We start from the raw sequence: 51,046 nt of genomic DNA, 5'->3' as shown, positions 1-51,046 counted from the left end.
TTCTGGCAGTTGTTGCTCATGTTTGCGATCATATTTTAAAAAATCAGTATGTCGTTAATTATTTCGAGAAAGTTGGACGCCAAGAAGCCAAGTGCAAGTACTGCGAATCTGTTTTGAGTTGCAAGTCTGTGGTGCTTAGGGATCTGTGCATGAACAGTGAGTGTCCAATATGAGTGAGTTGACTCACTTACTAAAAAAGAACAAGTGAACACGTTCGCCAAAATGAGCAATGTTTTACCCAACACTAGTACAAACCGCACCTTGGCATCCTTTGAGGACAATATACTATGATGCAGGCGTCCCATTTTCTGAACTGTTTTGTCTGTTGGCCATACCCTATTTTCAACAGCAATTTCCCAGCGCGGAAATTTTATAAATATCCTTGTAGGGTATTTATGCAGGAGATTGATGAAATTTGTGGCATCCAGGCTCCAATGAATGCAGTGAACGATATAATGCATTTTGTTGTATATTTAGCACTAATGCTGAAATAGTCTCCACATTTTAAAGTTCTCATCGAAATTTTGCAGTTTATGGTCTTGCTTACCGAGAATATGTATCGGGATCGAGATATACATATAAGATTAAAATTTAATGAATAGGTCATTACGAGAAAAAGTCATTATTACTTTAAGTTTATAGCAGCTTGCAAAAAATTTTAATAATATTTAAAGGAAATAGGGTATAACAATTCCCATACTCCATAAATATTGTCGATATGTAGTTACCGGGTAGTTACCATGTAAAACTCTGTTAACTGGGAGTTTCGCGGCTCGGACGTAGTACTTTTTTTTTTAAAAACATCAAATTTAGTGCGAATTAAGCCAGTAAATAGTCTTAAACTCCGTTCTTAAACTCAAAATCAGTGCAAGTTTGTTGGACTTTGCAGTTTAAGTTTTAATTGCCTGTACGATAAAGGTTCTTCTGACATCATATTTGGTGTTGGTGTTGTGTTTAGCCTACAGAGATATAAATATCTAAATACAGTGAGAGAGAGAAAAAGAGTTGGTTTTTGCTGTTTGCTCAACATTCTGCTTAAAAATCATTAGAAACAAAAATATTCAGTGTGTGTGTGTATAATGTACATTCTTATGTATATACATATATATATACTTATTGTTTTGATGTTGTATTTAAGGGAGAATGAGAGTGTCGAGAGAGGAGAGCACACGTGGAAAGGTTGCCAGACTGGAAAGGGTCGTAAGTGTGGTTTACACGTCGCCTGTTCTTGTTATGCAAACATACAAGTATGATGTGATATATTTTACCCCTTTTGTGACCATCACATAAATGGCTGAAAACCGTAGTATAGCCTATAACAATAACCATCGAAAAAAGATGGGGCTCACTTTATAGTCCAGAAAATGTAATGTCCCTCGTTTTGTGATAACATAACAGCGGAATGTTAACATTTTTCGAAACGGTTTCTTTATTTCGCTCCTCAATCGGTAGCAACAATGCATAATGCACAATGTTGACCATTCTTAAACTATGTACATTAGTTACTATACTTAAATCGGCTTATGGTGATTGGAACTGCACTCCTAATCATTGAAAAGGTGAGCCCCTCGGGAAATGTACGCGAGAGTCATATACAGGGAACTAGAGCAGATTCAGAATGTTGTTCGGCAAAAATTGGTTTTGGATAGTAAACCATTCAGGCTGAGCCATTTTAATAGCTGAAAGCTGGAGACATTCGGTATTATAATTGGCATTGGTAAGATGCTTTTAATATATACGCCACATATAATATAACCTTATAAACTTTTTTTCATGTGGTTGGGTACCCTGTTCCACAGGTTCAAATATATCGCACCTGAACGGAACCGGTTTTTGGTAACTGAAGCGGTTTTGAAACGGAAACGACGTGATTTTAGTTTTCCGGACAATAAAATCGTCAAAACGATTACGGTTTTGACCAATGAAAATCGTCAAAAATGTTCGTCGAAACGATATCTTCTGGGCTCGATTATTATCGAAAACAATCAAAGCAATCGCGCGTGGTAGAAAAACAGTGCCAGTCAAGTAGAAAATTTATTCATAACTCGTATAAAATTATGTGGGCATGGCTAAATGTGCTATATTAGCTGAGAATATTCCACGGAAGATCAAAAACGAGGAATATGTAAAATAGAATTTTAATTCGTCAGTATATTTACGGTTATTTGAAAATGAGACGGCATATTTTGGTATATTGCTGAGGGTCGTCACACTGTTTTTCATGTTTGTTTTGCTGTTGGATAGTTGTGTTGGTTAAATGGTTAAATGCTCTGAAATGCACGCCATGCTGTGTTAATAATTGATAATCTCGTGGTATGCAGTCAAAAAAAAAAAAAACAAAATAAAAATCCAATCCGTTCGGCCCGAAAGTTGTCCAGATCGTGAAACATAGAGAGGGTGGGGAGGGATACGACGAGTATGTGTATAAAAATGCGCCAAACCCAGAGTTGGCCATTAAATGCCAAAGTGTAGAAACTCAAGTGCAACAAAAATGTGCTGTGAGAAAGTATAAAATTATATATTAAATCGAAGATATCGAATCGACTACTGCGCTGATAATACGATCCATTTAAAAAGTCGAAAACTCCAGGCAGTTTCCCCACGCAAACAGTGACGTAATTTTTGTATTTATTCTAAAACCAAATTCTGCGAAAAGTGAAGTGAACCACAACAAAAAACAACAATAACAGAATAAAGTAACACGAGCGTGCTTGTTATTGTTGCAATTGTCCTTTTAATTTGAGTTTTGCATGCAACAGTGCGCGTGTTACACACATACATAGCCACCATACACACACACACCGAAACAAACGCGTGAGAAAAAATATTGGAAAAGAAGGGGGAAGTATAACAGAGACAAAAATCGCACTGCCTCTCTTTGCAAACGCAAAAGCAAAACAAATACAATAACAATTAGGTAATGTTTTTTTGCATTTTTTTGTGAGCGGTGGGAGGAGGAGAGCTAACGTTCACACCCTCTCACTCATTCTCTCGTTGTCTCTTTCTATTGTATTCGTTTGCCTTTTGTTTTTGAAACATTACATTGTACAGTGGGCGATAATGCGTTACAAAGTGAAGTGTCGTGGTAAAACAAAAAACAAACTTAATAGAAACTAATAATTAAATACAAAGAAAAACACAATAAAATATTTAAATATTTAAAAAATCAAATAGCCAAAAAGGTGTGACCAAAATTCTTGCTACTAGTTCCACTGTGCCGTTAGCGGTGGAAATTTTTGAGCGGAAAATTTTTAGTTTGTTTGTTTTCTGTAAGTTGACTCTTCTCTGATTATGCCCAAGCGTTTGACGATGTCGAGCAAAATAATGTCGCGTTGACTCGAAACCGAATCGTGCGTAGAATAAAGAATTGTGTGTTTATTTTGTATTCATTTTGCAGTGTGTTTCAAATAAGCCTTCAGATTGATTAAAAACTCCCGAAAATGTAAAAACAAAACGTCACATAGAAGAAGCGCGCGCACACACACACACCCACGACGCCCCACACGGAGGACACTAAAGGTGGTGGTGCCACACACACACTGTACATAAACAAAGTGATTTTAGATGATAGATATCGGAAAAACTACAGTTCGAGCCATCAGTAGAGCAATCAACAACCATTCGATAAAAACAGCAACTACTAGCTAGCGGTGGCAACAAAACGATTAGCAACAATGCTGCACAACACACTCAAGATAATGCAGAGCCAACAACAACAACAGCAACAACAACACCAACAGCAACAGCTACAACAACAACGGGCCATGAAACGGAGCCAACAATTTCAACGCACTTTGCGACAACAGCAGCCGCCACAAATGTGGCGGCCCGTGTAACGGAAACAGTGACAGTAGCAGCAGAGGCAGTTTCTTCGCCGCCCCCCGCCGCAACAGCAGCATCGCCAGAAGCAGCAGCCGAGGGCCAAGCACTGACAGCTCCACCATCGACATCGTTGTTGCTGCTGTCACCTGTGGCCGAGAGAACCGAATTAGCTGAAACAGCTGATGTGTCTAGTGCTGCAAGTGCAGCTGCAGCTGCGGCTGCGACTGCTCAGCAGCAGCCATTGTCATCGGTGGCGCGGACCGGGCCCGCAGTCGATGTACAGATGCGTACGCACCAAAGACAAAAAATAAAGAGCTACCACGATGCAAAGCAGACAGCGGTATGGCGCACCGATTCACTGGTCTCCAATCCCAGCTCGACGATGTGCCCGGACTCCTCCCTGACACCCGCCGCGGCAGGGGTGGTGGTTGGGGCTGCCCATGAGAGGTGTTGTCCTGTCCACTGCGCCAAGTATATTGCAGCGGAAATCGTCGGACAGCTCGTTGCTGGTTGCCATACCCCGTCGTGTCTCATTTCCGGACAACGCGTTGGTCACTGGCTATCTGGAACCGGCCAATCCATGGAAACAAGGTGAGTGAAAAGTACTATAATATAGGATAATGTAAGACAATCGGTAAATGTGTGAAGGAGGAGCTCTCACAGTTTCCGCTTATTTAAAACTCTTTTAAATATCAGATAGCTCTGCCCATTTCCTGTTCACCATTAGATTTCCTACTTCTATATGATATGCAATTTGTCATTCTAAAATCGAGTCGCGGATCCCGGGATCTTATCGCTGCTAACATATAACGATCGATCGTACAAACACGGAAGCCAAAACCGAGACACTTTGTTAACACTTCTCATTTATTACACACTTCCTGTGCTTTAATTCAATTAAAGCGATTCATTTGATTGCAAATTGAAATGCAATGCAAGACGAAGAGATCCGAGATACAGATCCGACAGCCAATTGAGATACAATCAAGGGCAGCAGCAGCAGCAAGAAAAGACAGATTTTATTTCGAGGGATCGGAGAGATGGTATGGATGGTAGGGGGCAACTGTGGGTGGGTCGTGGGTGGTGGCTGCCAAGTCGATGAAGTGCGCAAAATATTTATTTGCTTTTGAGTGAGCTGTGAATGGCTATGGCTATGCGGATGGTGGATGGGGATGGTTATGGCGCTGCAGTCGATAAATACATACATACGTGCACATCTACATACGAGTTTTTACCGGTGTAGACGCCACAACAAACTGTTGCTATGCACAAAGCGCCATTCGTTGTTTGTTCTTACCCATTCAGGAAGAGAAAAACACAATCATACACGTGTATGGGACATGCAAAGAACTGACAGTGATTCCTTCCTGAAAACCTCATTCTTCGGTGCGCTTTAAAAGGCAGAGAGGCCTGTCTCAGATACCCTTGGGAAGAGAGTGTGGATCATACAGATCATCTTTTTCTGGATCCATTCCGATAAGCTCTTTGAAAGCACCTTTATGTACCCTACGAAACCATGTTATGTGTGTAGTATTGTAGTTATTGCTTTTCAGTTTCCTTGATTTTGTTATTTGTTATTTTCACGTCAGTGATAACGAATGAAATCGCTGATAAGATTACGGTTCAGATCGTATTTGCTTTTATTGCTTTTGTTTTGCGTTCATTTCCAGTCGTACTGTGCATTTGCTTTTGCGCACTCTTCACATTCTTATTCTTGTTGTATTTGTATTTGTATTTGTGTTTGTATTTGTAGCCGGCATTGCTTTTGCGCTCTGCTTTGACTTTGCCATTGCCTTGGACTACGGCGATGGCAATCGTAGGCTCGCTTTGTGCTCGTCTTTCGGTTGTTATAGTACCCTCGTTACTCGTAGACTTTAGGGGTATACAGTGTTTCTGTAGAGGTTGTGCAACTGGAAGAAAGAAGCGATCATTCCTGTGAAACATACATACATCTAGGCGAGTTTAGGAAGTAGATTATCTCTCAATCTAACTAAATCATTTCGATAAGAATGGATAATAACTAGAGATCTACTCACCGATCATATAAAGATTTAAATACTAGAATAAAAATAATATATTCGAGTTTTGATTGAAGAAAAAGCATCTGTTGAGTTCGATTTAGATCCGCATATCAGAGTAGAGGGTATCTCTTAGTCCGAATATCGCGAAATATCTTGCTTCTGCCTGTTTTTTTGCCTTCTCCATGTTTACCTGTGTGTGTGGACACACAAGCAAACCTGTGTATGTAAATTATACGCATATATTTATATTTGCTTGTACAACTGTTTGTTTATTTCGATTCTTTTCTTGCCTTTGTTTTTATGTCTTTGTGCCTGTGTTGTGCCTTTTTGTTGTATTTGTTTTTGCCTTTGGTTTGCTCTTACACTGTCAATTCGTTTGTGTGCCCCACTACGAGCCCCACTTCGCGTATGTGATGTCATCGTTTGTCGTTCAAACAAAAGCACAATAGTCCCCCTCCCACCCGTCCCCGAGGAGAAGACATCATTATGACAGACAGAAACGAATGAAAGAAAGAAAGAAAGCAAATAACTATAAATTTACATTTGTACAAATACACTAAATTCCGTGCATTTCTGTAGTTTGCCGAAGGAACTTGAGTTATACATATACATACGTATGTATGTACATATGTATGTGTGTATGTATGTATATGTGGGACCAATCGATATACCTTTCTAGTTTCTGCGCTTGGGATAGGGTTTTTGTGGGTGAAAACTAACCTAAGTTTTATTTTATATATGTACATATGTACATACATATACGAGTATACCCCGCGTATTCTTCGAATACCTCGTATTTAAAAACACTCTTACATAAAAGTTAATAATTATAGGAACACTTGCAGTGCAAAAATGTCACGAGCTCGATTAATGCTTGCTCGTTTCCGATGTAATTAATTTATGCAATTCCAAATCCAAATCCAAAAGCAAAAACAAAGCCCAGCAAAGCGAAGAAAGGGAAATAGAGCCAGATCCGACAGAACATACTTACGGATACAGAACAGAACAGAACAGAACGTGGGTATTATATATTGTATGATTGTGTATGAGTAAGCTTTTATTTTTTTTGCAATTAAAGCAAATGATTGCATTTCGAGTTGAAATGTCAGTCGCCCCTCAAAATGTGTTTAATTACGATTCTTGAGTGCGTGAGTTCTCTGGCTTGAGGTGCGACCGAATTTATTTATTAACTTGTCTGGCTCTAGACCTAGGACACTTATCTTGGCCGGTAATACCCTTCCTCTCGATGTGGCTACAAAATTGGGCTTTGATAATGACAAACGAGCGTCGGTCATGGCGTCAGCCAATTTGTCAATTCAAGTCAACAGCAGCAGCAGCAGCGGCAGCGGCAGCGGCGGGGTTTGATATCACTAATGAGATAAGGGAAACGATACGCGATCCGTGTTCGAAAAACAGGTTGGAAAGCCAGAGAGGAACAACGTTAAGTGAATACCCTGCCCTCAAACTAAAGATTTTGGGGAAAACTCTGTGGAACCAGAGAGTATAATATATACAGAATCAAGGCTTGTTTTCGCATGGTGTACTTAAGGCATATTTCTGTCTTTAATTTTCCTTAATACGGGCTTCTTGAGACGATCTAACTAGCTCTTGTGCATTATAATGGATTTTTATTAACCATTTTTTATAATCTATACATAACCTCCTACCCTTCGTTTCAAACCCTTGAATGATGATTCTTAGTCATGATTCTAGACCCCATTTAAATAGATTTCAATCAGTCTAGCATCATTCGGGTGTGCGTGCACTTTTCCATTTTTGTTTGCTAAACAAATAAACACCTTAGTGGCAGTTTTTTTTTTGTGGTCGATTGTCTTTGGCGTTCCTCTCTCTGGTTGTGGGGGATCATTTGGGAGTTTTATACTCGAGATGCCATTCCAAAATCAACAAAAAAAAAAAAACACTCGTACAGGCGGCAAGAACAAGTTTCCGACATTGTAAATGTTTAGCAGTAAATTAACAGCAATTTAATTGAACAATTTTGCTGCTTCTTGTTGGTGTTTGTTTTTTGCCCACCTTTGCTTTTTCTCGTACATTTGACTTTTGCTTTGACTTTGCGTGAGAGACGACGACGTCAGCAAAGAGCCAGAGAAAAGGCACAGAAATCAATAGAATAATAAAAAATTGAAAAGGCATTTAATAGACGTAAACGCAGACGCAGGACAGAGGCACGCGATTCAAAAATGTCTACAGAGAATGACTTATAAGTACCCATTGCGAATGACGTGGATTCGCTGTAGTACAAATTTATCAGAAGCGAAAGAATACACCTACATGACTCCTAAATGTGCCTGAAAGTACTACCATCCGATTATTATCATTATCCGACGGCAATTCTTCATTTTTCTAATGCCCAGACGGTAAACAGGGAAGCAGTGGAATAGTCAAGGCGATGACAAATAAATTAAATTTAGGAATATTTTTGCATAAAATTCTCAGGTGGGGATTGTGTGGCTTGTTTTTGTTTATATTTTGTGTCATTGCCCAAACGAAATCATTAAAAATAGATCGCAAACAGAAATTTTTAATAATAAATAAGTGCCTGTTTGCATAGCATTTTGGGTACATTACAAAACTGGTCGTGGAACCGAACCCAAGCCACATTTCCAAACAAGAAAGAACCACCAAGAGGCAGGTGAAAAAACAAAAAGAAATTATAGATTCCCCTCAGTTATACGACGAGAGTAAACAATTTTTACAAACTCTTTTAAATCGTGTTTGAATATCATTAAAAGATCATTTATTTAGGATATTATATTCTTTCCTTCCTTCTTGATCGAAAATTGTACAAGAATTAAATTCTCCAATTTCCATATTATATTTCCCCTTTATCACCTATGTATTTATCCTCAATCCTATAAGAAATATACCAATTGTAGTCTTACGATAAGTCTGTCTATAGAAAGTTCTTTGTATGTCCCTTATTTACACCTATGTATGTATGTTTATTCGGATCGCTATTAAAGTCTTTCGATAGGGGAGAACAGTTCTCAATTCTCAGAATTAGACATAAAGATACAGCCTTGCAATAGGCAGATATTTTGATCAATGAAATTGAATAAGAGCACTGATTAGAAGGCTGATTATAGCTGATATATACACTGTGATCTTTTCCATTATCCATGCTAGGCAGTCGGATGTAGTTTATTTTTTCATTAAAAGTTGTTTATTTTCCATAGTTGCGCCGCTAATCTTGCCATGGTTTTGCCTTACTCTTCCGATAAATGCCATATAATAATAAATAGTTTAATAAATTGAAATTATTTATAATTATTGCTGAAGGAAAAGAACAAAAAGCAATGCAAAAGAAAATGTCACTTGGTCGTCACATTGTCTGCCCCGATTCGTGTCGGTGTGTCTGTGTGATTCTTCATAAATCTCTGAATATTCGGAAATATTCTACTCAACGCTAATGAATCACTTAACAGATGTTCAATCCCAAGGCACCATTGGCGGATGGGGATGGGAGGAATGGCTGTGTGAGCAGCGGAGCTATTATATAGATGAAATAGATTCGAAAAACACTTTTGAGCGCTTGCCAAGAAAACGAAAAGAAAATCTTTTTTGCATTTTGCCATCACAAAGAGATTTCTTGACAAAATTTCCCGTTCTACGAGTACTCGTTGTATGTGTTGGCAGCATCAAACTTTGTGGCACATCTAAAACGAATCGTTTAATTGCCTCTAACACCGATGTGACTAGATAATGCAATGATAGATTAATTTGTTTACGTTTTTCGAATTCGAACGAATTCGAAGTCCGTGTCCGTGCCAGTGTCCGTGCCAGTGTCCGTGTGTGTATAATTATTTATAAAAAAGTGCACTTGGCATTTGGCACACATCTTTCTTTTTGGGGGGGAGGGGGTTTGCCATGCTCGTGTTCTTTGAGATTCTTATTGGGATATTCAAGATCAGTTTCGCGCTATCTGAGATTTTCTGCTATCATTTTTGTACCGCCGGTATAAAATATCAGATCATATCAAATATCAGCAGAGGGAATGTTTTAAGCTCTTCCCTTTATAGACTCTAGTCGTAAGATCTGTTAATTGATAGGTAACTCAATAAATGTCTCGGGTATCCCTATTGCCCAACTTTTATAATGATCTGTAAATAATTACATTCAGAATGTAGGAAAATCAATCGTTTTCCCCTTGAAAGACTTCCCAAAAAAGTCTCATCGTTGGGTTCTCATCAAACTTGAACCTCTCCAAATTGTAGTTTCTGTATTCTATATTTAGTTTCCCCCAAATGATAGACAGACAAACAGACCCCCACCCCGCAAGAAGTGTCCAACGCGAATGAGTTGCAAATTACAAGTTCACGATTTCATGTCATCCAATCCCCCCACAGTCCCTGCCCCAGTCTCAGTTCCAGTCAAAGGCAACAAAATCGTTTGGAAATTGCCGCCGCAATTTCATTTAATTTTATTTTTTTGTGTGGACAATTTGTCTATGTCGTCCGTCGCTATATGTTTGATGCCCGACGGCGGCAATTGTTGATGACGACTATGGCTCATAGTGGGAGAGGAGGCGGAGGAGTGCCTGGGAGGTGCCATGGAATCAAACACACTCGCACGCGCCATAAGTTCTAGTTATTTGTCATATTTGACCATACGAGTATAATATATCTTTGTAGGCACATACTCGTATGTTCCACTCTGAGATGGCGACACTTGATTGGGCGGAACGTAAGAATCGGAAGAGTTGTCGACGTCTACGAGTTTATTGACTCAACAACAGTTTTATAAACTGTGGCATTCCAATCGATACAGATATCATCTTTCCAATTTTTATAGCTCTTTGATGTACGTAATCATCAGAGGGAGACAACTTTTTGATCAATTACGGTCTGCTTTTCGGTTTTTTCCCTTACGAATACTGTAGATCTGACAGATTCAAAAACGAACGTCTTATTTCACAAAACTATTAGCAGGACATTCGCATTCGATGATCTTTCTGGTATGTCATCGCTCGTTGAACCAATGTCGTCATGCACACGACATGTATTTTGATTTGGCATTCGCGGGGATACTCTTTTCCATTCTTCGCTTATGCGTCGAAGCAATGGGGGCAGTCTTTCGACTCGCTCGTCGCGAATGCTTTCTGATCGAAAATTTAACCAAAATTTTGCCCGATTTTGGACCCTAAAATTTCAATAACTTTTTGAAACATGAACTTTCCATGTCCCCCCTTAAAATGAAAATCATCGATTCTACAAGTAATTCATCTTTCAGTTATCTTGATCTTAGATTTCTACAAAAATCCATTGCATTTTTGCAGCCTGCCTAGTGAGGAGCATTACCGAGATCGTGGATCAGTACGACCAGTCGTGTCGAAAGCATCGCACAGAGCCGCTAAAGAGCATCTTGAATCACCTGAATGGGCTGGATCTGACGCTGCAGGCGCGGCAGCCGCTGCTCTCCCTCAAAGGCAATCAACTGACGGCCAACGATTGCGAGGCCCTCGAGGAGATATTCAAAAGGGTAGGAAAAGCTTATAGATTTTGTTTCATTCGAATGAGATGCATTCTTCGATTCCCAGATACAATACAAAACCATCGATCTGTCGGAATGCGCGCTGGACGAGAGCTGCTTGAGCCCTCTCTTCCAGATGATCGAGTACTATGAGGCGGCCATCGAGCTGGATATATCGTACAACAAGGAGACGATGACGAAGCGCTGCTGGGAGCTGTGCGCCTACATGGTGGAGCGCAGCCAAGAGCTGCAGCTGCTCAATGCCGAGAGCAATCAGATCACCCGACTGGGAGCCGAAAGCCTGGGCCGCGCCTTGCAATCCTCTAATCTACACACGCTCAAGTTGGAGCACTGCGGCCTGAGGGGACCGCCACTCACCGAACTCTGTAAGCAAATGCCGAACGAATCGAAGTATTGTTTTGTCTACTATTTATGGATTTTTACAGGCCATGGGCTTCATAAGAACAAGATGCTCAAGGAGCTGTGGATGGGCTACAACGATCTGGAGTGTACGGACGCTAAGCACATAGCCGATATGCTGCGGTACAACCACAGTCTGGAGCTAATCGACATAAGCAACAACAACATTCGGGACGAGGGCTGCATGTATCTGTTGCAAGATCTGATCCTTCAATCAACAGAACTGGAACGTCGACTGGGCGCCCTGAAGCGTGCGCGAGCCATAGAGGTGGATGATTCCATGGAGACGGACTACAGTCCATCATCAGTGTCCCAATCAGAGACGAACTTTAGTTTTTGTGAAGACCGTGTGAAAGATGTCGTCGACAAGACCAATGACGGGGAGTCGACTGCCGCTGGCGAGCCATCGACAGCTGTGGAGCAGCCACCAGCATCCGCGAGCAACAGCGAGGCAGCTGTGGCGATCCTGGTAGAGGTGGAGAACGATAACGAGGACGACAACACCGAGGATGATACTGTGCGCACTGTGAAGAACTGCAATGGCAGTAGCGGCGGCGGCCAGTCAATGCTGGACAAGCTGCTCTCAATGAATAGCGACAGCAGCAGCAGCATGGAGGAACCGCCATCCACGGACACACTGGCTGCCTGTTGCTCCGAAGACATAAGCGAGATCAGCAATGAGATATTTGATGCAAGCGGGAAGCAACAGCAACAGAAGCCACAGTCAGAAGAAGCAAAAGCAAAAGAAATTACTGAAGGAGCGAGAGAAGAAAGCTCGACAGATGTGGAAGCCACATCGATGGCTTCTGCAGCCGAGGACAGCACGGAGGAGAAACAACAACAGCAGCAACAGCAGCAAAGTTCCCAAAATGAACGCAACTTATGTGGTAACTATATAAGCATCCACTTCAATGAATATATTTCTTATAAAGGGTTTTTATTTTCATTGCCAGATATTACTCCCTCAACAGAGGCTAAAACCGTTGAACCGAAACCCAATGAATCCTGTGTACAGAACAACAACAGCATCAACAACAACAACAACAACACTACCCAAGCAGCAGTTGCAGCAGCAGCATCAACAGTAGCGCCAGAAAATGATAAAGTTACTGGGGTCAGTCTCAGTCACAGTCACAGTCCAAGCGCAAGCTCCTCGCCGCCAGCAGGCATCTATGAAGTAACCGCCGAGGAGAGCGATTGCTGCATCAATGGCGGCGGCAATGGAGTGGCAATGGTGGGCGGATCGCGACCGCTCGATGTAAATAAAAACACCAAGAGCGCAGGCGACGACTTTGAGGACACGCACAGCATGGACTCGGCGTTTGAGAGTGCATCCGAAGGTGATATTAGTCGCCATCTGCCCGACGAGTTTAGCCGTTTGTCCGTGTCGCTGGAGAGCACGCGACTGGATGACATGGCCAAGGAGATGGGTGGCATTGAGACGGCCACCATTGCCACAGAGTCTACAGAGTGTCTGCTGGTGGCAGAGGAGGCGGCGGCGCCTGTGGCGGCTGCGGTCACCCCCACGCCGCTCCCCAATGATTCATTCCAGCAGCCGAAGGTGACCATTGCCGAGGAGTGCCGTCCAAGCACATACTCCTATACCGGTCCCAGTCCCACGCCAACGCCGCCACCGCCCTCCACATCGCCAGGCGGGGCAAGCATCGGAATGCGACGCACCGAGTCGAGTTGTGCGTACCTCAATCAGTCCACGCGCAATTGGTCGCACAGCGCGGAGAGTCTGTGCAGCGATATATCGTTGGATGGCAACAACAGCAACAACAGCACCAACAGCACCAGCAACGATCCCGATTTTGCGGATAAGCTCACGAAGAACGACACGCTTTCCAGGCGGCAGCTGGCGGAAGCGGCCAACCTCGAGGCAGCCAATCGGGCGCCCAGCGGCCTGAAGGCCCTCACCATGTGGAATAATAACCTCACCAAGGAATGCGCCGCCAGTGTGGCCGAGCTGCTGGAGAAGACCATTTCGCTGGAGCTGCTCAACATTGGAAAGAACTGCCTGTCCAATGATTTTGTGAGCACCATCAAGGAGAGCCTCACCAAGAACACTACCCTCACGACGCTGGGGCTACAGAGTGCCCATCTAAGTGCCAAGGGTATCGAGACACTGGCCTCCATTCTCAGCTTCGGGGGCAACAGCAAGCTCCAGCGCATCGACATACGTGACAATAAACTAGAGGTCGAAAGTCTGAACATAATCGCCGAGGTGCTCAAGTCCAACAAGACCCTCACCCAGATCGACATCAATGATGAGCCCAAGCGTCTGACGGTAGGTTCTTCAATCGGTTGACTGTTGCACCAAAGATAATCCCTTCCTCATTTTGCCAAAGAAATCCTCATGTATTCTCACTGCTCAGCTCATCCGAAATTAAAATAGAAGTTGAGTTTTGTTACTTGTTGCGATGGTTCAGTCTCTCATGTTGTAAAGCAAATTTCAAGGCGTTTCTATAGAGATTTAATATAGGATTAAATCTTGTAACAATAATTTACTTTGGTGTGTTTTCAATGTTTTAGGCTTAAAAATTCTACTCTAAATGTTCGAATCCATGTCCAAGACTTCGTTTAATGTTTAAAATAGAGTTTATTATAGAGTTTGTAGATATTGCACATATGTATCTCGTTATATTTTCGTGTTTAAATTTGCTTTACAAATGTTTTGTGACATTGTTCTATAGACTTTATTCGCTGCATCCTAGCAATGATACACAGTGTGCATTTGCAAGGATATTTAAAGTTTCGACTAACCAAAACTCTAGCGTTTTCTTACATGTTTTTTTTTTTGTCTTTGGTTTTGTTTTGTTTTGGATGGTTGATCATTTGATTTGGAATTTTAATTGAATCGTTTTCATTTGTGGACACCGTGTCGTGTCGTTGTCTCCCTCTCATCATCTCTCTGTTAAAGTTGCCCATAGTGCCGATAGTAAATGTTATACCGCCATCGCCATTGCCCCAGGAGTTCGTAAGTAGAATCTCAGATCAATAAATGCTCCTTCTATTGCTGCTGCTGCTGCTGCTCCTCCTCTCCTCTCTGCCACTCTTAAAAGCTTGGCTTGTGCAACAAAAGTTTTAACAATTTTGCTATTAACAAAGCCACACAATCGCACATATTCGCTGCCTGGTTCCGACTCCTCTTTCAGAACTAAAACCACCAGCTAAAACGTGTACCACTAGTTTAAGGAATTTTAATTTTTAATGAAGGATCGATCCCTCACTGATTAGATTTGTTATCTCTTTTTGCAGATTGGCAGCGATGCCCATTTGGACTACACGCGAGTACTGGATACAGTGCGGTCCATGTGCTTCAGGAATGAGAAGATGCAAGCCCAGGAGCTGACGGAGAAGGCGGCGATTGTGGGCGGCGCCGGCATCAACAGCAATAGCAGCAGCAGCAGTGGCTTCAACAGCGGCTATCGGTGTCGCGGCGGTTACTACTTGGGCTCACGGAAGATCTCACTTACCTGCCAGAGCAGGCCATTTGTGGACGCCAACACAGGCACTGTGACGTCCTTGGCAGCAACCGTCGCCATGCCCACATCGGCCGCCGCCCTACTGGAGGTGAAGCGGAAGACGGGCACGCGTCTCCGTTCGCCGGGTCCCAGTCCGCCCACGATCTCGCCGTCATCCTCGCCGAATCGCAGCCGCTTTCATGTGTCCCGTGTGGCGGAGGTCAGCAGCGGCAGCATCAGCAGTCCGCTGATCTCGCCGCTCGCCCAGAGGCCCCTGCAGCATCCACCCACGCCGCGCTCGGCAAGCAGCTGCATGTCCATACCCACCATCGGCGGCTGTTCGCCCAGCGGCAGCCAAAGCAGCCTAAATGCGGTGGGTGTGGGCACCCTGCCCACGTCGAGCTCGCTGCCGGCCATGGCCTCGGTTACGTCCTCGACCCAGACCATAAAGCGGCTGTCGGTTTCGCCTCGGTCCCGCTTCCATGTGTCGCGCATCTACGAGGATCCCCAGGTTCCAATGGCCAATCGTCAGCTGCCACCCATCACGCCGCACACGCCACCCATTGATCTGCCGCCCACACCGATGTTGAAGTCGTCCCGGAAGGCGGTGCAGCTGTCGGAGGCGGTCGAGGCAGCGGCTGCTGCTGCTGCCACTGCCACAAGCGGCAGTGTAGTGATCATCAGCAATGTAGTGATTGTGGAGCCAACCATAGACGAACCAGACGAGAGCGACGCACAGCGAAACAGTACAAATGCCGACGAGGCTGCGGGACAGAAACTCTCTCCGCATTTCTCCCACAACTCCCCCATTTCATCCAATTCATGCTCAACATCGCCCGGTAGCAGTGGCAGCAGCATTAGCAGTGGCAGCACCAGCAGCAGCAGCAGCACCAACGCTTGTGCCGGCAGCAGCAGCAGTAGCACCTCCACCGACATTACAGACTCTATTAGCTCGGGCCCCCCATCAGGATGCTCTGAACCAGTGCCCAGGCTCTGTCCGTTGGCCGTTTTTGGAGACAATGATATAACCCTTACCAAGGAGTCGGCTGCTGTGGTGGCACTCTCGGCCGCTGTGCCAGCGCCAGTGCCAGAGGCAGATCCAGAGACAGTAGAAACAGAACCAGAACCAGAGCCAGCGCCGGTAAGCAGTCCACAGCCGACGGCACGTTCCCGCAAGACCTCGTGGATAGCCAATCCGTCGGCGGTGGACAAGCTGCTCACTCTGTTCAATCCGGGGACGATATTCCAGCGCAGTTCCTCGCCAGAGCAGAAGGCCAGTCAGCAGCAGGTTTCAGGGGCCAACACCGCCACAAACAACGCACAGAGTTAGTCATCCCAGTCGATTATATTCAAATCCGGAAGGATTAAAACAGTTTATCCATGGTTTTAATTTATTTTATTCATTTCTATTGACAGCAGCAGACGATGGTAATGCCACAACACAAACATCCATTCTGTCGGTCACGCGAAAAACTTCGCCCTCCTCCTGGACCTCTCTGACCGGCGGCAGCCACTGCGCCACCTCAAACTCTAACTCTAACTCAAACTCCAATTTGGACAGCGTTTCCGGCACAGGCAGTTCTTCATTCCTGGACACGGCCTCGCGTCAGTTGCGTGACTTTAGCAAGCAGGTCTTTCGACAGAACATCTCGTTCAACAACAGCGGCGATGGGGCAGCCAGCTCGGGGCCAGCAGGCGTCCAGTTGGATGGGAACGGGGCAACGGGTACGATTACTACTACCTCGTCGTCGAGCAGCACAGAGTCGGCCTCGCCGCCGGAATGCAATGCGGCTCATATGCCGCCTAGCCTGAAACGGCAGCTGAAGGAGAACATCTCCCCAGAGCACACCATCAACGAGGAGACGCTGCACACGCTGCAAAAGCTGTCGCGAGTGGAAGATGTGGCGACCCTCAAAGCGGAGGCGGCCGCAGAGTTGGGCGACATTGAGATAGTGATGTACAGCGAGGTTGTCCATTGCCTACCTGAGGAGCAGACGCAAAAGCAGAAGTCGGAGCCGGAGTAGGAGGCCTCGAGCATAGTCTTGGAGGAAACGCACAGCACTGAGTAGGATGATGATCGGCTACTTACAAACAAACATAGAACCTAAGCAAATTTATCGTGTGCAATTGACAATGTTGAGCGGCAGAGAAATGGAAAGGAAAGGAAAACCGACTAAAGAACCACCCACCCAGCATTCCCATGGCGCTCCTTTGAACCGAAACCACCCCACCCGCCTTGAAAAATGATGATGACGATGATGAAAGAATGTGGAGGGGCCTCTCTTCGAGACCCTCCTGTAACTAAAATAACTATTAACAGAAAGAGAATCAGAAACAACAAATATGAAGAAGTACACAAGTTAGTGGTAACTTTTGTTTTATTTTTGGTTAAATTCGTTTTAAGTTAAAAAAAATACTTATCGACCAGAAAACAAATTACACACAAAAGAGAGAAAATATAAATATATTTTAATTATGAAACTATGAAAACTATATATGATATATGGCATATTAAATGCAAAAACTAAAATGGATAAACTTCTATGAATGTATAAAAACTAAAGAAAACAAAAAGAAAACCTGTACACACACATAAACCATCCCCAAGAAAAGAAAATAACTAAATGTAAACCATCCATTGGCCCACAGTGTCGCCGAGTGTCGATTGCTGGATATTGAAAAGTTGCATAGATCTTATCTAGGAAAAACCATGTGAAACTTAATTGAAAAAAACTTGTACTTACCCATCATCCAAAAACCCACATTGTTATACACATTACTTAAGTTAATTTTAACAGGAACGAAACGGAACTTAATTAGGGAAACCCTCCCACCATATATGGAATGAAGGTTGGGTGAGCCTGCCCAAGTATTATGAATTGGAATAACTTTCAAAGAACACTTAAATTAGGTACTTAATCAACATAATTAAACGGAAGAAACCACACCCAAATCCTGTAGGCAATCTTAAGTTCAATGACATTGTGCAATTAATCGTACATTCTTATACACAAAAACACACACATACAAAACGGAAATGGAAGCGCACGCGAAAACTAAACAAAACAAACGATACGATACGAAACAAAACAAAACAAAACAAGCACCCAAAATAAATCCAATTGATCTCATTATGTGATATTTGTCGTAGTGCCCAAAGCGTTCACTGTAGTACGTGTATCTTACATATAACCAAAACATACGAGTTAAGTACATGGTGTACGGAAACGGAAACACTTTTGCTTTAAGTAAGCTTACTCAAACAAACCCAATACCCCAGCTAAGACCCAGCATCTCTGAAACATATACCCTGAACAGCAGAAACACTATTTGAGGAATGCAACTTTTCAGCAATGCCAGCACTCGATGAGGCGACACAAACCCAAACCCGAACCCAAACCCTATTTTGACCCACACCACATATAATATTTATATAGAAATGTAAACATATTTCGATTCAACGCCCAGATCTTGTAAATACCGTGTGTGTGTACTCGTGTACTCTCTCTATTATAGAATGTGGCAGGAGAAAGCCTCTAGACGGGGAGCTACACCCAAAACCTTGAGTTCATTTTAAATATTTTTTGTTTCCTTTTAATTTTTTTTTGCTCTTTGTTAATGATTTTTGTTTTTGTTTACCGATCATATTATTGTTTAAAACTATAAATGTAACTATATTATATAGATGTATATGTATGTATATCTCTATACATTAAGTAGGCAAAAGCGAGCAAGTTTTTATTCAAATACTATTTTCCAAAATGCACCAATCGAAACATTTTCTTCTCCTTACTTAAACATTTGATCATTGTATCGTACTTAATTTACAAAAGAAAACAACGGAAAACCAATGAAAAGAAAAGATGGAACGATTTTTGGTGCTTTCAGGCCTTATTGCTAGACAGGAAACCCCTCCTAAATTCGGCAATCGAAACTTAAACTCATTTAAATGTTTGATTGATCAACACTTTCGGTACTTTGAACAGTGAATTCATATTCTGTACCTATGATTTTTTGTTGCATTGGCAAATTAAACGTATTTTCATAATCTAAGTTTATAAATTAGTAAAGAAAAAAAAACAGACCTACTAAACCGAAAAATTTACTGAATAAACTTTTGAAAGTTGTAATGAAAATATAAAATATTTTTTGTAAGGATTATCTATCTTCTGGCGGACTATCTCTGGAAAACACTACTTCTACTTATTCACTGCTCTTCCGAAAACTATATGAAAACGTTATGACATCTGTTGATATGAGCCCAAGACCAAGGGATATGTTATGCACATACATATGTTGCACAGATGACAGGTGGAAGGAGGCACCAGTGGGTGGGTGTGTGTGTGGCAAGGAAGCGTACAAATTTCATTCATGAATGTGTCGCGCTGTAAATGCGCTGTTGGTGTGGGTGGCTGCTGCCACAGTGGGGGTGGCTTCTTAACAGAGCTCTGTTTGTGGCAAGTCCTTCGCTGTTGGGCCCCGCACACGCACACAGAAGTCAGGCTGGGGGCGTGAGGCCGAGCTTCATTCTGTGGCAGATGGAATATCTGCGTTCAGTTCCACTTCGAGTGTCGTTCGGTGCGGATCGCAGTCGCAAATATTCTCTCTCGTTGGGACATTGAGTGAAGGGGAAAGTGAAACGATGGCAACTGTGGCTACTAATGCGGATGCGGATGCAGCTGCTGCTGCTGCTACTCCTGGGGCACTGGAGTCCACCGTCAATCCCAAGTGTGCCAATGTGAACAACAATAATAGTGCCCGCTCCAGCCGGGTGGGCAGTGCTTCTGGGGCAGACCAGGACACGGATACGGATGCGGCATTACTGGTGGACCAGCGCTTTGGCTGGTGCAGCTTTCAACCGCAGTGGCTGCAACGTTTCTGCACCGCCAAGTGGGCGCTCTTCTGGCTCTGCTGGGGCGGTGCGTTGCAAGGTGAGTCGGCCACTGGATCCAGACCAGTCCAGAGAATCCAGAGAATCGTTTCTTGTGGGGGCTCGCCACTTAATTCGTTTAAATGGCTCGTCTCGCGCGAATTTTCGACCCACGCAGTATTTTATTTATTCAGTTTTTGTGGAACGCAGTGAAGGTTACACTTGAAGCATCCAAAAAAATTAACCACCAACCGGATTAAGATATATGTATTTGTATGCTTTGGAAATTTAAATTTTAATGAAATAATATTTATAGGATATACCCCATTCTGAGTTAATTCCTATGCCCCCTTAAATACTCGTACATTGTAGCCAGCGAGCATATTTCTTTGGATTATTACACAAATAAAGAAAACTTTCCTGGAAAGAGCTGGGCAAACTTTGAACCAGGAGTCTGTACGCCTGGCCCTGTACTCCGAAAGACAATGCCATGCACATCCGCATCGCTTCATTAGCATCCTGAGCAAATCCTGAGACCCGGCCCAAGTCTGTGTGCAACAGATAAGAGTGTTCGCTTCGCCCAAAAGGGTTTGAGGTTGGAGCTGTTGCTGGAGCTGGAGCTGGAGATGGGGCCAGAAGCAGGTTGAAGTTGCAATGAATAGACGCAAATTAAAAATTAATATCAGCCTGGAGCAGTCGAGGGAGTTGGCTTTTCTAGCCCGAGGATGCATTAACCTCAAAAAATCCACTCACTTTGAATAGTTTGAAAGGCCCGGTGAAGTGTAAATGGTTCTCCACAAGGAACCAAGGTGTCGGAGTGGGATGGTATCTCTTGACGTTGTCATAGGCATTATTGGTGGGATGGGGCATGGGCGTGAGTCCAGTGATGCTGCTGGGGGGAAGCGGCATAAATCAAAACAATGTTAATCGCTGTTTACCCAACCCAACCCATAGCCCATCCTCCTCCACTGAACGGAGACCGTGGTGTCCATGGCTACGGGTAGCTTTAGCTTCGAGTTCGGGTTCCACTCCTTACGGGTTCACGCGGTTAATTAAAATTCGCCAATTTCCCCGAAACTGTCGACACGTTTATGCCTGTTTCGAGGGATTAGGCTATGTTCCAGGGATTAGATGAGATGAAATTTGCAAAAGTGCATTCGCTGGATGGAGGCCAGTTTGGCAATTTTTGGATGCTTGCCAAAAGGACACTCGGAGATGAGCGCGTGAGCGGGAGCTAAAATTATTTCGTATGCTCAATATATGCACATACATATGTAAGTTAACGTACCCAATTCCATTGAGCTCTTATACGAGTTGTAAACAATCTTTGGTTTTCCAAAACGAAAACAATTTCAATCTTGGGCCTCCGCCTAATTGATTTCTAAGATGTACAATCTCAAGCGCCCCCGCCGCAATCCCATTCTTTGACACTCGCCTAAATGGAAAACCAATGTTTGCCCACACCCGGCTTCTCATAAACAATCTCACTCCCGGCTTTCTGCAGATCCTGCACTTTAGGCCTTTTACAGTTCTCTCTTTGGATGACGAAATCTAATACTCGGGATGGCGAAATCAATTGAAATGTTTATAGAAAAACGATTCCCGAAAGGGATCAACGATGCAAAGATCAGAAAGTTCAAATCAGTCTTGATCCAGCAGCGACACCGCAAAGTCTAGCTAAATATTAAGATCGCGCAATCCCTTGGCCCGGAATTCCTTTGTGACCCTCTACTTAAATCTATATCAGTGAAGTTCGAAGTAAAATAAAAACTTTTTAAAAACACAATCCGCTACCGCAGTTGTTTAATTGGCGCCCAACGTGGGGCGACGTTGTCTAAAAAGCACCGAATGATAAAAGTGTTGCGTCGTGCCGAAACCCGAAGGACAATTAATTAATGGAATAAATCCTTCAAAATTAAAAACGCGGAGTGACTGTGTGATATAGATAAAAAAAAGTGAGATAAAAAGGAAACAAACCGGAGCTTAGGGTGTGCAAAAACAAATACAAATACAAATACAAATACAAATACAAATACAAATACAAATACAACGCAAAATACAAATAAAACAAAAAGCTAATCAAGGCAATTCGTAAATACAAAAAAAACCAAAGAAACCCAAAGTTTTTAAAAAAACAAAACCAACAAAACCGACAAAACCAAAATACAAAGAAAGTGAAACGATCAGCGAAGCCAAAGAAGGAAGACCCCCAGAAGACCCAGCTGAGCAAAGAAATTTAAGAAGGAAGACCCGTTCGAAGATCTGCCAAACTAAGAAGGACGACCCCTACCGGATATTTCGTGAGCAAGAGTTGTATTAATAAATATATAAGTTCAATTAGGATATATAAGATTATAAAAACTAACATATAAGAAAAATTAAAAGTGGATCAGCTAACTTTAGATTTTGAAAAACTAAAAATGATTAACTCTCAAGCAAGGACCGATCTCACAGCAGATCTGGTCAAACAATTGATAGCACTTCAAATTTCACAAGTACAAGAGCAAATTGTAAATTTAAAACAACAAATAGAAACTAAATCCGATCAGGTATCGGATTATCAGGCAGAAACAATAGACGAGACAATAAGAGACGACACCACATTGAAGGTAATAGAATCCCTACCAATTTTTAATGGTGGATTAAACCAATATGTAGGATGGAGGGAAGCTGCAGAAACTGCAGTGAAGTTATATAAGAAAGGAAGTAAGCAATATTATATTGCATTAACAATTTTGAGAAACAAAATAACAGGACCAGCACATGACGCACTGACCAACCACGGGACAGTTCTAAATTTTGATGCCATACTTTCACGGCTTGACTTTGTTTACAGTGACAAGAGACCTATTTACATAATAGAACAGGAATTAAGCGTTCTCCGACAAGGGAACCTTTCAATTATAGATTTCTATAACGAGGTTAACAAGAAAATGACCTTGTTAATAAATAAGACAATAATGACTCACGGAAAGGACAGTGAGATCACCAAGGAATCAAATAAAAAAATTAGAGACAATGCCTTACGCATTTTTGTCACTGGCCTAAACGGCGGCATTGCTGAAATCCTATTTTCATTGAATCCCCCAGATTTACCGAATGCCTTAGCAAAGGTACAGGAATTGCAATCTAATAACATTCGGGCCCAATTTGCCTACCAATTCAGCGGTCCCAGAAATTCAGGGAATAATAATTTTAATACCTTAAGATTCAACCAACGACAACCTAGGACTAACAGTTCACCATTCGACCAAAAAAGGGATTTGCAGAGGAATAACATGTCTTGGGGACAACCCTATTTCTTGGGTAATAGACAACAAAATCAGGCCCCAGAACCAATGGAGGTAGACGAATCTATACAAATCCGGAACCGACAGAACAGCAATCAATTCAGGGGAAATAATAACAATAGAAATTATCGGGAGAATACTAACGGTTATTTTAGGAGAAATAATAACAATTATAGCCAAGCCCAGCATTTTAGGGCAAACGTAGTCCCGAATAATCAGTCTAACGACAATCCAGCGCAGAAACGAAAACTAAACGAAATGTCGGAACAACCGGCTAATAAAGCAATGAGGATAAATAACATTGAGGAGGATCATTTTTTAGATCAGCCCCCGAAGTAGGTCTGCCCTACCTAAAAAGAGTAGACAAAAAAATAAACAGAGAATTAAAAGTTTTGATAGATACGGGAGCAACTTCCTGTTATATAAAAAAAGGAATTTACGACAATAAAAATGAATTACCAATCTATAAGAAAGTTGCTACAGTGAATGGGTTTTCAATAATTAAATATTTCCATAATATAACAATTTTCAACACAAAGCAAGTGTTTTATGAAATAGATGGAATGGAGGCAGATTTACTAATAGGATTTAACCTATTAAAGAAAATCGGAGCGGTTATTGATACAGGAAAGGGGACTTTAAGTTATAAAGACAATGAGGAGAAACTAATATATGACGAGGTCCTTTCTTTAAACAAATTAACCTTTATAGAAGGAAAAACCATCCTTCCGTTGAAGGAATATATAATAAAAAAATATTTTGAAGAAGAAAAAGAAATGAAAAGCGATTCAGTAAAGGTAGAAGGAAGTTTATATAGCTTGGGATCAAAAAATCCTGAGCACGCCGACGAAGAATTATCCGTCAATAGTTTGGGATTCAAATATCCTGAGCCCGCCGTCGTTGAATTATCCGACATCCAAAGTTTTAATAGTTTGGGATTAAAATATCCTGAGCACGCCGTCGTTGAATTATCCGACACTAAAAGTTCGAATAGTTTGGGATTAAAGAATCCTGAACACGCCGTCGTTGAATTATCCGACAATAAACAATTTAAAAGTTTGGGATGCAAAAATCCTGAACGCGCCGTCGTAGAAATATCCGACATTCAAAATTATGCAAATTCTGAATTGAAAAAAATGAAATTGTATAACACAATAACCTACAAAGAGGACAATTTAGAAAATCTCAGAGAGAAAATGGTATCTATCATCGAAGAAGACCATGCCAATATAAATTTACAGTTACCGTTCAGAACGGATATAAAAGGAGAGATTAACACTGAACACGATAGACCGGTATATGGCAAGCAGTATCCATACGCTTATTCGGTTAACGATTTCGTTAATAACGAAATAAGTAAAATGTTAGATGAAGGTATAATCAGACCTAGTAAAAGCCCATATAATTCACCGGTAATAGTAGTACCAAAGAAGGGAGTAAATGAGGACGGAACTCCTAAGCATAGATTAGTAATAGACTTTAAGAAACTTAATGAAAACACTATACCGGATAGATACCCTATGCAAGATCCTTCAGTAATCCTTGCCAATTTAGGTAAAGCGAAATATTTCTCGGCCATTGACTTAGAGTCAGGTTTCTATCAGATTTTAATGAGGGAATCAGATATTGAAAAAACATCTTTTTCCATAAATAACGGCAAATATGAATTTCTAAGAATGCCTATGGGATTGACGAACGCTCCCAGAATTTTCCAAAGGGCAATGGACGATATACTTAGAGAACAAGTTGGGAAAACTTGTCACGTTTATATGGACGATATAATAATATTTTCAAAAACTATAGAACAACATTATAAAGATCTAATTCATATAATTCAGATATTGCAAAACGCTAACATGAAAATTTCACTTGAAAAGTCTAAATTCTTTCAATTGGAAACCAAATTTCTGGGATACATTGTTTCCCAAAATATCATTAAAACAGATCCAGACAAAATCTCCACAATACAAAACTATCCAATTCCTAAAAATATCAGAGAGCTACGTAGCTTCTTAGGACTAACAGGGTATTACAGAAAATTTGTCCGAAATTATGCCACAATTGCCAAACCTTTAACAAAATATCTGAGCGGAGTAAATGGGAAAGTTTCACGAAGGGCATCCAAGAAAGCATTAATACAGCTGGATGAACCAGCAATTGGAGCATTTAATAATTTAAAGGACAGTTTAATAGCACATATTGAATTAGTACAACCAGATTACAATAAAAAATTCACATTAACCACAGATGCATCGGACATAGCAATAGGTGCAGTTTTGTCGCAAGATGGGAATCCCATAACATTTATTTCTAAAACTTTAAGTAAAACCGAGCAATTATATGCTACTAATAAAAAAGAATTATTAGCTATTGTATGGGCATTAAAAAATTTGCGAAATTATTTATACGGAGTGAGTGGAATTGAAATACATACAGATCACCAACCTTTGTCCTTTGCAATGTCGCAAAAAAATCCAAATGTTGAAATGAAACGTTGGTATTACTTCATAGAAAGTTTCACACCAAAAATCATTTATAAGCCAGGCTCAACTAACGTAGTAGCGGACGCGTTATCTCGGATTAAAATAAATCATATGACAGATAGTGATGTCGACCAGACAGAATCAGAATCAGACATAAATACTCAGCATTCAGCAGAGAGTAGTTTCGAAAACGTCATTCAAGAGACTAGCAAGCCTCTAAACCAATTTAAACAGCAGCTACTATTAGCGCAAGGGAGATTCACAGTTCATGAGTTAGTAAGAGTTTATGAAAATACCCGACATATTATTGAATTTGATACGGTTGACAATCTGCTAATCATTTTAAAAGAATTTATTCAGCCTCACTTAACCACAGGAATACACTGCACTTTAGAAGATTTATACCTTATCCAAAATAAGCTAAAGGAAAACTTCATAAATAAATTTCTCTTCACAAGAAAGTTCCTCCAAGATGTAGTAAATTCAGAAGATAAAGCTATAATTATAAAAGAAACACATTGCAGAGCCCATAGAGGACTAGACGAAAATTACAAACAAATAACTAAGCTGTATTATTGGCCAAACCTGCACAAAAAATTAAAAGAATATATAAAAAATTGTGAGATCTGTAACAAAAACAAATATCGGAGACACCCTGTAAAAATTCCAATTGGGGAAGCTCCCATTCCAGCAAAAGAAGGAGATCAATTACACTTAGACATATACTATGCCCAAAACCTAACATTCATAACTTGTATAGATTCTTATTCCAAATACTTGGTGGTCAAGGAAATTCAAAGTAAATTAAACATTGAAAATAAGGTAATGGAAATTTTACAACACTTTCCGTTAGCAACATCATTAATGACTGACAACGAACCAAGCTTTACTTCAGCACAATTTAGATCATTCATACAAAGAAGTAACTTAACTATTTATTATGCTGATCCCAGACACAGCACCTCAAATGGTCAGGTAGAAAGGGTACATTCCACACTAACAGAAATAGCGCGGTGCATCAAGGATGAACTAAATCTAACAGATTATTCAGAAATAATAATAAGGGCGGCACTGAAATATAACCTGACGATACATTCAACGACCAATCAAATGCCATATGACATATTGTATAACAAAATAGAACACAAACATAATCCAATATTACTTAAGGAAGCTCAGACCAAAATGCTTAAGATACATAACAAAGATAGAAGAGAAAAAGATTATAAAATAGGAGAAGTAGTCTATGAAAAGAAATTCGGGGAAAGAAATAAACTTCAATCCCGATACAAAAAGCAGGTAGTTAAGGAAAATCGACCGAATAAAATTATAATCAACAATAGAAACAGAATTATACATAAAGATAACATCAAATATTAAATATTTTTTCCAGAAAATGTATGCGAATATACTAATACTGACTTTTGTTATATTGACGACTGCGGAAGTAATTGACTATACGCATAGTGACTATCTATTGCTCAAAGACGACAGAGACGTTTACACTTATGAAACATACGCTGAACTTTTCCATATTACTAATTTGAGTTTTTATAGAGAGATAATTGATAAAGAATCCAAATATGTCAACAAATCAATTAATTCAGACGATGAGTGGGAAATATCAATGGACTTAAGTCTATTAAAATTAATGATTTCAGAATTAGTTCCAAAACGGAAAGAAAGGGGAATAAATGAATTAGGTACCATTTGGAAATGGATAGCAGGCAGCCCTGATCATGACGACTTTTTGAAAATACAAAATAAAGTAAATGAATTAACTGAAAATAATAATAAACAATTTGTAATAAATTCCAAATTTTTCAAAGAAATTGAATTGCTATCAAATTCATTAAAGAATGTCATCTTCAATGAAGAAACGATACTGAGAAAGCATCGTTTAAAATTAATAACTTTTGACCTACTAAATTTAGTTGATACCATAACCCTCTTAAAAGTAAACATTTTCAATACAAAAATTTTAAATAAAAACGAAATAGAGGACATTTATAAGCATGAAAAACATAATGTTGAACTGTCTGATCTGTTGGACATTGCAACGGTTAAAATAATTCGAAATGCAGATTTAATAATCATTTACATAAAATATCCTCAAATTAAAGATATTTGCAAGTTTTACCATGCAAGAGCCATCTCACAAAATGATGGAATGTTAGTTATAAGTGAAAAAGTTTGTGAATGTAAGGAGAAATACTATTTAATGAATAATTTTAAAAGTGAAACTTTTAACAATTACGCACAAATAAATTTAAAGAGTACCTGTTTCACCAATTTACTTAATGGCTTTAAAGCCAACTGCACTAAAAAAAGGGAAAAAAAACAAAGAAATAGACATCATTCAGGATGGTGCCATATTAGTTTCAGGCAAAAATATCGTAGACAATACTACTTTGTTAGGATCGTATCTCCTTATATTCAACAACACAATTGTAATAAATAATATAAGCCACATAAATGATAAGGGTAAAATTCTAAAATATATATCGCATCATAGATATAGCGATTTTGAATTAGTTGATTATATACAATCAAATGATAAGCAATTTTCTTTTGATAATGTTAATATTTTAAATCCCCTTATAACATTAGGTAATACGGCCTTACCATTAACAACATTATTTTTAATCATTTTGATATTGTTAATGTTATTTTACTTCTGCTATAAATTAACCAAATTTGTACTTATTAAATCAATAAGAATACCGTCAGAAGAAATAGTGGAAAGCAACATTCAAATACTGTCAGAAGAAATTAGAGCTCTATCAGAACTTCAAAATGTATCGGGACGAAACATTTAAGAATGGGGGGAGTTAACGTACCCAATTCCATTGAGCTCTTATACGAGTTGTAAACAATCTTTGGTTTTCCAAAACGAAAACAATTTCAATCTTGGGCCTCCGCCTAATTGATTTCTAAGATGTACAATCTCAAGCGCCCCCGCCGCAATCCCATTCTTTGACACTCGCCTAAATGGAAAACCAATGTTTGCCCACACCCGGCTTCTCATAAACAATCTCACTCCCGGCTTTCTGCAGATCCTGCACTTTAGGCCTTTTACAGTTCTCTCTTTGGATGACGAAATCTAATACTCGGGATGGCGAAATCAATTGAAATGTTTATAGAAAAACGATTCCCGAAAGGGATCAACGATGCAAAGATCAGAAAGTTCAAATCAGTCTTGATCCAGCAGCGACACCGCAAAGTCTAGCTAAATATTAAGATCGCGCAATCCCTTGGCCCGGAATTCCTTTGTGACCCTCTACTTAAATCTATATCAGTGAAGTTCGAAGTAAAATAAAAACTTTTTAAAAACACAATCCGCTACCGCAGTTGTTTAATTTGTACACATACAGGAAATCATGATTTATTGCCCGATACGACAATAATTAGAATTGTATTGATATATGTACAAGGTTATACACGTATTATAATATTTTAAAATGTTTAGTTATCATTATTTCTATTCGTATTATTTTTATACCCGATACTCAAAATGAGTATTGGGGTATATTAGATTTGTGGTAAAAGTGTATGTGTGTAACGTCCAGAAGGAATCGTTTCCGACCCCATAAAGTATATATATTCTTGATCAGCATCAATAGCCGAGTCGATTGAGCCCTGTCTGTCTGTCCGTCCGTCCGTCTGTCCGTCTGTCCGTCCCCTTCAGCGCCTAATGCTCAAAGACTATAAGAGCTAGAGCAACGATGTTTTGGATCCAGACTTCTGTGATATGTCACTGCTACAAAAATATTTCAAAACTTTGCCCCGCCCACTTCCGCCCCCACAAAGGGCGAAAATCTGTGGCATCCACAATTTTAAAGATACGAGAAAACCAAAAACGCAGAATCGTAGAGAATGACCATATCTTTTAGACTGCGGAATCTGAATTGGATCGTATTATTATTATAGCCAGCATCAAGAAAACAATTTCATTTTTTCTCGCCCTGTCTCTCTCTAACACACACGTAGCATAGGCGGCTTTGCTTAGAGTAAAACATTAACGCCTAGATCTCAGAGACTATAAAAGCTAGTGCAACCAAATTTGGTATCCACACTCCTAATATATCGGACCGAGACGAGTTTGTTTCAAAATTTCGCCACACCCCCTTCCGCCCCCGCAAAGAATGCAAATCTGGGCATATTCACAAATCTCAGAGACTATTAAAGCTAGAGTAACCAAATTTAGTATCCGCACTCCTGTTAGATCTCACTATAAAACGTATATCTCAAAGGAGGAAAGCCATACTGACTTAGTACCGGGTATAACCGTAGAGTTGCGGTCTCCGAAGCAACTCACAACGTTCCCCCTCGTTTTTATTAAAGTCGCATTTGACTTTGACACATCCTAAAATGGTTTTTCATATCAATAGTTTTATGTATCTTCGCACAAATTTCAATTTCAATATAAATCTAAGCTATTCTACTATTTTTATAATTATGCTTTTTTCCAATCTGATAGCTTTTTTTAAATACTTACATTTATGTTGAACTCCTTTTGAATTCTACATCTCATTCCATATTGATAGTTAATATAGATGATAGATTTTCTCCAATAGGATCTCGATTTGAGGTCATCACGTGGACATCTCTGGTTGAATTTTGCCCTGCCCTCGTATTTATGTCTTGGCCGTGTGCTGTAAGCAAACTGGGTTCTTGCAGTCTCTGCTGCATGACTGGGCTGCCGGCATCTGTTGCACATTGCGCTGCCCACTGACCCTCGACGTGGGAATGCTTCCGGTTCGCTTTTGGGAGTCAAATAGAAGCATCGTACCCCAGTACCAGTACGTTCTCCATCCATCCTCCATTGGCCCACCCGCTGCTCTCGCGCCTGCAATGTTTGCTGAACTTGCCCACAGGATGGATCGGATACGGTTTCGGGCGGCACGTGACCGAAAATATTAATCAGTTGACACGGAATTAACATAAATCATCCGCAACAATTTTGGATTGTCGCGTTCGCTCGCCATGCATCAAATGGTTCAAATGGTTTATTGTTGTTGCTTATGCCGCAGAACAGAACAGAGCCCGACCCGAGTATCTTTCTATGGAAATGAGACTCGACTCTGGTGACTGCACTCCCAAGGTGGAAACACATGCATGCGAATGTTTTGATCCAAACGATGATCCTATTTAAGTAGTCAGAGGCACAGTCGAATATAGGAATATTTATGGACCCTTTCTTGGAACAACTATAGATTTTACCCTGTGGCAAAACTGGTCCATAAAGAAGATAATGAATCAGTTTCTTTACTTAAATTCCTGCGGATACATATGATTATATGGGTGATAACATATTACATAATCTAAACTTTAATTGATTCTCGAACTGATTCTGATAATTACCTATGAAATTGAAAGCTTTCTTGATAGCACACGTATTTTCTATACATTTTCTTCTTTTTTTTGTATACTTAATGTGGATATTCGCATCTTAAAGTCTATCATGTGCTAATTAGACAAACAGTTTTCATCAATATTTCCACATGGCCGCAAAAGGACTTACTTCAATCGATGTCCATGCAAAATAGGAGATTGTCACGTAGCCATAGCAGCCGTCGGCACTTCACTTCCTTAGCAAAAGGTCACACACGCACTTCAGAGACTCCCGCCCATGTCTCCCCTTCAAAGTCTCAGGGTTTTCCTGGTGAAATATTAAATGATTGCACTTAGTGGGGTAAATGACTCGTAAGTGTCATCGTCGTCTGCCACGCTCCTAGGACACCTTTAAATCCGGCAGATGACCACGGGAGGACCGGACCGGACCTCTTTCAAACACGAGACGATTATTGGAAAATAAATTGAATTTGTTGTTCCGGAGGGGGGGGGGGGGGGGGGGGGGGGGGGCCACAAAAAAAATAATATTCTAAGCAATACAATGGCAGTGGGTCGAGAGCGGAGAGGCGTTCGCAGAACTAACAGATATTTATTTATGATAGAAAATGCGCCTAAGCTCAAAATCAATTTGTCGTACAGATATTTAATTTATGACCCGCCCCCCGGTAACACCTCCTCCATCAGGCAAAACACCACTGGCTTCCGCCCTCGTGTCCTATCCTGTAGCGCTCTGTATTGTATTACAATCTGTTAAACTGCTGCCTCTCTGGAGTCATAAAATCATATTCTTCACTCACTAAAGTTGGGGGATGATCCCTGCCCCAGATGATAGATAGCAGGGGATGAAAGCGAACGGAAATCTATCCTTGTATTGACGGACCAAACTTTCTCTTTCAGGTCTGATTGTCAACGGATTGATCAACGTCTCAATCTCGACCATTGAGCGGCGCTTCGGATTGCGCTCGAGACAGATGGGCCTGGTGGCCAGTGGCTACGACTTGGCCTCGTTCGCCTGCCTGGTGCCTGTCACATACTATGGCGGACGGAAGGGTGCCTCCAAGCCGCGCTTCATTGCCATCGGACTGATAGTGATGGGTCTTGGTTCGTTGATCTTCCTGCTGCCCAACTTCCTGGTGGGTCCCTATCGGGCCACCATTGCCGAGGCGAATGTCTGTGAGATGGGGAGCAGCAGCAGCAGCAACCCCAATGCGAATCCGAATCTGAATCAGACAATGGTGCAGTAGAAGATGCGACTAGCTGTCATGGCAACTAAATCTCTGATATCCTTGCAGCAATACTCCTGCGAGGTAAATGCTGGGAATGGAGAGCGCGAGGAGTACGATAGTTTAACGTGGACCGTGTGGCTGTTCTTTGGGGCTCAACTGCTCCATGGTGCCGGTGCTGCACCCCTCTTCACACTGGGCGTCACATACATCGATGAGAATGTCTCAAAGAAGATGTCATCTGTTTACTTGGGTAAGTTTCGCAGGCAACGGCAACGGCAATGGCTACGGGACGGCAACGTTTCATTGATAAGACGCGCAAAAACTTTACTTTTGTCTGGAGTCGCACAACAAATGAAGTACTATGCACAAATACCCACACTCTTCGGATATCGCACTCCTGGGGTGGTTTGGTTATAGGGACGTATCAAACAGAGTATCCAAAGTATCTGCTAGTTGCTCTCACACATGAATATTTATTTTTATTTGCGACATCGGTTACAAAGGGAAGCAAACAGTATTTACTGTTTGTGCCCCAGGCTCAGTTCGCAGTTCCCAGTTCCCAGCTCCTAGCTCGCCGGAAATCTCGATCCCAATCCTGTGACAGAGGTCTCGTGCCGTGCCAGCCATCCTTCCCCTTGTTGACCCAATTTTAAAGAGCAGCCGCCTGCGATGGCGACGGCGACGGCTGCTCCTGATTGTTGCTGACTCAGTTCAGACTTAGACTCGAGTCCTGGGAAGAAAACGAACGCCAGCGGAAATTTATTGCCTCTTAGTTAAGTTTATCGTGGCATCCGAAAGACGACAGTGAAATTATCAAACCCGTCCAGCCTCGGCTTCAGTACGAGTACGAGTAGTCCTGTCTGTCTGTCTGGCTTTGAGACAATTGAAATTCGCTTTGGCTGAGGCGTTTTCCTTTACTGAGAGTATATTCGAAGGCGTAAGCCTCAAAGGAAAGATAGTAAGGTGCGTTTCAAAGATGTACCACCTAGTAATAGTTCTAGTATAAGCAGATTACAGGAGACATAGTCACTTACTCTGTAAATGTTCCGATTTCTTACTGGCTTATGCGAGATAAGATAAATCTCTTTGTCAGAGATTTAGACTTTAGTTTTTAGAAACTATCGTGGAAGATGAAATTATAGCAGAGCAAACATTCCACCGCCTTAAATACCCGAAACGCACTGTATTTCAATGTATTGTAAACGAAGGTCGCAATTGAAGACTTTTGTCATGCAAATTAAGATGCAGTCAGATGATAAGACCAGCTGGAAGGGAGAGAGTTTGCTATCCAACCCAGATGCGATGACAATTCGAACCGTTTCAAATTGAAGTTTAATTGAAGAGTTTCCGATGCTATAACTCGATGTTTTTTGACAGGCATCTACTATACGATGGCCACCGTTGGACCCGCCATTGGCTACGTACTCGGCGGACAATTGCTGCTCATCTACACGGACTGGATGACCGTGGACCCCGTCCAGTAAGTGTGCATCTCTGATAAGCTGGCAATGATTGTTATTAATCGCGCGACTTAGTAGCAGTAGCAGTAGCAGCTGAAGGAGTGTTTGTGGGGGTCTGGCAGGTGACTCCAAGCTGCTCCCAGGAGAGACAGGAGTATGCTGGGTACTGCGGGGCTTATTTGTTACTCTGGCAACGGCAAATGCCACAAAGCACTGTGCCGGGTAAATATCTCTAGAGAGTAATAAAACAACATTTCGTGCTGACAACAAGGAAATAAGGTGCGAATGAGCATTTGTTTGATTCACATCCCACTTCCCCTCATCCCCTGGAGCGGAATGGGGATACCAGCACAGGGGGTGGGAGAAGGATGGGGTGGATGGAAGCCAAAGCAACAAGCAGCCAAGCAGAGGGATACACATGGATACAAAGAGTCGCCGCATGGCTTATTGTCAAGGAGATGCCATAAGTCATAATGTCTGCTACACCTCCTTCCCATCACTCGGGAGTCCCCCTCCAGCAACTCCTTAAATTATGTGGAAAACATGTAAAATTTTGTTTATGATTTTTTGCGTGTTTACCGTGGAAAACATAAATTCCCATTTCAGTTAATTTACACGAGCAGGGCAGGAGAACGGAACCCCAATCCTTTCCAGCACAGAGTCTAATCGATTTCCCATCTCCTCGTAGGTTGAGCCTGACCAGCGACAGCAAGGTTTGGATTGGTGCCTGGTGGCTAGGCTTCATATTCGCCGCCGGAATGTGCCTCCTTATAGCCATACCCATCTTTGGTTATCCGAAATCACTGCCGGGAGCGGATAAACTGCAGTTGGAGAAGGTCTCTGAGGCGCATGCAACCAAAACGGTGGCGGAGATTGGATCAGAGGGATCGGAGGGATCAGATGGATCTTGTGGCCTGTCCGGTGGTCGGCGGCGACTGGGGCAACTGCCTCATGCGGTACTCAGTCTCTTGAAGAATCCCACATTCTTCTTCCTGAACCTGGCCGGCGCTACAGAGGGTCTGGTTATAGCCGGATTCGCCGCCTTTCTGCCCAAGCAAATCGAGAATCAGTTCAGCATTTCGCCCATGCTTTCCGCTCTGGTGATGGGACTCATTACGGTGCCAGCTGGCGGCGGTGGCACCTTCCTGGGCGGCTATTTAGTGAAGAAGTGGAATCTCGCCTGCAGCGGCATCATCAAAATGTGTTTGATGGCCACCACGGTGGCGGCATTTTTTACCTTCTGTTTCCTGGTGTCTTGTCCCAATCCGAGGTTTGCGGGCGTCACTACCTCGTACAATCTCGAGGCCAGGAGCGGACCACCGGAGCTGGTGTCCAACTGCAATGCGAACTGTGGCTGCAGTCGCACCAACTACGATCCCATTTGCGGCACCAATGGCGTCATGTACTACAGTCCCTGCTTCGCCGGCTGTGGCCAGGAGGAGCATGTGGAGAGTCTGAAGCGCTACCACAACTGCAGCTGCATCGAGAGTGTCGGATGGGTGGACGATGGCGTCGCTCTACATCCGGATGCCACCAACTTGAAGTGCGACTCCACGTGCCAGAGTCTGCCGTACTTCGTGGGCCTCTGTTTCGTCCTGATGATCTTCACGTTCCTCGCTACGATGCCGGCTCTGTCCGCCACATTGAGGTAATCTCCTTATAGACATGTCCTGCGAAGGATTCTCATATTATTTGGCTTTCCACCCTTTAGATGCGTTCAAGACGAACAGCGTTCCTTTGCCCTGGGTCTGCAGTGGATCAAGGTACGGCTGCTGGGCACTATACCCGCTCCTCTTATATTCGGAGCTTTGATTGATGAGTCCTGCATTTTGTGGCACGAGTCCTGCGACGAGCAGGGAGGAGGAGCCTGTCTCGTCTACGATAATTTCTATATAAGCCGGTAAGCTGAAGGATTACCTATAGAGTATCTATAATACACTACTATTATTCTCCGACAGCTACATGTGGCTTTTGGCGTTGATTTGCAAGCTTGGATCCGTGGTATTCTTTCTGTGTGCCTGGTGGTTCTATGTGCCACCCAGCAAGCCAGCAGTCAATGCCAATGGCAAGGAAGACATTTGAAGATCTGTATCCAAACCGAAATGAAACTACTCTCATATATGGATATCCCACCAGACCTGTGGCTCATATTGGGCACGTTACGTATTGTCTGTGGGAGGATTTGGAATCAGTTTAGCATTAGCATTAGCAATAGCATTTAGAAACGAAGTAATATTTATTGGGAATCAATATAAGATCCTATTAGATATAGCTCGAATTTCTCAGTAGTATTTATAACCATTTTAAGAAGGTAAATGTGTGTGTATTTAGCCATAGATTGTAAGATATTTTTAAATAAAAGGCCATTTTATACCCAATGTATGAAGAGAAGGGGAGGATCTACTTGTAGCAGAGTTTGACAAACATCTGATCATAGGCCATCAAACTCTTGGTTAAAACTTAGTAAAGAAAACAATATAATATAGTAATAGATATAGTAATATGCATATGTATAACTTACTCCATCTGTTGCCTTCGATCGTGGGACACACTGCGTGCCGTGTTAGCACATGCGGCTCCCAATCGTTGTGGATGTTGTACCAGAACAGGGCGGATCCTTTCTTCGGCTGGATGGTGAGATTTATTTTCGGAAATATGGTGGCACCTCCCAGCGGGACATCGGTCATCTTAGGTGGATAAATGATGTCAAAAGAACATGATATGACATTATAAAGTTACTCACATAGAACAGAAAGGTGACTAAACGGTCGCCCTCTTCAACGAGTTCCTAAGTAATCAGATGTAGTATTTGAAGGTATAGTAATTGTGGTTTCCATTGCAGGTAACGTACCGGATTGGCCTTGATGTCTGAGTAGTCCCCGTGCTCCGGGAAATGGCTACCCAGGCCGTAGTTGACTGTTCCCAGTTGTGTGTGTTCTCCCGTAAGCAGACCCGAAATGTCCGCCATGCGGTTCACCAGATCCCTGTCCAACTTCTCGCCGCTACCCTCAAATATATTGACATAGAAAATTCGCTCTTTCTCTGTCGTGGTGTAGTTATCCGTGTAGCCCTGCACCATCTCCGCTCTGGTCAGGTTGACTGTCAATTGTTCGAACTCGCTGTCGTAGAGGACGTCGTGATATAACCATATGAGTGGATCCCGACTGACTTCCTCCTCCTTGAGCGGTGCCAGGCGCAGGAATGGAGTTGTGGTGTGATTGTAGCGACAGACCAACATTGGACGTGGCGGAAAATCGCCCCTGCAACCCCGTTCAATGAGAGTCGCTGCGGGCTTTGGCTTTAGATATACCAAAGGGATTGCAGGATCCTGCGACAGTTCCTCCAGATACTCATTTATATGGTCGATGGAGCCTGCAAGAAGTAAATCACTCTGAGAATCAGTTCGTTTCGTTTCAAATTGAACCAACCTTCATGCAGTCTGCTAATGAGAAACCTTTTTCGAACTTCCTCTTGATTGGGGCGGTAGAATTCTCGGGCAATCGGATTCAGTGGTAACTGAAGGTTATTCCATGTCAGTCTGTACCACTCAGCGGCTCTAGTGTATTCCGATCGGTTGTACATAAAGTCAGCTAGGATGAGACACTCGGGTGCGGTCATGCGGGTACTGACGAATTATTATATTGGCTGTATCTGTATTCGAATGGGAAATATTTGGGCGCGTTCTTACTCGAGTTGAAGTCCCGCCACTAGTCCATTGGCCATATCGAATGCCTTCAAGTCATAGAATCGCTCGATACGCTCCAAACCCATTAGGGCTTCATTCATGTCCACGGCATTAGGCATTTGTGCCACAAGTTTATCCATTTTCTCGACATCTTCCTGATCTTTGATGTAGGACAACCACTTGGGCCAGTCTTCATGGGCACGCCGAAGCAGTCCTAGCGCGTTCAGAGGATTGGCCACGTACTGAACGCGGCTCTCAAGTCTATCCAGATTCTCATGGGCCACAGAACAAAGGTATCTATGAAACTTCCTTCAGTTAAATGTTTATCTTTGGAACGAATCGTTTATCTCCCCTCACTTTTTTAGAGTATCCACCTTTTTGTGGAGAGACCTTACATAGCTGGTCAAGTGTTCCATGTAGGAATTTTCGATTTCTCTTAGTTCTCCAAGTGCCCGGATGGATGTTGTGTATATCAAAACAATTTTCTTTTTCTCCTCACCCAAGATCATTGGAAAAAGGGCGGCTGACAAGCAGACGAATAGATAAACAACCTTTCGTAGCGACATTGCGAACTAGAATACTCGAATAGAAACTAAAATCAAAATTGGAATTCGTAAGCTTTGAGGAGCGTTTCCATGGCTCGTTTGCAACGCTGAGAGACGTCTCAACGAAGAAGAATCATTCGCTGGAAATGGCCACCAAGATGACGTGTTCAGCGGTCTAAACTAACTAACCTAGGAACTACATAGTTAGCAACTAATAGTTTTCAGTGCAACTGGGAAGAATTTCCAAACTTGGTATATTTGATAAATATAGCACTCTACCCTACCCTACTCTCGCCTACCCCAATAGCCCATAGATGGCATCACAGCGTATACGTGATCACAAAGGAAAGTAATGAGAGCTATGAATAAATTATTAAAATTTTAAAAGAATGGATTGTTGTGTTGTAATTGATGTATTGATGTATTTGATGTAATAGGGGTAAATATAACAATATAAAACAAATTTTGGATAAAGAATTCTTATTTTAATTAAATTCTTACTTAATGCCAGGTTTTATGTTAATTTATACTATTATTTAACTATTTCTGACAATTTATGTAAAAGTTGTTATTTTGTTGTTGTATTAGTTGTCTTTACAGCTAATTCAAAATAATATGGATTTATATTGCCTATTTCCGATTCATCCGAGTCATAATAAAAACTGTAATCATTATTTAAAGGCTGAATATTTTCTAGAAAATTATAATGGGGTGTTTTTAAAAGCTCAATGACATCTCGAGGAAGGATTTGTTTTTCATGTTGAGCTACCCTTTTCTTAATGGATATACTTGAGATGAGGGGATCTGAAGAGTCCACAGATCTTTGAAATACATCCATCATATTATTTACCCGCAAATTGTGTCGAGCGTGCATAAGCCGGTCACGCTTGTAAAATTTATTTTTCGCACAGGTCACGATTTGTCCACCTGGCTGTGAGGCCACATACTTTCCAGTCAAAGTCAGTATTGGGGTTTTAAATTGTGTTGTTTTCCAGATTTTCCAGATTAATGTACTGAAGGCAAAGCTACGACGCGGGTTTAACAGCCAAATTATATGAAAACATTAATAAATTAATAGATAATAAATAAAAATGAAATAACCAAAAATAAAAATACATCAAATTCTTTACATGCCGACGGGGAATCGAACCCAACCCCGGTCTCTATTTTAATATTTTTAATAGAAAATATAGGAAAAATATATATAAAATAACAGATTAAATACAAATTTTTTCATCACGACGGGGATTTTAACTTAGGGGCTGAGGCGCTGAGGGGTGGCAGTACTACCCACTGTACTGCCCAATTTATTACCAAATTGGTAGCTAAAAGTAAAACTTGTAATATAGTTTTACAAGAGGAATGAAGGAGTAAAGAAATTTTCAAGAAGAACAGTTAGGAATGGAGAAATTGGTATATATAGAGCTGAAATTTGCATGAATTGTTACCAGTTGCTACTGAGCTTCCAGCACAGTAACATCATCATGTATCACGCCTTAAACTCAAGCTGATCTAATAGTTCAAAGTATTACTATCTTTTAAAGCACACTTTCTACTTTATTTTTACATACATTACATATTGCACAAACACGCAGAAGGTTAGTTTTTATTCCACACAAGACGAACCAATTGATTTGGGTTTCTTTTTTTTTTGACAAAATAAAACGATATATGTACATATGTACATATGTATATAACATATACAAAATTTTAACACAAAATGACTTTAAAGCTTTATCAGAATGAGAGGGCTAAATTTTTAGCAAAAACATTTATTAATTGAATTGTATTGAAATATAATTAATATTTGCTTCAACAAAATTTTCGAATTTATGCCAATTATTTGGGAATTCCGCCCAGTGTGCGGTGGCGCTACTAACGTACATGACAACGGTTTGTGTCTTTGATAAATAACTTTTGCTGGGCGGCGCTAGTGAGGACACAAAACCCGTTGAAAATTTGAATGGAAAAAACATCCAAAACTACACTCTGAAAAACTTCCTGATTGACAATCAAATAATGGATAAACAAGATATACTATATCGGGCCTTGTGATCGGGGAAACATCCTCGATGGTGTCCATATCAAAGATCAAGGATATTTTCAATAGTCTAGTGGGTTCTCAGGAGATTTAATACAATAAATTTATAATAATAAAGCAACAAAATAATATTCCGCTTCCTTCTGGCTAATAACGAGTCCTGTACTACTTGAGTATCGCGTATGAAAATGATTTTGCTCATACATACTCGTAGGAGTAGTATTTGTATTTGTTTGTAGCTTCGTACTTTGACTTTATCTAACTCTATCAAATTCGAGCAAACTCTTCAGTTTTCTGCACCGAGAGAAAGTTGCATATGCCAGCAAAAGATTTCCCCCCGGGAGAAGAAACAACAACTTGGCTATTATCATTATTGTTATCGCTATTGAAAAGCGCTAATTGTGCGCAAATAATGAGCCAAACTCCAACCATATTCGTACGTGGCGGCATGCCGGAAAGCTCACACATGCAAAAACCTGTTGGGAAACTGCAAGCGAGGCAGAAAACCGAGGCGCCACAGGATGCGAAGAAAGGCGAAAGTTAGCGGCAGATGGAGATGTGCAGACGTTCGAATAAGTACGAGTATGTGTGGAATGTGGCATTTCTGGGGGTTAATTAGAATGGGTATTGAGAAACAATTCGAAAGGGAGTGTTGCCAGGATATCTCCGTTCATTCCCATGTACTCCCAACCAAATGTCCTTTTCCTAGTGTCCGGTGTCACATAGCCGTGCTAGGAGCAAAAGCTAGTAGCACTGCGACGAGCGTCACGTGCATATGAAAATATTACGTTGGGCGCTTTATGAATGAAACATTTACTATTGCATACCTTCGCCTTTGCCTTCGCCTTCGCCGTTACCACCCCAGCCATATCCACTCCACTTTATGCCATGCTGCTTGGGGCACCTTGACTACTGGCCGCACCGCCCAATCTCGCCCCCATTGCCACTCGGCCTGCCCGCAAGACACATGCGCAACGCCATCGCCAGGCAGCATTTGAATTTTGAATATGAATTTTGACACTTGATTATCAGCGCCGCTCGCAGTTCGCGGCCAGTTCCAACTGTGTGCAGACGTTCGTCCCCGGCAAGACAAAAACTTTGGCAAAAAAAAAAACTGGAAAAAATAAATTTACATTAGTGCAGCGGAAACTCGGCTTGGGCGGCTATTTGGCCAGTGAAAGTGGCAACAACAAAGAGAAAGGATAAAAGAAAGGAGTACGACATTTAGGCAAAACTTTCGCACTTTGGTTGGCACTTTAGTGGATGTCGAAGCCAGACCAGAGCTGGGAATATGAGAAAAACCTTCGCGGATGTCTGGCTCCTGCTGCACTGCGTGTGTCTGAGCCGGGCCAGCTTCTCGGAGTTAAACAACTGTAAGTTGGCTCTAAATAGCTATCTTTAAGGGATGAACATTGCGTAGAATAAACTAAATAATTATAATGAATATCAACGAAAGCTTAAAAAAAGGTACAAAATAGATACCATATAAAATACAAATTCTATGAAGATAATGTACATTTAATTAAATATATTTCAAATTCAACACCCAATTTAAAATTAAAAGATGAAAAATCACTTGGAAATGTTTAAACCAAAAAATCGTCCCTTAAGTTTATCGCGGTCTAGTCGATCCTTTAATTTTCAACCCACAAATATCAGTACAACTTTGAGGAACATCAGTTAAACCGCCACATACTCGTAAATTTCTCAGCAAAGGTTCAGCTAATTGACTACATTTAACGTGGAAAATATCCAAAACAAAAGTACTAACAAAAAGCGTTATAAACACCAACAGCAGCAACAGCAGTGGGCGCCAAATGGGGCGGGTGGCTACCGCCTGGCAATCGGAAGTCCAACGAGTCCATAAGTGAATAAACTGTGGCCAACATATTCCCCAGACAGAAGGGATAGGGACGAGGAAGAAGAACAGCGAGGAGCAGCTACTTCCGCTTGGAAAAATGTGCGCCAAAAAGCCCAAACCCAACTCAAAAACCCAGAGCACATCACAGAAAAACAAAACAAATTTTCCTTGACTTTGGGAAGCCGATAAATGCGATAAATATATCAGAAATATTGGTATATTTAAATCAATGTGCCAAATGCAAAATAAACAGAAATATTGGCAGGCTAGCCGCAGTGCGCGATAAGAAAGTGAGAAGTGAGTGGTTCGGGCCAAGAATGATGTCCCAAAACCCCCGAAACCAAAACTCCATTCCTCCTCCCAGCAGGCCATCAGACGGACAGCCAGACAGCCAGACAGACAGACAGTCGCGGAAAGGCGACGTTTTTCCACTTCCTATTGCACTCAGCGCAATTTTCTTTCCACTCTTTTGTGGCTGGTCGTGCTACTGATTTTCTGCTGCTGAAGTGTTAAGGATGGCGGTGGTGCAGTCCCCCTGCAATGGCATAGGGGTACGGGTGCTGTTTTATTTTTTGGCAGACATTGCGTGCTGGTTGTGCTGCGTTCCGCCTGCAAACGGCAGACAGTTGGAGTGTCTAACAGGCAGGACATTCACTTTCCGTTTCAAGTTCAAACAGTGTGGGGAAAGGACTCCTCCATGGTGAAGATATATAGTAGGACCTGTAAGACAGAAGTTGAATTCCAGCTGTGCCTCTTAGACATTAAAGATCGAAGCGAAAGCCAAGTATGACTCAAAGGAGAATTACCAAAGAGGATGCTAGATGAATCTTAGAAACAAAAGAAAAGCGAACGGAATCGGAGAAGATTTTAGAAAGAGAAGAAAGATATATCGAGTCAAGAGACAACAATATAACCCCTACCATATAGCCCCTAAAGACCATATCGTATCCTATGAGACTACAGTGAATTTCCTGCCACAAAGTTAGAAACAGGAAAACCATTTAGCGGCCACAAAGTTAAATGCGAATTTGCATTACCTGCCAGACAAACGTATGAAAAATATCCACATGCTCGGGCACACAGAGGTGTATTATGGTTAAAAGTCTCGCTTGTCCCTTTCTTTGGAATGTTTCAATATGCAAACATGCAATAACCAAATTGCAATAACAGCAGCAACCATAGGCAGCCAAACAATGGCGAAAGGTAACCCCTACCCTATGCCGAACCGAACCGAACCATACCCAACACCCATAGGTAGTGGTGGAGTGGTGTGTGCCCGGCATACCGAACCCAAACATAATCGCAAATTATAGGCTATATAGCATGGCATCGTCGTAGGCTTCCTTCCCCCCAATTGGATGCTAGTTTGTGCTGAAAAACGCCCACACCCGCACCGCAATCAGTGTAAGAGGTGATGGTGATGGCAGTGGTCGCGACGGGGGCAAATGTAAGGGTGGAGCCATAGCCAGAGCCAGTAGCCAGCTTTTTACAATTTTCTAGGTACTAGCAGCTCCCTCTGCTCTATTAGACTTTTGCATTTTTTCGGGTTATTATTTGGTCATAATTGTAATTTAGGTATTTGCTGTGTGTGAGGAAAAGAAGGACTCGACTCCACGCTCCGTGCTCCACTCCTCCTGACCGCAGCGTGGCCACAAAATCATGCTACTTGTTAGGCATGTGATGTGATTTCTATTTTTTTTGCCGCCTTTGTTAGGGGGGTGTCAGGTCTGAGGTCTGAGGTCTGGACTTCTGTGTGTGCGGTTGGGTCTCCCAGCGGTTAGAGGCTGACGGGCAAATGTCGAAGTCTTGGGCTTGTGGTCGGGGAGCGGAGCTTGACTGGAAATGATTGCGTTGAGTTGAATTCCATTTACCCTCCTCCCATCTGAGAAATTATCATTTTGAGCCTTGCAGGTTTTTGAACTGTTGTAAGAATAATTACTGAAAACTCTTAACATTTTTTTTTTGAATTCTTCTAGTGCATGAAACTGAAACCTTCCTGCACATAATTTTACATCTTAAGAACCAAAAGACTGGCGGGGAGGTCATCCCTAATAAACAGTTAATTTAACTAATTGTTGGATTATTTGCTGTTTGCCTTCGCTTAATGTTCGCTTGGTCAAATTTATGGCCGCTGGATAATTTTAGGAAATTTCTTTGACCACTTTGGCGGGGCATCTGGCAAGCGTTGACAACTTTCGCCTGAGGCCGTTGACATTCTGCAGACAGAGGCAGAAATGAGCGGGGAAAAGAAATTAAATAATTATATTTTTAAATGTGGATTAGAAATGGCCAACGATGGGAGGCGGCCGAACATTTCCGAAAAACAAATTATTGTAAATTCAATTATATTTTCTCGCCCGAGTTCCTTTAAATGGGTACAGCGGAAAGGCCAACATCTAGCATTTGCAAGCCTCATAAACCACCCCCCTATTAGCCATGGTGGACTGCTACCCCTGGCATATCCCACAGTTACGTTACGAGTATATCTGCCCCATTTAGTACTCTAATAAGCAGAGCCATAAATGTCAACCAACCTGCCTTTCTAGCGGATCCCAAGTTCAGTGGCCCCATCAACAATGTAACCAGTCCCGTGGGACGCGACGCAGTGCTCACTTGTGTGGTCCACGAGCTGGTTAGCTTCAAGGTGGCCTGGCTGCGGGTGGACACGCAGACCATTCTCAGCATACAAAACCATGTCATCACCAAGAATCATCGCATTGCCATCTCCCACACGGAGCATCGCATCTGGCAGCTGAAGATACGCGATGTCCAGGAATCAGATCGCGGATGGTTTGTACTATTCAATAAGGACAGGCCAAGAGCTGAAATATACCATATTCGCTGCAGGTACATGTGCCAAATCAACACAGATCCCATGAAGAGTCAAATGGGTTACCTGGATGTGGTGGTGCCACCCGATATCGTTGACTTTCAGACCAGCCAGGATGTGGTGCGTGCCACGGGACAGAACGTGACACTCACTTGCTATGCAACAGGCGTCCCCACGCCTACCATCACCTGGCGCCGCGAGGAGTCCACCCCACTCTGGCTAACAGACGAGGGCGATCGAGAAGTCTACAGCGTCGAAGGACAAAATCTCACGCTGTGGCAAGTGCAGAGGACTCACATGGGTGCCTATCTCTGCATCGCTTCCAATGGCGTTCCTCCAACGGTGAGCAAGCGCGTCATGCTGGTGGTGAACTGTAAGTTGAGAGATTTATCTAGAATATATCATAAAAGTATCATTTATTTTATTTCCTGACAGTTGCGCCCACAATCTGGACACGATATGATACCATTTATGTGGGTTTGGGTCAGAAAGTGACCCTGGAATGCATCACAGAATCGCAGCCGGCATCAGTGAACTTCTGGCTGAAGGACACGGAGCTGCTGCAAGGTGGCTCCTACGAGTCCGTCGCAGTGGATCACGCCTATCGGATTGTGATGCGCATCACTCTGAGACCGGTGACCAAGCGAGACTTTGGCGAGTACAAATGCATAGCGAAGAATGCGCTGGCGAAACGGAGCGGAGTATCACAGTGCATCGTAAGTCGGTCCGGTCCATATACAACGATCTATATCTTACGCAGTCATCTCTTTCTGTGATCACAGATAAGCCAAGAAGCACGGACAGCATTCGCACCAAACATCCGCGCACGAGAGTCAATTCATTGTCATCGAAGGTCTGTAGTCAGTGTCAAAATTCTAGAACATCTTTTCTTATATGCTGTTTTACAACTTTCAGAATACTTGGCTAATATGGCTCATCGGTTCTGTAGTTTCATTCGGTTGGCTAATACTTTTGTGTTTTGTGAATAAAGTTTCCAGTTTTTGAACAGTCAAACACTTGGCGCTTTGTCTTTTAGCCACTTTTGAGGCGTGACTGCATCATTTATATATATCCTAATTCACAATTTCATATTAATTATTAAATATAATTTCGGTTACATAGAACTAGTACATAGACCGATTCCGGGATAAAGTAATGCAGGGTGTGAGACATTGGACAATCAAAGAATTAAATGAATACCCCGCAGTCCCCTGCGGCACATTCGGTAGAATGATGCGAAAGACATTGATTCCTTGCAAAAATTTCCCATAAGCGAACGAACCATTCAACACGAATGTTTCCAAAAGAATTCCGATTCGAAGTGGAAAAAAAAAGATTGAAAGTGCTTGAAAATTACGTTAAATTTTGCGTTTTAGATGAATATAGATAGAAAATTCCTATTCTATATATAGTAGATGTAATACAATTTTTCAAAGGAATATTGTATTGTTCAATGCAGAAACCAGTGTCACGAATGTGTTGCTAATGGGACCTTGGCATAAAATCAACTCTTTTGATGCTGCTCTTTTTGGGTGCATACGCATAATCGTACGCGTATTGATTAATTTTTGATTTGCTGGCTAAATAAAATTGTTCTAGGTCCTCTATATAGGTTTATCATCTCGTCATCACACATTTAAAATTAACTACAGTTCGCTTTAGTTATGTACAATTGGTTTGGTTCCTTAATCAAGATCAATTTGAATATTTAGCTAAGACTCGAATTGCAAAACTTTACGCTTAACATAAAGAAAATTTAACTATGGGAGAATTCATTAATGGTTAACAAGTGTCTGTCTAAAATGAACGATGGTCGTCTAGTTAGTCCCTTTCCATCCTTTCTTCTGCTATTTTTTTGGGGGTTTTGTGGCAATAAATTACGTGTGATAATTGTTAGAGCGTGTCGAGGTAGGCTTAATAGTTTGTTAGTTTTGGGGTTTTTTTTGGCTTACAAACTAAGAGCATGTTGTGTTTTGTGTGAGGATGTGTTAATGCGCTAGCCTAAGACTGTTTTGTTTAGAAGTAATGCTATGCTCAACTTGAGCTGTTGTGCCCGTTGGCCAGTTTGGGAGGGGGCAACTCCATTTTGGGCACTTCAATGGCCGGCGGCGGTGTGGCGCCCTTTGCCTTGGCCAGTACATTCCTCTGCTCGTAGATCTCGTTTACCAGCTTCTTAACAAACGGATGATTGAACTTTCCCTCCGTCGAGTCGAAGAACTCCTGATGCTTCAGCAGACAATTGTCGCGTTTCTCGTACTCGAACGCCTGCATCACCATGTCCAGCCGATCCAGATCCTTGACGAACCTGCTCTCAGCGCTTTCTGCATGTTCGTACTCCTAAAGATAGATAAGAAAATTGGTATACTTCGAAATTAAGGAATTGTCTGATAGATGTCTCACCTCGAAGAGCTCCATTATGCGCTTGCCGCGGGGTTCGATCAGTTTGCATATATCCTCCATAGCCTTGAACTCCATGGCCCTCTTTTCCTCCTTGGACACACCACAGAATGGGGTTATATCCCCCACTAGACTCTCCGCCAGGTCGTGCACCAGAGCCAGTTCCATGCACCGTATCTGGTTGAGTCCCTCGCTGCCATCTAGCAGAAATGTGAGCATGCTCATCCGATACATGTGACCCGATATCGATTCACAGTCGTTGACATCACGCAGCACCCATCCAGTGCGTTTGGTGTGCTGTTGGATAGAGAGGCAGGCACTGGGTTATTGGAAATGTAATATATGAAATGTCGCTGGAACTGTGGCATCTTTCCATTGATTCCCTTCCGCCACACCAGTGAGCACTCTGCCTAATTAAAAACATTCGATGCCGAGCGACGCTGGTGACATCGTTGCACACATCAAGGTTGATGCCTTGCTGACGCTGAGGCCCCTGCCACTGCCGCAGTCACCGCCACCGCCTTCAGGCCTTCAACTTAAACCTGCCATCGAGGGCGCTTACACGCTTTCTAGACTGTTGCTATTTGATCAATAAAAGTTTTATTTATAGCAACCGTCGCTGCGGTATGCGGCAGGCGGTAGGGCAAACAAGGTCCCAGAGACGTTGCTGCATGCCCATTGCTGAAGCTGATGCCTGCCTCTTGCCATTGAGCTTCCTGTTTAACCTAAAGTCTTATATGACCAGACTATATTGTCAATAGTCCGTGACTTATCGGGCTACGTTGATTATCTCTGACCAACTCCGAGTTGTAGTCACGTAATGAAGTGCAATTGTTTGGCTTATCAACCAAATCGGCCAACGCTAGTCAGAACGAGTTCTGAGGTTGAAACAACATGCATAATGATGCACAAAGTAAATGGATATAGCAGTTCCATATCATATCTCAATGATAGATACTTATAACAACGATTTGAGGGCGTATATTGGGTTTAGTTGATTAATTGTGTTGTTGGATCGAACATGGAATTAATATTTACTTTATCTCTCGAGTATCAATTAATGAAAGTAGTCTTCGATATGAACGAGATAGAAATCAAATGTCAAATGATAGTAGAATGTGAAGCATTTCTTTGTGAGTGTCAATAGGTTGCTGACAGTTCGACTGTGATCCATAATTTTCTGTAATTGTGCAGGGGATTTCTGTGCACTGGTCTAATACCTACTACATTTCCTTTAGCTACAATCGTTCTCCAAGAAATAGTCTTTCAGTTTCTCTCATATTTCCTAAACTGACAAAAGTTCTCATTTCAGCTAATGGCTTCATTTCACACTGCCTTCACAGATAGCATTCATTATTAATTTCCATTTTGTTATGAAAACAGAATAGCGACGATCCCTCTCTCTCTCTCTTTCAACCCTCTATGTAGAGGTGCACACCACAAAATTCTCCCAGATAGCGTCTATATTTTGAAGGCCAAGATCAAAGTCACGCGTTGATTTGCCTTTCTTTTTTTGTATAGCTTCTATGTCGCGCTCTATATACTACGCTATATGTACCTATGTATAAAGAAAAATTTAGAAAATTACCAATCGGAATATTTCGTTGTGGCTTTGTCGAATTCTGTTGTCCTACATACGTCAATGCTGACGATTGAGAATTATTCTCACTGAAATTTTAGATTATTTCTAGATATTTCAGCAAAAACCGAGTAAATACGAATTTAATGGAGGCTCACGTGAGCGCCAAAGTTGTTGGTTGTTTTGGTTTGTTTTTCGAAGCTTCTCGGGTTCAGAAATCATTTCGATTGAGTGGCATTTCCATCGGTGGACGGCGGGGCAGTCTGATCAAACTGCAATCGATTTGGTTTTTGGGGGCCTTTTTTCGATAAGCAAATGAGTCCCGTGTTCTCTTCTTCATTTCGTTGAATGTTTCGAATGAGCTCTGATTAGATAAACGTTAAGCTATCTCTAGCAGAGTTCGTGATAGAGGGTCTGTGGAACGTGTGCAGCTCTCTTGACTTTTGCGCTGTTTGCTTGGGCTTTTGTTGATTTAAAACAGCTGTTCTTTGCCTCTGGTTAGGTCTTTGTTTATAGTTTATCGGTAGACTTTGCCCATCGTCTGCATCTGGTTGTGTAAAATATTACAGAATTACTAAGCTAATTTTAAGCAGAAACGACAATGTGTCTTAAGTATACTCGCACGGAGAGCATTGTTCAAGTATAATACACACGATTTATTGTATACATATGTATGTTTTTTTTTTTTGGCAACCGACTATACAAATTGAAGTGGAGAGGGACACGAGAGCGAGGTTGTCTCACAGATTATACAATATTTTCACAAAAAGAAGGAACAAAAGAATGAAAAGAGCGTCGAAAGAATAGAATGAATTATACAAAAAATAAATAAATATACTTTCGCATTTGATTTTCTTTCGTTTTTGTTTACTTTCTTGTAGGCTATCTGTTCGCAAAAAAAATTTGGGGATTTTCAGTAAATATTTGATAGAATTGATAGAATATGGCTATATCTATACGATCCTAATCCTCAGCAATCTTTATCCCCTCTATAGGACTCAATCTAATGTTTCCTATCTTAATCAAATAGAATACAATGTGTTAATCAAACATTGCCAATCCAATAGGATTTGTTATACGACACTATATACTCAGATTGTATTTCCAGAGCTCTCTACTATAATCTCTAGGCACAATTGTGTTAACCAAAGCCTCATTATATCCCCCTCAAAGTTGTTGCCCACACACACTCTGGACCTAATGAAAACGCAAAATACGAGTATAATCTTCTTCATATAAGGCACGTGTTTCACGGCCACCATTCAAGACTTTAAGCGACGAGACGAGTCCGTCATTTAAAAAACAAACTAATCTGATTGTCACGCGAAGTCGGGGGGCTTCGATCGAGTACAGCGTACAAATTGCTGACTGAAACGGAAATCGGAAACCAAAGCAGCACCCGGGTGCAAGCGCTCCCCGAGCGCAGGGTGACGGCGGGAAAAATCGATGCGAGCATAGACGCGACAGTACACAGTAACAGCACAGCACATGAAACGGTTTCTTTCTTTAGCATATATACCTTTAGATTTCCGATGAGCTCCATGAACTGCAGAATCTCGGCGAGACCAGTGCTGAAGCAGGGCTTCTTGCCCGTGCTGGAGGCAGCCTCCTGGCACGAGGCGCCCAGGCCATTGCTGGGAGTGGTGCCGGACGCTGCCAATCACTGGTGCTGGCGGCTGCTGTGATTTCATCCGGTTTGTGGGCCTGGGGCAGGGGCTCCGCTGCTAGCGAGGACATGGCGAACTTTGTGGTCGTCTGTTGCTGATTCTGTTGCTGGGAGGATTTGGTTCCGTGTCCACTGGGTGGCTGGGTGTGTATGAGGCGCTGGATGGTCCTGTCTGCGTTGCTGCAGCAGCTTTCGGGCGAATTGCGTTGACAAGTTTCCGTTCACGCTGTTGCGCCGACTCCGAATCTGACTCTTCCGTAACAACAACCGTTGGGGTTCGAATGGACGAGCGAATGGCGTTGTGGCTGAAAGTTTTTCGTCGCTCGCCACCGCTGTGCTTGATAGATTTCTTTGGTATTGCTGTATTTGTAGTTGTGGTTGTGGTGTTATTGCTGTAGTTGCTGCTGATGACGTCAGGCGATGCCTGAGCAGCCTGTAGAGATCGCTGCCACCCACGGCCGCAGTTGCCGCTATTGGCGGTCGCTGCTTTGATTATTTGCCTGCAGTGAGAAACATGCTTGCTTCGGAGAAAAAGAGC

General features: G+C 42.0%; 4 protein-coding genes and 1 pseudogene across 4 annotated transcripts; 3 read left to right on the top strand and 2 right to left on the bottom strand.

The window, feature by feature from the left end:
- Positions 1 to 3,691: 3,691 nt before the first annotated feature.
- Positions 3,692 to 17,694, top strand: LOC6593503 (serine-rich adhesin for platelets; the record flags this gene model as incomplete). Its single annotated transcript, XM_002019108.2, is given in 8 exon segments — positions 3,692 to 4,248; positions 4,250 to 4,413; positions 11,140 to 11,342; positions 11,401 to 11,719; positions 11,780 to 12,640; positions 12,707 to 14,043; positions 15,015 to 16,545; positions 16,637 to 17,694. Coding segments are annotated over 8 exon segments (5,580 nt in total), but the record flags the coding sequence as incomplete, so codon positions are not given.
- Positions 17,695 to 19,862: 2,168 nt separating this feature from the next.
- Positions 19,863 to 35,986, top strand: LOC113565615 (solute carrier organic anion transporter family member 4A1-like). The gene is made up of 7 exons (XM_026988075.1): positions 19,863 to 20,151; positions 32,116 to 32,453; positions 32,511 to 32,694; positions 33,822 to 33,924; positions 34,593 to 35,552; positions 35,616 to 35,804; positions 35,863 to 35,986. The coding sequence occupies exons 1-7, from the start codon at positions 19,863 to 19,865 to the stop codon at positions 35,984 to 35,986; spliced, it is 2,187 nt and encodes a 728-aa protein (XP_026843876.1).
- Positions 35,987 to 36,146: 160 nt separating this feature from the next.
- On the bottom strand, positions 36,147 to 38,198 carry LOC113565614 (prolyl 4-hydroxylase subunit alpha-2-like). Its single transcript, XM_026988074.1, has 7 exons — positions 37,947 to 38,198; positions 37,593 to 37,886; positions 37,333 to 37,529; positions 36,756 to 37,276; positions 36,648 to 36,692; positions 36,426 to 36,591; positions 36,147 to 36,363 (listed from the first exon to the last, which is right to left on the bottom strand). The coding sequence occupies exons 1-7, from the start codon at positions 38,153 to 38,155 to the stop codon at positions 36,305 to 36,307; spliced, it is 1,491 nt and encodes a 496-aa protein (XP_026843875.1). The 5' UTR covers positions 38,156 to 38,198; the 3' UTR covers positions 36,147 to 36,304.
- Positions 38,199 to 41,466: 3,268 nt separating this feature from the next.
- LOC6593508 lies at positions 41,467 to 45,871 on the top strand (annotated as a pseudogene).
- A 730-nt stretch (positions 45,872 to 46,601) lies between these two features.
- Positions 46,602 to 50,492, bottom strand: LOC113565613 (HD domain-containing protein 2-like). The gene is made up of 3 exons (XM_026988073.1): positions 50,362 to 50,492; positions 47,267 to 47,560; positions 46,602 to 47,203 (listed from the first exon to the last, which is right to left on the bottom strand). The coding sequence occupies exons 1-3, from the start codon at positions 50,383 to 50,385 to the stop codon at positions 46,901 to 46,903; spliced, it is 621 nt and encodes a 206-aa protein (XP_026843874.1). The 5' UTR covers positions 50,386 to 50,492; the 3' UTR covers positions 46,602 to 46,900.
- Between the last annotated feature and the right edge of the window lie 554 nt (positions 50,493 to 51,046).

The sequence above is a fragment of the Drosophila persimilis genome, unplaced genomic scaffold, assembly GCF_003286085.1.
Source record: "Drosophila persimilis strain 14011-0111.01,24,50 unplaced genomic scaffold, DperRS2 tig00000137-arrow-arrow-pilon, whole genome shotgun sequence".
Classification (NCBI taxonomy): domain Eukaryota; kingdom Metazoa; phylum Arthropoda; class Insecta; order Diptera; family Drosophilidae; genus Drosophila; species Drosophila persimilis.
The sequence above is the reverse complement of the archived record's forward strand: the minus strand, read 5'-3'. Positions and strand labels throughout refer to the sequence as shown.

Coding starts and splice junctions, on each gene's coding strand:
- LOC113565615 (XM_026988075.1), top strand. CDS start 19,863: ATGGCAACTGTGGCTACTAATGCGGATGCGGATGCAGCTGCTGCTGCT. Junction 33,925..34,592: donor ATGACCGTGGACCCCGTCCA/GTAAGTGTGCAT, acceptor ATCTCCTCGTAG/GTTGAGCCTGACCAGCGACA. Junction 35,553..35,615: donor GCTCTGTCCGCCACATTGAG/GTAATCTCCTTA, acceptor TCCACCCTTTAG/ATGCGTTCAAGACGAACAGC.
- LOC113565614 (XM_026988074.1), bottom strand. CDS start 38,155: ATGTCGCTACGAAAGGTTGTTTATCTATTCGTCTGCTTGTCAGCCGCC. Junction 37,530..37,592: donor GTGGCGGGACTTCAACTCGA/GTAAGAACGCGC, acceptor ATAATTCGTCAG/TACCCGCATGACCGCACCCG. Junction 36,693..36,755: donor CAGACATCAAGGCCAATCCG/GTACGTTACCTG, acceptor CTGATTACTTAG/GAACTCGTTGAAGAGGGCGA.
- LOC113565613 (XM_026988073.1), bottom strand. CDS start 50,385: ATGGAGCTCATCGGAAATCTAAAG. Junction 47,561..50,361: donor AGCTCATCGGAAATCTAAAG/GTATATATGCTA, acceptor TCTATCCAACAG/CACACCAAACGCACTGGATG. Junction 47,204..47,266: donor GCATAATGGAGCTCTTCGAG/GTGAGACATCTA, acceptor ATCTATCTTTAG/GAGTACGAACATGCAGAAAG.